Source organism: Stegostoma tigrinum, chromosome 23 (genome assembly GCF_030684315.1).
Source record: "Stegostoma tigrinum isolate sSteTig4 chromosome 23, sSteTig4.hap1, whole genome shotgun sequence".
Taxonomy (NCBI): Eukaryota; Metazoa; Chordata; class Chondrichthyes; order Orectolobiformes; family Stegostomatidae; genus Stegostoma; species Stegostoma tigrinum.
In genome coordinates this window covers 9128628-9196288 of record NC_081376.1, presented here as the reverse complement: position 1 = coordinate 9196288, position 67661 = coordinate 9128628, and the positions used below count along the sequence as shown (strand labels likewise).

General features: G+C 42.6%; 1 protein-coding gene across 3 annotated transcripts; it reads right to left on the bottom strand.

Annotated features, from left to right (window-relative positions):
* Nucleotides 1-8158: 8158 nt before the first annotated feature.
* Nucleotides 8159-63057, bottom strand: meiob (meiosis specific with OB-fold). Of its 3 annotated transcripts, none has more exons than XM_059653901.1 (14): nucleotides 62731-63057; nucleotides 59063-59140; nucleotides 57723-57780; nucleotides 52510-52641; nucleotides 50104-50176; nucleotides 39226-39421; nucleotides 37002-37102; nucleotides 35365-35417; nucleotides 35166-35261; nucleotides 29744-29836; nucleotides 21073-21226; nucleotides 20014-20203; nucleotides 14118-14204; nucleotides 8159-9684 (listed from the first exon to the last, which is right to left on the bottom strand). In XM_059653901.1, exons 1-14 carry the CDS (start codon nucleotides 62914-62916, stop codon nucleotides 9574-9576), a joined length of 1608 nt encoding a protein of 535 aa, XP_059509884.1. In that variant the 5' UTR covers nucleotides 62917-63057; the 3' UTR covers nucleotides 8159-9573. The 3 variants fall into 3 exon arrangements, with proteins under 3 accessions (XP_059509884.1, XP_059509886.1, XP_059509885.1); XM_059653902.1 differs by lacking the exon at nucleotides 8159-9684 and adding an exon at nucleotides 12980-13187; XM_059653903.1 differs by lacking the exon at nucleotides 29744-29836.
* Between the last annotated feature and the right edge of the window lie 4604 nt (nucleotides 63058-67661).

Sequence of the window (67661 nt, the reverse complement as noted above, 5' to 3'; positions counted from 1 at the left end):
AAGAAATATAAAATTCAGACATTTACCTGTGGGGATAAAGTATTGGTTCCGTTACCAGTGGTAGGAGATCCCTTCAAAGCAAGGTTTAGTTGTCCCTATCAGATTGAGAAGTTGAGTCAGGTGAATTATCTGGTAATGATGTCAGATAGGAATATAAATTATATTGGTTATGTCATGTGAATATGTAGAAACTCTATTGTGACAGGGACAAGGAACTGGAGAAACAGATATTAGTTACTACCCCTCACAGTGAGGAATCAGAATCAGAATCATTTGGTTTCGACATGTGGCAATGTAAGTTAAATAATGAGAAAATCCTTACAGAATAGGATAAGATAGTGAACTGTCTCAGGAACAGAGGACTAAATTGAAAGGTTTTTGCAGAAATAGGAGGATGTGTGTGGGAATAGAATGAGGAGGACCAATACTATTGAAGTAGGGAATGCTATTCCAATAAAACAACATCCCTCCAAACGTAATCCTTCTAAAGCCACATAGGTACAGAAGGAAGTGTAAGTGATGCTCCAAGAAGACATTATCGAGCTGAGTCAAAGTGAGTGGAGTTCGCTGATCATCTTGGTTCCAAAGCCTGATGGTAGTCAACAGTTCTGTGTGGATAATCAGAAGGTCAACACCTTAACTAAATTGGACTCATACCCAATTCCAAGGCTGGAGGACTGTCTGGTAGAAGTTGGACAGCCATTCATATCACAAAATTGGATTTACATCGTGGTTACTGGTAAGTACCTTTGTCAGAGAGAGTAAAAGATGTTTCAACATTTGTAACCCCAAGTGGGCTGTATCAATTTAGAGTATACTCTTTGGTATGAAGAATGCACCAGCCACATTTCAGAGACTTATGAACAGTTATGGCAAGATTGACTAATTGTGCTGATATTGATGACGTCGTGATCTTTAGCCATTCATGCAAAGATCACATAATGCATTTGGTAGAGCTCTTTGAAAGACTATAGGAGGCAAAACTGGTTAAAAACTTAGCAAAAACTAAATTTGTGATGACAGAATTGACGTTCTTGGGAAACAACATCGGACATGGAAGCATGACCCCAAGGAACATGAAGACAAAGGCCATCAGGAATTTCCCAGAAAATCCTTGAAGAAAGGCGTGCTCAATTTTTGGGACTGAGCAGATTCTATTTGGTCATTTGTGCTGAACTTTTGTAGCATGGTGGCACTGCTGATGGACTGCTAAAGAAAAATACAATATTTGAGTGGTCAGAACAATGCCAGGAACCATTTGAGAATTTAAGAAATGTTTTAATCACTGCGATAATGGGAACCGCAGATGCTGGAGAATCCAAGATAATGAAATGTGAGGCTGGATGAACACAGCAGGCCCAGCAGCATCTCAGGAGCACAAAAGCTGACATTTCGGGCCTAGACCTTTCATCAGAGAGGGGGATGGGGTGAGGGTTCTGGAATAAATAGGGATAGAGGGGGAGGCGGACTGAAGATGGAGAGAAAAGAAGATAGGTGGAGAGGAGAGTATAGGTGGGGAGGTAGGGAGAGGATAGGTCAGTCCAGGGAAGACGGAGAGGTCAAGGAGGTGAGATGAGGTTAGTAGGTAGGAGATGGAGGTGCGGCTTGGGGTGGGAGGAAGGGATGGGTGAGAGGAAGAACAGGTTAGGGAGGCAGAGACAGGTTGGACTGGTTTTGGGATGCAGTGGGTGGAGGGGAAGAGCTGGGCTGGTTGTGTGTTGCAGTGGAGGCAGGGGACGAACTGGGCTGGTTTAGGGATGCGTTGGGGGAAGGGGAGATTTTGAAGCTGGTGAAGTCCACATTGATACCATTGGGCTGCAGGGTTGCCACCCAAAGGTTGCAGGAACAGCAACTCAAATTCCGCTTGGGAACCCTGCAGCCCAATGGTATCAATGTGGATTTTACCAGCTTCAAAATCTCCCCTTCCCCCACCGCATCCCAAAACCAGCCCAGTTCGTCCCCTCCCCCCACTGCACCACACAACCAGCCCAGCTCTTCCCCTCCACCCACTGCATCCCAAAACCAGTCCAACCTGTCTCTGCCTCCCTAACCTGTTCTTGCTCTCACCCATCCCTTCCTCCCACCCCAAGCCGCACCTCCATCTCCTACCTACTAACCTCATCCCACCTCCTTGACCTGTCCATCTTCCCTGGACTGACCTATCCCCTCCCTACCTCCCCACCTATACTGTCCTCTCCACCTATCTTCTTTTCTCTCCATCTTCGGTCCGCCTCTCCCTATTTATTCCAGAACCCTCACCCCATCCCCGTCTCTGATAAAGGGTCTAGGCCCGAAATGGCAGCTTTTGTGCTCCTGAGATGCTGCTGGGCCTGCTGTGTTCATCCAGCCTCACATTTCATTATCTTTTAATCACTGCGCTAGTTTTAGCCACACCAAATTTCTTGAAACCTTTTAAAGATGCTATCTACACCAGCGAATCAAGAGTTGGAGCTGCACTCATGCAGGAGAATGATGGTGGAATTGAAAGACCAATTGGATACTTTTCAAAGAAACTCAATATTCATCAGAGAAAATGAATTTGAGTTTGGTACTGACCTTATAACATTTTAATGTTTGTGTTACAAATAACGTTTCAGAGAAGATTGTGTATACAGACCACAACCCTTTCATCTTACTGGAAAGATTTGAGGACAAAAATAAAAGACTAATTCATTGCAGTCTTATGTTATAGGCTTTTAATTTTCAAATAGTGCACAGTGGGTTGTAAAAATGTTACTACAGAGGCATAGTCACGGGCTTAAAAGAAATTGGGTACATAAGGTAGAATCTGTACGGTCCAATGTTTTATATATGCCATATTATTGGTATAACTTTAGAATACTGACCACTGTATTTCAGAACAATGGTATTAAGACTTAGAATAAAAAAGAAGCCATCATTTCTTTAGAGGGGAAGGTGTTACAAAGTTGTGTAGAATAGTCATAAATTGGAAAGCAGAAAGTTAGTTAGAATTTGTTGGTAAAAATGATGGTGGGGTAAAGCGGTGCATTGTCCCTTTAGAAGGTGGTACATTTTCTTGTGCTAAGAAATTTTGAAAGACATGTCTGAGCAGCCGCTGAAGGGTGCCAGTACAGATAGTCAGGAAACAGCCAACTGCCATCTGAGGCGACAGCCAAACTTCAGCTACAGAGAAAACAAGTCCACCACCTGAGATACAAACCTGGCTTTCACATACAATTATTGGTCTCTAAAAAGACCCAACAAAGATACCACTGCATTTTAGCTCTAAGTCCTCACCAAAGTAATTAAAGTGGGAAAAAAAAATCCAAGACGGCAGAATCAGCGGAAGAAAGGCATTTGTGACGTGAAATCAACAGAAGGAACATTGGAGATAAAGTGGAGAAGACACAGACTGTGTGAACATGGACAGATTATGTTTTAATTTATTGTTCTTTTTTATTAACTGAGTTTGTACAAGTGGGACTTGCATTTATTCGAACAGCATTCCAGTGGAATTTAGATGAGTTCGGAAGTAGTTAGTAGTCTGGGGTGGGATTTGTTCAGTTTGTTAGTAATTCTGTTGATTTGTTCATTGTTCAGGTTAAATAAATAAATTGTTTTTTTGTTATTTGTAAGGTGGAGATTAGGGATTTTCTTTCTTTTAACCATGCTTTTAATAGATTGAGGGGAAAGGCAAGCTTCTGACTGTTTCAGGGGTAATTATTAGAAGTGAATGTCAACTCCCATAATAGCAGGTGGGGCTTGTGTTTAATTATCAGAGGGGTTTGACCATTCCCCTCTCCCGAAGAGCACCATCTGCAAGTTCCTTTCCAAGCCGCTCTCGATGCCTACTGGGAACCATATAGATGATGCTTCACTATTGCTAGGTCAAATTCCTGCAACTTGCTTCCTACTGGTGTACCAAATCAGCAAACTATTAGGATTGAGGACAGACACGTTCCCCAGGCCTGATGGCTTACATCCTAGAGTATTAAAGGAAGTGGGGCAGAGATAGTGAATCCATTGGTTACAATATTCCAACATTCCCTGGACATGGGAAAGGTTCCAGTGATTTGGAAAAATTCTAATGTAATGCTCCTATTTAAAAAGGGAGGAAGGCAAGCAATATGTGGGAAATTACAGACCAGTTAGCATAATATCCGTTGTTGGGCAACTGTCTTAATCAATTATCAAGGAAGCAACATCAGGACATTTGGAAATTGAAAACACTATCTATCAGAGTCAGCGTGATGTTCTGAAGGGCAAACCACGTTTGACTAATTTGCTAGAGTTCTTTGAAGATTAACAAGCAAAGTGGATAATGGGGATCTGATAGATATAATATATCTGGACTTTCAGAAGGTGTTTGATAAGGTGCTGCACAAAAGTTTAATTCACAGGTTGGATCATATGGAATTAGGGGTAATTTATTAGCTTGGATAGGTGACTGGCTGATGCATGGAAGACAGTAGGTATAAATGGGTTTTTTTCTGGGCAGCAAGAAGTAACAAGTGGGTTGCTACAGGGTTCAGTCCTTGGACTCCAGTGATTTACAATCTACATTAACAACTTGGAAACAGGGATAAAAGGCGCTATGGGCAAGTTTGCAGATGACACAAAAACAGGCAGGACAGTAAGTATCAATGAGGAAATAAGAATCTTACAACTATTCATAGATACGTTAGGAAGTCTGGCAGATGGAGTTTAATGTGAATAAGTGTGAAGGCATGCATTTTGGTTGGAAAAACAGGAAGGTGACCTATTATCTAAATGGGGAGACCCTTCAGGGTGCTCCGGTGCAGAGGGATCTGGGTGTCCTCATTTATGTGTCACAGAAAATTAATATGCAGGTACACCAGATAATAAAGAAAGTGAGTGGAATTACTGATGAAGGGTCTAGGCCCGAAACGTCAGCTTTTATGCTCCTAAGATTCTGCTTGGCCTGCTGTGTTCATCCAGCTCTACACTTTGTTATCTCAGATTCTCCAGCATCTGCAGTTCCTATTATCTCTGAAGGGAATGGAATGTTGGCTTTCATAGCTAACAGAATGGAATATAAAGGTAAGGAAGGGTTTTTGCAAATATACAAGCCATTGATGAGACTGCACCTGGAGTATTGTGCACAGTTTTGGTCCCTTATTTGAAAAAGGATGTGGTGACACTGGAGGCTGTTCAGCGGAGATTCACAAGATTGATCCCAGAGACGAGGGGTTTGTCATATGAAGAGTGTGTTTAGGCCTATACTCTCTGGAATTCACAAGAATGAGGGGAAATCAAATTAAGGTATTCAAGATGACAAAAGATAGAGATTAAATATATATGGAGTGGATGCTTCCTCTTGTGGGGCATTCTAGGACGAAAGGTCATAGTCTTAGAATGAGGGATAGCAAATTTAAAACAGAATTGAAGAGAAAATACTTCTCCCAAAGGGTTGTAAGTCTGTGGAATTCACTATCCCAATGTGCAGTGGATGCTGCAACAGTGAGTAATCTAAGGAGGAGTTAGAGATTTTTAATTAATGGGTTGAGGGTTATAGGGAGAAGGCAGGAAAATGGGACTGAGGTATATATCAGCCCTGATCATACAGTGGAGCAGACTTGATGGGCTGAATGGCCTAATTCAACCCTTATATCTCATGAACTTCCGAGAATCCAAATGGACTGCAGCAGTTTAAGACGGCAGTGAAAGTAATTCGGGAGGGGAGTAAATGATAGCCTAGACAGTGGTACCCAGATTTTGTGAATAAGAAAATTGGCTCCTTCAACATCTGGATTCTGTCAATCTAGGCTGGGAAGAGATTTAATATAAGGCCCACTGAGCCAAGTTGGGCCCAAATACAGTAAACATCAGCCACTTACATGCAATGTCAAAAATGCTTACTTTAGTTGGCAGAAACGCAGTGTTACTGTCACTACCCAACAATGCACTAAAGTTGGGAATAAGTCTATATTCTGGACATACTGTTTTAACACTCAACAGAATTTCCTTAAGTAGATCTTTTTGTTGTCCCCCAATGGAAAGATCTGTAAGAATGACCAGATATTCACTTGTCTGAATTACAATTTAAAATTTCCAGATGCATGACTGAAAGTTATTCTGTGAATCATCTGAATATCAGATGAAGTGCAGAAACCCAGCATCAACTAGTTTCTGAAGCTAATTTGGCTATATTGGCGAATGGAGCTGAACCAATAATATAACATGATAAAATTGCACTTTGCAGGAAAGACGTGAAACTTGAAAGAGTTCAGAAAAGATTTATAAGGATGTTGTCAGGGTTACAGCGTTTGAGCTATAGGGAGAGGCTGAATAGGCTGGGGCTATTTTCCCTGGAGTGTTGGATGCTGAGGGTGACCTTATAGAGGTTTATAAGATCATGAGGGGCAGTGATGGGGTGAATAGCCAAGATCTTTCCCCTGGGTGGGGGAGTCCAAAACTAGGGGGAATAGGTTAAGGTGAGAGGGAAAAGATTTAAAAGGGCCTAAGGGGCAATTTTTTCACGCACAAGTTGCTGTGTGTTTGGAATAAGCTTCCAAAGGAAGTGGTAGAGGTTGGTACAACTACAACATTTAAAAGGCAGCCAGATGGGTAAATGAATAGGAAGGGTTTAGAAGGATACGTGCTAAATGCTGGCAAACAGGACTAGATTTATTTAGGATATGTCGTCGGCATGGACCAGTTGAACTGAAGGGTCTGTTTCCATGCTGTACAGCCCTATGACTCGATGACTAAAAGTAAGGCCAGACTGGCATTTTTCAACATTATGTCAACCAAATTCTGTACAAAACTTCTTGAAAAATAAACAGGGCAATATGATGAAAAACAAAAGGCCTGAATAAGTAAAGGTGTTTAAAATAGTTCTGTATAATAAACATTTCTAACCATCTGCATGCATTGAAATTAATAGGCTAAAATATGTGAAATTGTGTGAAAGACAATATTATTATTTTAAATATTAAAGGGGATGAATATTGGGAACATTACCCACATAGTAACATCAAGTGCAAAGAAATATCAACCTATGGTTTGTTCACAAATGAAACCGGTGTATTGTTCATATTTTTACCATAGTTGTTCTTTCCTCAAAGTTGGCAACAGAAAATATGTCAGTTTTCCAAAATTACATAAATCATGGCAAGTTACAAATGTACAGGAATTACCTCTCTGCAGAAAAAGCATGTGGTTACTTGAGATTAACATACAACAGAAATTTACAACTAATACAGCATTTTCAGTTCAAGGAAATTGTCATGTATCTTGAGATGGACCAATAGTTTTAAAACTTATACCAACATTTTAATTTATTGGCCAGAGGTGACATATTTGAAGCTGATGCTGACAACTTACACTTCAAAAACTGTGTTCATTGGTTAGGTTTGTTACAAAACAAAGCTAATGTGCTGCAAGAGTGTTTTATGCATCACCGGACCTAAAACATTAACTCTGATTTTACTTCACAGATGCTGCCAGACCTGCTGAACTTTTGTAGCAGTTTCTGTCTTTGTTACTGTCAAACTGTGTTTATTTTTGATGCCTTGATAATTGGCAGAAAAACCAGGGTGAGCTTGGGTCAGATCATTTGATGCACAGTGGTTTCATGTTCTGGAATGCCTGACAAGGAAAGGAAACTAATATATTAGTGACTGAAAAGAAAATTTGATATTTAATTGAAAATAAAAATATGTAGAATTATACCGGAACAGAAGTGGTTGGGAACTAATTGGATATAGCTCTTTCAATGTTGGGGAAAGGGCTCCTATGATGTATGGTTCTAGTCTATTAACCATGCAGGGTTGTCACCACTTTAAATATAGATTTCAGATGGTGGGAGACTAGGGCATACTGTAATTGTGCCTACACAAACAGATCTAATTGTCCCCATTTTACAATCTTCACCTTCTGTGCTTATTTTTATATTTTCCACTGTAACCTCATGCCATTTATAATGGATACAATCTATGTAAATGTTTACAATATAACTACACTCTGACAAGTGGTAGCTTTGCTATTAGGGTTTAGGATGTAATTAAAATATGGTTAAGTTTATGAAGGCTATTTTCATCATAAATTTAAACAGACGTATAGCTGAAAAAGTTGCAAAAGTATTTGCAGACATTGGATTTTTAATTTTTACTGAAAGAAGTGGAAAAATTGCGTTCCAGAATGATTTCAGAAATAAAAGAAAACGATTACAGATGCTAGAGATCTGAAATAAAAATGTAAAATGCTGAAACAGCATCATTGGACTCAAAATGTTAACTCTGTTTCTCTCTCCACAGATGCTGAATTTCTTTAAAACTTTCTAGTTTTATTATAAGGATATGTGACTCTCAATGGAGATTACATAGTAAGCACAAATTCAGAGGGGTTGGACTCAAGCTACATTCTACTCAGAGACAAAGGTATATATTATTCCCTGGAGAGTTCTATTTCAGTATCAGTGATGTAGGTGGAAACCTGTGAAACTCCACAAAAATCTAATTTTTATTGGCTGTTGTACACGTGTTGTATTTAATGCCTTAGATATCAAATGCCCAAGTTAACTTTGAAGTTACATTTAGATTGTAATATTACAACACATTCAAGACCATTTCAAGGTGATAAAAAAGTGTTAACCTGGTAATAAAACACAGCAGTGTTGAGAACAACCAACTGTCAAGTAGTAAAGTCTACCAATATTATCAAAACATGTTTTTCAGTGACAAAAGACTAGATCAAAGAAAGCTATGCTGCTAAACTGTCCAAAAAGGGGCTATCTCGTTAAAATAAAGAGCTAGAAGATTTTACAATAGAGATGTTTTACTTACCTAATATCAGAAATCATTGACTGTTTTATCAGTTAAAATATAAACTGACAAATTCCAAAGTTCTTTAAGGTGACAAGTAGTTATTGTGACATCACTAAATAAGTTAACTGACATTAAACACAGAAATGTGGAAGCTGGAAATCTGAAACTAAAACAGAAATTGCTGGTGAAACTCAGCAGGTCTGGCAGTTTCTGTGAAGAGAAAACAGAGTTAAGCTGAAAATTTAACTGCCTAGTGTTTGGATGTTCAAATCTTTATGCCAGCAATAATGGGGATGACACACAAGAGTGACACACTCTTATGTTTCTCGCTTATGCATTTTTCATCTTAATTTTTTCTTTTTTGTTATAAAGAATACGTTTGTTAATTATAGAGAGCACAGAAAAGGAGGATACATTGATAAGGTTCAACTAGAAGATTTGCAAATGTTCTAAAGTCCATGAAAATAATTCACAGGCTGTAGTATTTTAAAAAAGATAACAGATTGATCAAAGTCTGGCTACTGTAAGGAAACTATTGAGGTCTGATGCAATATGTGAACTTAGAAAGAATGGCAGCAAGTTCCAACATCTGTAAGTAAAATATTTTTCACCTTGGTCACACTGTTTTCTTGTTATACATTTACAGTAAACTGATTGGACAGAAACATTTTTTGTTTGATATTCTGATGTTTCATGAGTCTTTGCAACAACAAAATAAAGGAAAAAATTATCTAAAGACTAATTAGTCCAAATAAACTGGCAATAGAACTTCTGCATAATTATTTGAGCTCCAAGGGAATCATCAATATAATTAGCAGCTGTGTCAGAAAATTGCTAACGTGGACAACATCTGATTGGCCTCTTCAGGATCAGCTACTTTGCAGGAAAGTAGGCTCGTTCTCACACCATTTCTTGCGCTGCCTGATGCAAGTAACTATACACAATGACAAGAAAAAAAAGCATTTTTATAATGAGATAAAAACATGCAGCAGTGAATATTTGTATTGATTAATAAAATAACAAGTTAGGATGCTTAAAGTAAACTGTTCTTAGCTAAGTAATGAGAACTTAGTGACTTCACAACTTTTCATTCTGAGACATAGTAAATTAGGAAAAACAAAATTAGAAGTTAAAGAATAGATTTATTTTGCATACCAGGCAATATACATACAAAATCACATCAAAACAGACTCTAGGAATCTGAGGTAAAAACAGAAAATACTGGAAATACTCTGTAGATTTTCAGCGTAAGAGTTTCTCTCCGGATCTTACAATATTTTGGTTCTAGCATAACATATTCATAACTGAGCGATTCATTTAACCCATTTGATGGCTTGGAATAAACGAGTTGTATGAAAATGTATTATAACTATAGTCATCTTCACAGCTGCAGCAAAGCTGTGTGTTGGTGGAAGTGGTTGCACAATAAGGCCACAAATTGTTCAAATTGCATTCTGAATTCTTTTCACTGCTATTTTTTCAGCACCTGAAATTCCTATATACAAACAAAATATTGAAACAAAATTTTAAAAGTCAGAATTTTTTTTAATAACGTGAGCAGTTTTTAATCTCCTTATCGAATTAAGATATTCTGGTATTGGAAGCAGTGCAAGGAACATTCATTAGGTTAATCCACGTATGGAAGGATTTTTTTAAGAGGATAGGTTGAGTAGGTTGAGCCTGGACTCAATAGAGTTCAGAGGAATGAGAGGTGACCTGATTGAAATGTATGAGATTCTCAGAGGACTTAACAGGATAGAAACTGAGAAGTTGTTTTCCCTTCCAGGAGGGTCTAGAATAGTGAGCATAATCTCAGTAAGGCATTGTCCATTAATGGCAGAGATGAGGAGGAATTTCCTCTGAGGACAGTGAATCTGTGGAAATCTTCATCTGTAGAATGTACAGGCTCTTTCATTTTGTGCACTAAAGCAGAGATGTCTTTTTTAAATCAATAAGAGAATCAGAATTATGGAGGAAAGGTAGGAAAATGGAGCTAAGGATTATCAGTCAGCCATGATCACACTGAACATCAGCAGACTCATGGGACAAATTGCTTATTTCTATGTTAGTCTAAGCGGTACTGATTTCCTCCCATCTTGAACTTCACCAAATCTCTTATGCACAATGCTGCCTTTCTTGGATGATGGGGAGTGTTGCCAAGGTATCAGTAATCATAAAGCACCTAATATCACCTACTGTATTTACGTGACACGGCTTTTGCTACATTTATCAAATAAAGTCCCGATATCTAAGGTCCACATGAAGGCATTTCATAGACTTCCTCATTGGACTACATGCCCCACTATATGGAGGACTATGCTAAAACATCCCTTTTGACTGCTCACACTACTAAAGATTTTTTCTGTTTCTGATGTTCCCCACACAGGTTCACTGGATCCCACCATAGCAGGGAATATTGTCACTATTACCACAGTGCAATGGAGGTACAGAGAAACAGAGAAGAACTAAAAGTTCCAGCAAGTCTAAGACCAGCAGCAGACTCTAGCAACTGGGTGCCTGAGAATAGACGCACATTGCATCGAGAACACCGTATCATTTTCAGCTGACTTCATGAACAGAAAAAGATTCCATTCCATCAATATACAGGTCATCTGTGGTCATCGGTAACACATCTTAGAAGTCTGTGTCAGGTAATCTAGGAGCTTTCCTGATGCCTATATACCTGAGAAAGCCGATGTTCCTGCGTGTCGAATGAACCTCCTGAGGAAGTGGTGGGATGTGGGTACAATTACAATGTTTAAAACACATTTTGATAGGTACAAAAATAGAAAAGGTTTGGAGGGATATGAACCAGCAGCAGGCTGGTGGGGCTAGTTTAGCTTGGGACTATGTCCAACATGGACTAGTTGGACCAAAGGATCTGTTTTGGTTCTGTATGGGTCTATGACTCAAGGTGTATTTAAATTGGCTACTTTCAAAACCTAAATTTATTCGCGTTTGGGAGAAAGGTACCCAAAAGAGAAGGGATCCTTTATAAATTAACCTTGTTGCAACCATCCTTCCTCAACCAGGCGCATAACAGTTCTGTCACATCTGGAACTTCCCCAGGGCCTGTTCATAACAACAAGATTCCCACACACCAAGAAGCCTCTGGAGGTCCTTGCAATGGATTTTACAGTCCTTGATCCTTGTATTAATGGGACTGAGCCTGTTCTTATCCTCATGAATGTTTTCACGAAGTTCATGCAGGCCATTCCCACATGACCAAAAGGGTTCATGTATTTCTACAATGATAACATGCAATTGATTTGATTGTTTTGGTGTTGTCCGTCAGATTCAGTGACCATGGGTGCAACTTCAAGAGCAAAGGAACTGAACAAAGTCTGTGTTATTGATTAAAGCTGCACCATTCCCTATTGTTTACAGGGTAACAGTGTGAACAATTCACCCATACTCTGCATGGGGAAGCGATGGCGTGGTGGTATTATCACTGGACGGTTGATCCAGAGTCCCAGATAACATCCTGGAGAACTGGGTTCAAATCCCACTACGGCAGATGGGGGAATTTGAATTCAATAAACATCTGAGATTAAGAATCTAATGATAACCTTGAATCCATTGTCGATTATTGGAAAAACCCATCTGGTTCACTAATGTCCTTTAAGGATGGCCATTTCCTTCCCTACCTGGTCTGGTGCACATGTGACTCCATTTCCATAGCAATGTGGTTGACTCTTACCTCCCCTATAGGCAATTAGGAATACGCAATAAATGCTGCCTAGCCAGCACTGCCCTCATCCCATTAATGAATAAAGGGGAAAAAAATCTCCTGAGAGTAAATAGAGTAGCCCAAATATGTTTTAAGCTTGTAGGAGCATCCCACATTCAAGCACAGGCTTTTCTCCTTGCTACCTCTTCTTTGGATGAGACCCAGTCCTTCCTATGAACATTCTCCTTGAGCTCACCACACTTTTCATTGGAGATGGGCAGGTCAATGAGTGGATACCTGAGCTTCACATTAGGCTAAGTTAGGCATTCAAGATGGACTGAGGGGGAGAAGGAAAACATTGAATAACTGCAAGGCTGACAGCACTGCCCTTCCAAATGGCACAATAGTATCGGTCCATTGTCAGAACATTGGGGATCTGAATAAGATGCAGAATGAATGGAAACCTGAACTACACAGTTACCAAGCAGCTGAAAACTGCCTATATTAATGAACTGATAGTTGGATGGCATCCTCATAAAATGGTTCACAGTGGGGAGTTGCTTGAGACCATAAGTCTGATGGATGATGTGGAGGCAAATAGCTCACCCAGCAGTATTGCAGAACCTGAAGTATTAGTGTGATGGCTTGAGTGGAGTGGAGCCAGATCATGATGAGAAATCTTGCAGTGACCTGTGAGTTGTGAATTGAAGGGGTGCATCTTGTGTGAGAAGACTTTCTCCTGTCCTGGAAAATGGTACAGCGAAGACCTAGCAAGAAGCAGAAACTGAGGCAGATTCGATTGTAAGACTCCTGGAGACCTAACCCAGCTAAATCCCAATGTAAGATAATAAAGTGTGAAGCTGGATGAACACAGCAGGCCAAGCAGCATCTAAGGAGCCCCAATGTGAGTGACTTACCACCAGATCAGATGGAAGGTATCCGTACAGGTAAAAGCCCGAGAAGGTCCTTACAAGGAATGCTGAATATTACCTCAGCCCTTATCGTTTACCCAATCGACTGGCAGAAGAAGCGATTGCTGCCACTAACACGGAAACAACGAGTGAACCTGCTAATCATGCAACTGTTTGGGAAATGTTATGTTGTGTTGCCAGGACTGCAAATCTTAAGAACTGTGTACCAAAGCAGCAGGTGGCAGAAGTGAGGGAAGGCACTGAGCAGGGCAGGCTTTATTGTCAAATGGACTCTTTCTGGAGGAAAAGGTGAGTTTGGGGGAGGAGGTCTGTTAGGAAGAAGGATCAAACAAAGAATATTGTAATTTCACTGTGTTGCAATATTCAGCATTGGCAAATCTGATTTGTTCTGGTTTGCTGTCCCTCTGTTGGAACACTGTAGAAGAGTTTTTAACCCGGACCAAGATGAGGATATATCTTGCATGGAGGAAGTGGACTAAAGATTTCCTTTCCCATATTCTTTCTTTGTGGATTCAAATTGTATTATTTAATGAAGTTTGACTTACCTAACCCATTACCATAAATGGATGTGCCATTAATGTAGTGATTCAATGACCAGTATACACAGGCCACCATGAACACAGTAGTTCCTTCAAAGGAGGCTATTTTGCGCTACAGCAATCATAAAATATTGTTTCTTTTTATGTTAAATAGCATGATTTTTTTGTATGTAATATGCTGAAAAATATAAAAGGAGGCATAATTAAGTAAGAATAAAATCCAAACCTTTAGATAAATCTTGCATCTCTCCAAAAGGAATTTCCATTTTAATGATGTCCTCTGCTCTTCTGTTAAACTGCAAAACTCATGGGTCTAGGAATTACAGCATGATATGCACAGTTACAGTTTTGTAATTTTAAATCAAATAATTAACAGTAAATATCCTCATAGTTATATGCCATAATTTAATACAACAAGATCCTTTTCTCAATTACTCCCATGCTAGTAATTGGGTTTATTAGTGCTGTTTTCAAAGGTGCTACAAGTCTTTGAAGTGCCAGAGAGAATAGGATAATGGGTGGTGGGCTGTGAAGAGGACTAGATATTAAAGTACTGTCATTTTTAATACCTTCAGCCAAGCTGCTGGCCATGGCCCCAACAATGGCTGGCCTAATGACTATACTCCCTCATTGGAGTTAGATCATTGCAGTCAAGCTTCTAATTAGATTCTGCTGCCTGTTGTTGAGCGCCATATTGGCCTACATGGGGTGTGAGGTTTATTAATGAATGTTTAGGTGCTGTGGCGAGCTAAATTATGCAATGTTTCAAGCTGCTAGTACAGTTAGTAGAAAATAGTAATTGAAGATACATTCATTGATCTCGACAACTCATGAGGTCACTAAACTTCCAGCAGAGATAATGGGAACTGCAGATGCTGGAGATTCCAAGATAATAAAATGTGAGGCTGGATGAACACAGCAGGCCAAGCAGCATCTCAGGAGCACAAAAGCTGACGTTTCGGGCCTAGAACCTTCATCAGAGAGGGGGATGGGGGGAGGGAACTGGAATAAATAGGGAGAGAGGGGGAGGCGGACCGAAGATGGAGAGTAAAGAAGATAGGTGGAGAGGGTGTAGGTGGGGAGGTAGGGAGGGGATAGGTCAGTCCAGGGAAGACGGACAGGTCAAGGAGGTGGGATGAGGTTAGTAGGTAGCTGGGGGTGCGGCTTGGGGTGGGAGGAAGGGATGGGTGAGAGGAAGAACCGGTTTGGGAGGCAGAGACAGGTTGGACTGGTTTTGGGATGCAGTGGGGGGGGGGGGGGGAAGAGCTGGGCTGGTTGTGTGGTGCAGTGGGGGGAGGGGATGAACTGGGCTGGTTTAGGGATGCAGTGGGGGAAGGGGAGATTTTGAAACTGGTGAAGTCCACATTGATACCATATGGCTGCAGGGTTCCCAGGCGGAATATGAGTTGCTGTTCCTGCAACCTTCGGGTGGCATCATTGTGGCAGTGCAGGAGGCCCATGATGGACATGTCATCAAGAGAATGGGAGGGGGAGTGGAAATGGTTTGCGACTGGGAGGTGCAGTTGTTTGTTGCGAACTGAGCGGAGGTGTTCTGCAAAGCGGTCCCCAAGCCTCCGCTTGGTTTCCCCAATGTAGAGGAAGCCGCACCGGGTACAGTGGATGCAGTATACCACATTGGCAGATGTGCAGGTGAACCTCTGCTTAATGTGGAATGTCATCTTGGGGCCTGGGATGGGGGTGAGGGAGGAGGTGTGGGGACAAGTGTAGCATTTCCTGCGGTTGCAGGGGAAGGTGCCGGGTGTGGTGGGGTTGGAGGGCAGTGTGGAGCGAACAAGGGAGTCACGGAGAGAGTGGTCTCTCCGGAAAGCAGACAGGGGAGGGGATGGAAAAATGTCTTGGGTGGTGGGGTCGGATTGTAAATGGCGGAAGTGTCGGAGGATAATGCGTTGTATCCGGAGGTTGGTAGGGTGGTGTGTGAGAACGAGGGGGATCCTCTTGGGGCGGTTGTGGCGGGGGCGGGGTGTGAGGGATGTGTCGCGGGAAATGCGGGAGACGCGGTCAAGGGCGTTCTCAATCACCGTGGGGGGAAAGTTGCGGTCCTTAAAGAACTTGGACATCTGGGATGTGCGGGAGTGGAATGTCTTATCGTGGGAGCAGATGCGGCGGAGGCGGAGGAATTGGGAATAGGGGATGGAATTTTTGCAGGAGGGTGGGTGGGAGGAGGTGTATTCTAGGTAGCTGTGGGAGTCGGTGGGCTTGAAATGGACATCAGTTACAAGCTGGTTGCCTGAGATGGAGACAGAGGTCCAGGAAGGTGAGGGATGTGCTGGAGATGGCCCAGGTGAACTGAAGGTTGGGGTGGAAGGTGTTGGTGAAGTGGATGAACTGTTCGAGCTCCTCTGGGGAGCAAGAGGCGGCGCCGATACAGTCATCAATGTACTGGAGGAAGAGGTGGGGTTTGGGGCCTGTGTAGGTGCGGAAGATGGACTGTTCCACGTAACCTACAAAGAGGCAGGCATAGCTGGGGCCCATGTGGGTGCCCATGGCCACCCCCTTAGTCTGTAGGAAGTGGGAGGAGTCAAAAGAGAAGTTGTTGAGTGTGAGGACGAGTTCCGCTAGGCGGATGAGAGTGTCGGTGGAGGGGGCCTGGTCGGGCCTGCGGGACAGGAAGAAGCGGAGGGCCTTGAGGCCATCTCCATGCGGAATGCAGGTGTACAGGGACTGGACGTCCATGGTGAATATGAGGTGTTGGGGGCCAGGGAATTGGAAGTCCTGGAGGAGGTGGAGGGTGTGGGTGGTGTCACGGACATAGGTGGGGAGTTCCTGGACCAAAGGGGAGAAAATGGAGTCCAGATAGGTGGAGATGAGTTCGGTGGGGCAGGAGCAGGCTGAGACGATGGGTCGACCAGGGCAGGCAGGTTTGTGGATTTTGGGAAGGAGATAGAAACGGGCCTTGCGGGGTTGGGGAACAATGAGGTTAGAGGCTGTGGGTGGGAGCAGCACTATTTTCAGGTCCTCAAAGCTTTTATCTCCAGCCTTTTGCCTTTGCCTTCTGAGCCTGTGTCATTCAAAGTCACTCATCTTCAGAATTTCTTGCAATAGTTTTAAGTTTGCAAGAGTGGGATAAAACATGAGGTGAAGGCTTCAGTACTAATTGTTGGTGTGGGATGGCAGTACAGTGAATAGAACAATTGGTTGTGGTGCGATTATTAGGGTACACCATTTGTTGACTAAATTCCCAAACTTGTTTACTCATAGATCATTACATTTCTTCCTGCATTGCATCATTATTCTTGAAGCTGCACTATTCGCACTGACACTGTTGTTGCTTGTTCCTAAGTAGCCTCAAATTCAAAAGAAACCTGGGTATGATGGATCCTCAAGGGTGAGTAATTAAAACATTGAATCAAGTAAATTCTAGGTGAGGATCTGTAATTTGATACTTGACTTAGACAGATCAACAGTACTACACCTTTTACTGCCACCACACAGATTTAATTGCAGTACATCTGCTTTATGTTGCTTCTGTTGATGAAATGCAAATTAAATGCATGAAGTTTTATTTTTAGTTTCAGTGTTGGTGTGAAATGAAAACAAAAAATGCCGTAAATACGTAGCAGGCCATTGTTGGAAAAACAATTGATTCAAATTGATGACCGTTCATCAAAGCATTGGGAGAGCAATGGCCAAATACTTTTTCTTTTTGGAAACGAGTCTGGTTTACTAAGTAATAAGAACATGGTTTAGGTACAGATTAGATTCTCATCCCTTTTTAAGAGTAATTGAAATTTAAATCAGAACAATGAAAAACATATTAGGTGTAAAATTTTTTTTTAAAGCATAACTATTTTCATTCATATACAGAAATATCACTTTCTGTTGAAAGTCAAATATCATATCTACTTTTGTGTAAAAACAATATTCTATGTGTGGGGAATGGCTACAGGTAAAATTATTCCACAATGCAGCCTGGTTAATATTAAATCTTTCCCATATGAGCAAGGATATGAGTTACTTTGTCGTTCACAAAACGTTCACATGTGCATAATTTCAGAATTACAGCTCTTAAAAAAACTACTAGTTATGTTTTTAGTTGCACTGAGTGCTTAAGTATTCTATAAAATGCTTACTATGTGCATAAAACAATTTATTGTCATTGTGTTAGAAAAAAATGATAAATTATTACTCAGAAGCGAGCAGACAAAGAATACTGACCACTAGTGGGCAGTAGTGGAGTTGGAAATGTCCTAATAAATATTCTGGAATTTGAAAAATAGTCCAAGCTACTGGTAATGTACATTTTAATGTATACATTAAAAGTTGGCTGGATATAATTTCGAACCTCATCTGATATACATGCAGTTAATGTAAATTTTATGACTAACATAATTTTATATTATCAATCATTTAAATGTTACTCATGGAACTTTCTAAAGAAACCACATTACAAATAGCAACAATTATAACTAGCCATCTGTATATTCTTTGTTTAATTTCTCATATGAACAGTATAATTGTAAATACACCTGCAGTAGAGTGATTGAACCAGCACAACATTTACTTAAGGGCTACAGTTTTCTTTCCTTCTATTAGATAACTTTAATAACATGAATATTAATTAATTAAATTCATTAATGTGAATTAATTTAAAAAGAGAGGGATATAGTTGAATTTGAAGCAGTTCAGAGGAGGTTCACCAAATTGATTCCGGAGATTTAACATGAGGTATGTAAGTTTAAAAACGATCTGAGGGGCCGCCTTTTTTTAAAACACAGAGCATGGGGTGTGTACAGAATCAGCTGCCAGAGGAATTGGAGGAGGCTGGTACTATTACATTTAAAAGGCATCTGGATGGGTAGACGAATAGGAAAGGTTTAGAGGAATATGGGCTAAATAATGACAAATGGGACTAAGTCAGATTGGGATATCTGGTCAGCGAGGCAGAGTTGGGCCAAAGGGTCTATTTCAATGTTGTATGACTCTATGAATGAAATTCCCTGATTAAGCAATGTGACTGGCAGTGCAGTTGGGATCATCATCTTCAGTCTCTTAGTTACATGCAATACTGTAGCACAATGTCATTAGAATATATTCAACACATTTTGTGTGGGGTAACAACAGCGGCTCTGACTCCAAAATAACTTCGTCTTTATGGGAAAATCCTCATTTCAAAGTGGTCTTTACCCAGGAAAACTAGTAATAGCACGTTAAATCAAAATTATCCTAAAGGTTTGTATTATGACATTGCTAACTAGATTTTATTATGAATATTATAAATACAAACTTAAAAATCTAGACTTCAGTAAGGACATTGAATATTCTTGGTTTAGCTATAATTTATGATAGTAATATGTGCCAATACAAAACAAATGTTTTCTGATTAAATTTTTCTTTGATTTTTTTTAAGGGTAGTGCAGTCCTTTAATGATCCACAGAAAGAAATTGCATTTTATTTGCTTTTTGTATGGACGGTAACATTTTTAAGTATAATCACATTTTCACAGGTACAGCAAAATTGAAAAGTTGAATTAGCTAACTATGTTAAAATGAAATATTCACTCTGATTCTTAATAATATAGAGCTTTTTTTAAATATGAAATGTGTAAATGCAATATTTTTGAAAGGAAACAGGCAAAACACAAATTTATTAAAGAAACAATCTACAAAATAAAGTTTAAAGTTTTATCTGCATCTATAAGATGTTTTAAAAATTGACTTATTTCTTGCAGTTTTAATGCTACTGTTTCGAGTTTAGCCAATTTTTCTACATAACCATTCTTTGAAGTTCTTCATTAATTTACAGTGCAGTAAAGCAGTGATTCTCAAACTCTTTTGGTTAAAGGTTCCCTTTTCAAATAGAATAGCAATCAGAAATATTACGTCAACATCCCAAACCAATCTAAACTATAGTTCGATATAATTCTCAATATGAAGGTGCAGCATGTAGACAATGTTTTGGGAATGTATTTAATAGACAGATATTTACTTATAAATATTCACAAAACTGGTGGGCCCCATGTCTCAAATATTATGTCATTTCTCACTGTACGTTAGATGATCTCTACAGACCCCAATTTGTGAACCACTGGATATTGAAAAGATGCATCTACCAGTTGCTACATTGCAACTTTAATCACAACTCCAATGTCCCAGGTACTTACTGTGTAGCCAAGAGTTTTTTCAGCTATGCTTCCTGATAAGTTACACGATTGAAGAGTACCAGTATGATCAGATACATCCACCCAGAAATCAAAATTGGTGATTATACTTGAGGGACTCAGTGTGCCAGATGAACAGGAAGGATTTGTGCATACATTCGAACCAACATCAATCAAAAATCTGCACCTGCCACTTTGACATAAACAGAATTATGCATTTAGGACTCCCATGAAATATGGAACACAAAATAACTCTGCAATTCATGCTTACTGTTTTAATTATGCACCCTACTCCAGCCTGAACACTGTCATAATGAAACCTAATTATAACATTAGGAACAGCGTATAATCTTTCAACTTGCCACATTACAATGTTCTGGATTCAAAATCAAGTTCTACAATTTCAGATGATAATAATTTTTCCCATTTTTTATTTTGCACAATTTAACTAGGACTCTGGCTTCATAATTTCAGATCCTCCAGAGAGCACTGACACACCAGCTAAGTTACTTGGCGCTAAGCTCCTAAGCTGGAAAACAGGAAATAAATACATTTAAAAAGCAGGGCATGTTTTGGATAAAGTGCCCTAGTTTGCATGAATACGGTCAACTTCTCTCATTGTGCTAGGGAATCATACAGCAATCAGGGTAGGTGAAAATCAACAGGAGTTAAAACCTCCTGGCTGAGTGTTGTCAGTACGTGTGCTGCAGGACTTTTTCAGTTGTGTAATTTACTGTTCCCCAATATTGGAAGCTTTTGGCCAAAATATTATTTGCTTTCTAGCATCATTTCAGTTTTTCCTTGCTTTGTCATTTCTATTGAGAAGATATCTCCAAATTCAATATTATTGATAAATTGCAAAATAAATCTGTGCATCCAGTAAACATTTATTACCAAATTGTGACTACTGAACATAGAAAAGTTATGCAAATATTATGTGTACACCACACATCTATTTTCTGTCAAGACTAAAGATAAAACATGACTGTCATACGTTATGTACAGCACCACATAAAATTGTGCATCTTTAGTATACAAAATTAAAATTATTGTAATTCTTACCATTTAGATTTTATTATCTTTGAATTGTCAGAATCGATGTTAAACATGCTAATATAAGCATATATGATTCCATAGATAGGTTCTGCCTTGCCAACACTGTCCATTAGTTTATTTTTTAATTGCTGTACAGTGAAGACATCCACAATAGATTGTACTGCAAACATAAAATGAAAATAAGTAAATTAAGGTGGGATAATTCCTGAGCAGTATAAAATGTTCCTCTTCTACAATAGTAAAAGGAGTGCAGAATACACAAGTGTAACAAGTCATATAGCTCAATCGATGAAAGAAAATGTCAGCTGCCATTAAATTTACTCTTTAGATATCTAAGTAATGTGCAAACAAGAGCCCTTCAAAAAAAAAGTGTGCAAAAAGAGCCTTCATTATACAGTTACTGCACAAATAAACAGTTATATCAACTTGGGTGTTTCACATTTTATCATTGCCTAGGGTCCATAATTTTTTTTTTATTAGCATGTACTTTGTAATATGCTAGACCATGAGGAAAGCAGAAATTTGAATGTGGGCATATTGTACCTTCAGAAGTGGTTAACATGGAATTCGACAGGCTTACAGAGGTGGCAATGATGTAATGGTAATGTCACTGGACTAGAAATCTAGAGGCTCAGGTTAATTCTCCAGGAACACGGACTCCTAGGATAGCGGCTTGCAGAATTTAAATTCAATTAATAAATCTGGAATTAGAAGTTAGTCTACTGACAACTATTGTTAGTTGAAATCATGTCATGTCGATGAGTGGCTTGGATGGGAACTAACACTACCACTTGCTAGTTCCCTTCCAAGCCACACACTGTCCTGACTTGGAAATATATTGTCACTCCTTCAGTGTTGCTGGGTCGAAATCCTGCCTACATTATAAGTTGGATGTATTTTACTTCGAAAATCAGCCATACTTCTTTTTGAAACATGAGAACTTAAATCTTGTATGCCATTTTTAAAATGCGTGTGCACTGCATCGAAGTATTGGAACTCCTAATGGCATTGTGGGTCAACCCACATCTGGTGGACTGCAGCAGTTCAAGGTGGCAGCTCGTCACCACCTTCTCAAGGGTAATTAGGGATGGGGAAGAAATGCTGGCCAGTCAGTGGTGCTCATGGCTCGTGAGAATAAAAGAAGTTGTCATTAAAGCCCATCTGATTCACTAATGCCCTTTAGGGAAAGAAATCTGTCATTCTTACCTGGTCCAGTCTACATGTGACCCAAGACCTACAGACATATAGTTCACTCTAAACGCCCTTGGAGTTGTACTTAAATGTCACTCATTTGTAACAAACCACTTTGAAACCGAAAAAGAGGAATTAAACCTGACAGACTATCTTACATCGACCTAGGCACTGGAAACGATAATAACAAACCTAGCCTGTCAATACTGCGAAGTCCACTTTACCAGCATCTGGGGCTCATGCCAAAATGTAGAGAGCTATGCCATAGTCTAGTCAAGCAACAGCCTGACTTGGTCACTGAATCATACCTTATAGACAATGCCAAGGAAATATTGTCATTATCATTGGGTCTGTCCTGTCCCACCGGAAGTTAAAACCAGAGGTGGAGGTACAGTGATATACAGTCAGGACGGAGCAGTCCTGGGAATCTTCACTATTAAGCCAGATATGATGGTGTCTTTTGGCATTAAGTCAAGCATGGGCAAGGAAACACATGGACTTACCTCTTCAGCTGATGAATCAATACTCCTCCATGTTGAACATCAATTGGAGGAATAACTGAGGGTATCAGTACAGAAAGTCCTCAAGGTGGGGGACAATTTCCATCACCAGAAGTGGCTTGGTTGTAGTAGTGCTAGCCAAGCTGTCTGAGTCCTAAAGATGGAGTTGTTAAACTGGATCTGTGCCTGGTTATGAGGAAACCAACAAGAGGGACAACCTTAATTGACCTCTTCCTCATTTATCTATCGCAGAGTCACCTGTCCATACTAGTATCCAAACGGACAACTTTACAGGCCTTGTGGAGATTTCAACTTGCTTAAGTTACAACAATGAGCTATTTGCATGACAAATAGCAGAAGCACCATGTGATAGACAGAGCTAAGTGATCCCTCAGCCACCAAATCAGATCTAAGCTCTACATTCCTGCCACTTTCAGCCATGAATGGTGGTATACAATTGAACAGCCAACAGGAGGTGGAGGAAAATACACCCAAGATCCTTAGACAGCACTTTCATACCCACAATCACCCTAGAAGGGCAAGGGCAGCAGATACATGGGGACACCACCACCACCTCAAAGTTTCCCTCGAAGACAGTCACCGTCCTGACTTGGAAATAATACCACCATTCCTTCACTGTCGCTGGGTCAAAATCCTGGCTTTCCCTTCCTTAAGGCATTGTAGGTCAACCCACAATGCTTCAAGGTGGCAGCTCACCACCACCTTCTCAAGGGCGACCAGGGACAGGCAATAAATACTGACTAGTCAGAGATACCCACATCCCACAAATGAATAAAAAAGTACTTGTAGCTTCAATGATTCAGAAGTCCAGCACAGCAATTCAAAAAACAGATCAGAAGCTTTGCAATCATCTTCAACCACAAGTGCCAAGTGGAAGATCCATCTCAACCTCCTCCTTAGGCTCCTACTTCATAAAATGCTAGGGCTCAGCTGATTTAGATCACTCCACATGAAGTCAAAACACAGGTAAAGGCATTGGATACTTTTAAAAATGTGAGCCCTAACAAAATCCCAGCAACCTTGTTGATAATTTGTGATCCAAAATTAATCTTGCCCCCTTGCTAAGTGGTTCCAGTAGAGCTACAACACTGGTATCTTCATGGCAATGTGGAAATTGCCCAGGAATGTGCTGTCCACAAAATAGCAGGACAACTGCAAATTGGTCAATTATATTCTCATCAGTTTACTCTTAATCATGAGTGAAGTGATGGAATGAATCAATGACAATGATACCAAGCCCAGCAATAACCTGCCATCTGATGCTCAGTTTAGCTTCTGCCAGAGATATTCAACTTCTGATGTCATTACACCCTTTGTCCAAACATGGAGAAAACAGTTGAATTCCAGAGGAAAGGTAATATCAAGTCAGTCATTGACTCAGTACAGCATCAAAATGGTCTAGCAAAATTGGAGTCAATGAGAAACATGGGGGAAAACTCTCTAATGGTTAAAGTCATACCTACAACAAAGGTGTGCATTGGTTGGGTAAGAAAGTGTCAATGTCTTTCATTTGTGTATCAATCTAATTTAGGTTGGAATTTATAGTTGTCTGTAAAGTGAAATGTGCAGTTTAAAATTCTTTATTTGTAAGCATTGAGCAAGTTTATTTTTAAGGGGTTTATTGGAACAGTAGCCTAATTAAGAACTGGCTGAATCTGGACCTCATTAACTAAGTGAAATAAACCCTTTGCTTTGGGAACTACAAATTCAATAAGAGGGACCCTCTTGAGGCGCAATAGTAGTGTCCGCACCCTAGGTACAAGTCCCACCTACTCCAGAGATGTGTGATAACACCTCTAATAGGTTGACTAGAAAAACAGGTTGAAAATAAATAATAAATAAGTCTAGTTCAGCATTAGGCTGAGTGCATGAGGTTGCTAGATATTTGAGTGTCTAAATCTTCAAAATGCACAAACTTAATTTGCTTTGTAATTTGTAGTTGGCTTTAAAGTGAAATCTGCAGCTTAAAATTCTGTATTTTCAAACTTTGAATAGGCTTATTTTCAAGGGATGCATTGAAAGAGCTGGCTCTGGCAATATATATATAAGCAACCAACTTAGTGTTACTGAGCACTTGACGGTGTGACTTAATATTCAGTCTTGGAGTTGACTGTCTCAAGAAGTTCAGCAGAGGAACGAGTGATTTGGTTGCTTTTGTCTAAGCAAAGCGTCTGATTGAAGAGTATTTCTGATCTTTAAATTTAAAGTCAAGTATTAAGACTGTATACAGGTCGCTGGTACTTTTTTTCTTTTGTTCTTCTGTTAAAAAATAGGCTGTTCAGTGTAAGATTGATACGGATATGTTAAAAAAGGGAAAAATTTGAATGAAGTGTTAACAGTTGGGATTCTTTAAGTGTAAGTAACTAAGACACTGCAGTGATTTTGCTAATAACTTAATTCAAATACGATAGAGATGGCAAATTGGGTAACGTGCTGCAGATGAAGCATATCAAAGCAGCTGGACACCAACATTATCCACAGGGAACACATCTGTAGCAAGTGTTTGCAGCTTGAACAACTTTGGATCCAAGTTAAGCTGAATTCTGTGCAGCAGATATTGTGCCAAATCAGGGAGAGGAAAAGTTACCTTGATACTTTGCTCCAAGAGATGGTCACATGCCTTAGAGTAGGTACTTCAAACTTGGTCTTTGTCAAGGACAAGTGGGTATGGTAGGAGCTGAGGTGGGAATGGGGACCCATAGGACAGACCTCAAAGGGCCTCTGTCCTTGCAACTGTCCAACAATTACAAGGCTCATGCCAGCTGTGTAGCTGAGAATGATAAAACTAACAATCTACCACAATACCCCAATAGTAAATTTAAGGGGACAGATACTGTTCTCTGCAGCTATGAGTGAGAGTCCTGAAGGCAGTGTTAACTACATGGAACCAAGGTTAAGAACATCACCTTGGGCCTCAAGAGGAAATGGAGTGGAGAGGGGTCCTGTTGTCATCATCCATGTTGGTACTAATGATATTGATAAAGCTAGAAAGGAACTCGCCTAAGCTCCTTTGCATCTTCTAAACACATGATGTTTAATACTTAAAGAGCAAGGGCAGCAGATGCATGTAAGCACCACCACCTGCAAGTCCCCCTCAGACTCATACAAAATGTCTCGATTTGAACTTATATTCCTCCACCATTGCTGGTCAAAATCATGAAACACCTTTATAAAATAGCATCGTGGATGTATCTAACCACACTCACTCTCCGCTCCAAGGACTGCAGCAATCCAAGAAGGCAGTTCACTACTACTTTGTCAAGAGTAATTAGTGATGGGAAACTAATGCTTTCTTAGCTAGTAGTGCCTGTGAATGACTAAAAATGCCTTGTAAATGTTGATAATGTCACTTGTATTAATGGATCTCTTTTTATAACTAGGAAAATTAAAATGTTTTACTTTCATTGGCATCAAGATAATTACTTCATGGAAACTGCTTATTCTGTCTGATTTCATTGTGTGCTAGTTGATACATAAAAAATAAGTTGTTTAGAACTGCTGAGTAATTTTGCCCAACAGGCAAAGCATGTTAAGTTGTAAAGAATATATTGTGGGTAATAAATAAATTTTAAAAATTTTTATTCTGGAATATTTCATTTGTGCAGCAGTTCTTCTATTATGCACAAATTACCTACTATTTACAATTAAGAGTCTCCAAGCATAGAAAATTGCTTCAACTCAAATCCTGACTGATTAAACATTCAAATGTTAAGAAAAGCTATAATTTATACCAGATGTCTTTCCTTCAAGGGAGAGAAAACCAGGTTCTGCTAGCTTAACCATTTCAGAAATCCCCAGGGCTAGAAATTAGCTACTTCTGTCTTAGGGTATTAGTGTTAACATTCATGAAATCTCTAATATCAGTTCGTTCCTGCCAGTTTGTAGTAGCTTATTTTACATTCTGTTCGTAGTCAGTGAACCTCGTTAATATTATTTCATAATCATAGTATTTTGGCATCTCATTGATAAAATCACAAACATCTTGCCATTTATGCATTCATTAGGTGTTGATGCATATTCCTTAGGCCTTGGAAACTTTTCTTTGTTAGACTCTTTTGCATAATCAATTCACTGTCATTGTTTAATATTTGTGGAAAAAAATTGATACTCAGTAACCTTGATGCTGTTCAAAGACTTGCTGCCATATTAATAAAAGTCACAATTACTGAATAATGCTGCAGAATTAAAGTCAGCAGTTAATACTGCTTTTTATACTTACGTACATAATAAAAAAAGTGATAGTAAAAATGACAGTACAACTTCAAACATAGCTTGCTTCTGTACTAAAATCAAACAGTGGTCCTTTAAGTATTGATGTATCAATGAGTCAATAACTCACATTCCTTAACTGGCCATCTGAAATGGCTCTGTTCAAGCATGTCTATGTTTGGCTTAGGCTACTATGGTTATCTTGTCCCAGTTAAACTGATGGCCTTCATTGTCTAAATGTACCGATACTAAGGAGAGTTCATTGTGCCATTTTGCTGCTAGCTGATGTTCCTGTATTCTGATGGATAATTTCTTTCCTGTCTGTCCGATGTCATGTTTGTGGCGTTGTTGCGTGATATTTTGTAAACCGCGTTGGTTCTGCATGTTGTGGGAATGCGGTCTTTAATCCTTGTAAGTGTTTGTCATAGAGTGGCTGTGGTCTTGTTAGCTACCACGATGTCTTAGTAGTCTTAGGAGTCTTGTTGTCAGTTCTGATATGTTCCTGACGTAGGGCAGTGTGTTAGATCACACTGTGTCCTCCTGTTGTAGTCTGTTTTGTAAGCATCTGTGGATGAAATTGCAGGGATATCCGTTTAAAGTGAGGATCTTGTATAACAGTTCTTCCTCTTTCCTGTGTAGTTGTGGAGTGTTGCAGGGTATCCTAAAGCAGTTTGTTTGTGGATGCTGGGGTGGTTGCTTTGGAAGTTGAGGATTTGATACTTATGGATTGCTTTTCTGTATACTGATGTTTGGAACTCCATATTTGTCAATTGCTCTGCTTTAACATTCGGAAATGGAAGTTGATTGTTGTTTTCTCCTTCCGTTTTCAATTTGATCACTGTGAATACACCGTTGATGAGGTGGTAGGTCTCTTCTAATTTGTGGCAATTAATAATGACAAATATGTCGTCTACGTACGGGATTCACACTTTAGGTTGGACTAAAGGTGGGGGACAGTCGTGTGTTCTAGTCTTTGCATGACTGCTTGTGCGTTGAGTCCTGAGATGGGTGACCCTGTTGGTGTACCGTTGATCTGTTTGTATATCTGTCCATTAAAGACAAAGTGTGTGGTGAGGCATAGGTCTAGTAATTTAAATATGTTGTCATTGCTGATGGAGCTGCTGATCTGCGTTGCTGTCTCAACTAGTAATGTGGCCAGTGTTTCTTTAGCTAGTGGGACGTTGATTGATGTGAATAAAACTGTGACGTCAAAGGATATCATAATCTCGTCGTTGCTGATTTTTATGTTCGAGGACTTTGACGAAATCTTGGGTTGAGTGGATAGAATGGAGTGATCCGTCTACTAGGTGATTCAATATCTGTTGTAGATCTTTGGCCAATTTGTGCGACGGTGTGCCTGGTAGGGAAACAATGGGTCTGGAGAGGGATGTCAGGTTTATGTACTTTAGGCAGTCCATAGAAGTGGAGGGTGTTTGTGTCTTCCTGTTTCATTCTCATGAAGACTGTCTTGGTTAGCTGCCCTACATTCATTTGTCACTTCAGTGTTTGGGTGATCCTATTTCCTAGCTGCAGTGTTGGGTCTATCGCCACCTGTTGGTAAGCAGTTGTATCTGTGAGCAATGCCCGTGCTTTCTTAACGTAGTCTGGTTTGTTCATGACGGTCATGCACTCTTTGTCTGCTGGTAGGATTATGATATCCTTGTCTTTCCTGAGTTAATCCACTGCTTTTTTCTCTGCTGTGTTCAGGCTGTCCTCTTTGTTCCTTCTGTGCAGTGTGGGGAATGTGGATGGTGGGATGGCTTTTTGTGTTACATCTGTGAGTTTGTTGTCTTTTAATAAATTCTCCAGAGCAGCCATGAAGTCAGTTCTGTTTGCATCTTTGAGGTTACAGTTCAGTCCGTGTGATAGGACAGCTTTCTTGGTTCATGTGAGTTGTCTGCTGGGTAGGTTTCTTATCCATGTGTCCGGCTTGTTGTTGTCCTTGTCTTTGTCTTTTTGGTTGATCAATTTGGCGAGTTGCTCCTGAAGTTCGTGTCTATTCTTAGTTTTGGTTTTGTGCTGATTGATGGTGATGGCCTATTCTGGGGTTGTAGTCCATTGCTGGTCCGTAGAGTTTAGATACTGTGATTTTTGGCACGCAATTTCTCGTTTGTACTTGTGGAGTCGGTAATGGGCATCATTAATCACTGCTTGGTGAGCAAGTCAACAACATCATGGATTGCTTCAACATCTGAGGAGTCGCAAGTGATGCTAAACATTGAACACAGCAATCATCAGCGAACATCTCTACTTCAGACCTTGGACCGAAAGTCATTGATGAAGCAGCTGCAGATAGCTGGACGAAGAACACTACGCTGTGGACCTACGGCAGAGATAAGCTGAGATGATTGACATTCAGCAACTGCAACCATCTTCCTTTCTACCAGGTTTGACTCTAACTTGTGTGGTGACAGTAAAAATCAAAAGGCAGTCAGAGATTCAAACTTCTTGGAAAATGTTTCAATACTGCTGGATGACACAACTATTGCTGGATGACTGATGCAAGTTTCAAACAGATGTTGGGAAAAGGAAAATCTTTGCCACTGACATCAGTAGGTCTTTGTGTTCAACTTGCTTCACGGTTAGCAGAAATTCTATCATGTTACTGCTGATCGCAAGGTACAGCTATGTTTATCAAAGTTAAGTAAGGGGTGTTGTGTTGTCTAATATAATTTTTAAACCATTTTTATGGAATTTTAAAAGCACTGGTGAACATTACATTTGAAAATACAGTTTAATATAAAATAGTGACTTACAGTTAATTGATTCATTGCTTTGTTCTGGATCTACTTCATCATTTTCTGCATACTCTTTGGCAAAGTTAAACAGCAGGTTGGCTTCTTTTGTGTCTTCATAATTCCAGGTAAACACACAAAATTTAGCAATGACCCATTTTAGCACACTATTTTAGATATTTAAAGTTAACAATGTTCTGGTCAATCCAGAAAAAAAGCAACTAAATTATAAATTAGTCATTGGATTATAATCCAGTCACAAAACAGAAAAACATGACCTGCTTATTCAACGATGATGCAATAGTGAATAAATTACATATAATTCGCTGATCATAACCATATAGAAAAAGATATCAGTATGACATCATCGCAGACAAAATGCGAAAAAAGGAAAAGATTAAAAGATGGTTGAGTTAAAATGATTGAATCAAGAAATCTTTTTTATTATTGTATTACTTTCTATTTGTAGGATTATAGAACCATATTTGAAATACTGCCATTATAGGTAGTTTATAAATGGCGTTAACAAATAAAATTGTTCGGATATGAAGTTTAGGTATCCTGGAATAACTAATGCTCCACCACTGAACTTCCTCCGGGATAAAGGTCATCAAAAAAAAACTGGTTTTAAACTCCTCCAGGATTTATATAAACAATTTTGGCTGGAATAAGAATTAAGAATAATGGGACTGCAACAGTGTTAGAGTTACCACTTTTTTCAGATAACAGAATATAATCCATAGTTAAAATCAGTGATATATTACATAACACTCTTTGAAGTGAAGTGGAGGGAGATCTCCTGACATTTTAGCCAACATTTCTTCCTAAAGTATTAGTAAAAAAAAGTAGATTATAACCTGAATGCGAGTGTGTAGTATATTCACTATAACTGGAATTTCAAGACAGTTGAACTTGAGAAAGGAAGTGAACTGCCCTTGACATCAAGGCAATATTTTGCAGAGTTTGGCATAAAGGAATCCTAGCAAATTGCAGTTAATGAGAATCGGGGGAAAGCTTTCTCTTTTTGAAGGCATACTTAGCACAAAGGAAGATGGTTGCAGTTACTGGATATTAATCATCTCACTAGCAATACATCACCACATTGTCCTTGGTCCAACCACCTTTAACTGTTTCAGTGACCTCCCACCATCATAAGGTGAAGATATTTGCAGATAATTGTGCAACGTTCAGCACCATTCACAGCTATCAGATCCTGAAGTAGTCCATGTCTAAGTGCAGCTAGACCTGGGCTGATAAGTGGCTATCAAAGAAAAACTTGAAGGATGACCATGATATACTTGTTTACTGAGATATTCCACTGCTGTAACAAACCAAACCTCGAACAGGTATTCACTAAAACTGTTTGATTGGCATCCATCTAACACCCTGAAAATTCACTCCCATGACACTAAGACCCAATGGCAGCAGTGTGTACTTTTTAAACAATGCACTACGATAACTACGATTGCTTAGACAGCACTTACCAAGCCCACAAACTCTACCATCTAGAAGGATAAGGACAGCTGAATATGGGAAACGTTAACACCTGTAAGTTCCTCTCTAAGTCACACACTGCCCTGTCTTGGAACTATAGCTCTGTTTCTCCAGTGTTGCAGACACTGGGTCAAAATCCTGCAGTATCATATTGATATGCACTATCAACAGCACTGTGGGTGTACCTATGTCAAATGGACCAAGAAGACAGGTTACCACAACCTTCTCGAGGGAAATAAGGACAGGCAATTAACACTAGCCCAGCCAGTGAAGACCATACCCAACGAATGAATGAACAAAAAAATCTTGTTTATGGCATCTGTTTGTAATCTATTAGTATCTGGAATTAATGACTCCTTCTTTACCATACAAAGGTCCACGACATCAAAATATGTTACACTAGCAATGCAGAATATACTTTTTATGAGATAACACGGTGTGAGGCTGGATGAACACAGGAGGCCAAGCTGCATCAGAGGAGAAGGAAAGCTTGACGTTTCACTTTGGGACCGTTCTTCAAAAATGGGGGAGGGGAAGGGGATTCTAAAATAAATAGGGAGACAGGGGGAGATGGATAAAGGAGAAGATAGGGTGAGAGGAGACAGACAGGTCAAAGAGGTGGGGTTAGAGCCAGTGAAGGTGAATGTAGGCGGGGATTTGGCGGGCGGTGGGGATAGGTCAGTCCAGGGAAGACGGACAGGTTTGGGGGGGGGGGGGGTGTAGATGAGGTTAGTGGGTAGGGAATAGGGGTGGGAGGAATAGTTAGGGAGGCAGGGACTAGCTGGGCTGGTTTTGGTATGTGGTTGGGGGAGGGGAGATTTTGAAGCTTGTGAAGTCCACATGGGAACCCTGCAGCCCAAGGGTATCACAAAGTGAAATATGAGATGCTGTTCCTGCATCTTTCGGGTGGCGTCATTGTGGCAATGCAGGAGGCCCAGGATGGACATGTCATCAGAGGAGTTGGGGCGGGGGGGGGGGGGGGGGGGGGGAATTGAAATGGTTCACGACTAGGAGGTGTAGTTGTTTGTTGCGAACAGAGCGTAGGTGTTCTGCAAAGCGGTCCCCAAGCTTCCGTTTGGTTTCCCTGATGTAGAAGAGGCCACAACGGGAACAACGGATACAGTATATCACATTGACAGATGTGCAGGTGAACGTCTATTCGATGTGCAAAGTCGGCCTAGGGCCTGGGATCGGGGTGAGGGGGGAGGTATAGGGGCAGGTGTAGCACTTGCTTCGGTTGCAGGGAAAAGTGCCGGGGGTGGTCGGGCTGGAGGGGAATGTGGAGTGGACAAGGGAGTCACAGAGAGAGTGGTCCCTCCTGAAAGCACTTAAGGATCGGGGCTGGGGGGGATGTCTTTGGTGGTGGGGTCGGATTGCAGATGGCGGAAATGTTGGAGGATGATGTGTTGGATTTGGAGGTTGGTGGGGTGGTACATGAGGACAAGGGGGATTCTGTTTTGGTTATTATTGCGGGGACGGGGTGTGAGAGATGAGTTGTGGGAAATGCGGGAGACACGGTTGAAGGCATTTTTGATCACTGTGGAAGGTAAGTTGTGGTTTTTGAAAAAAAAGAGGACATCTGGGACGTTCGGGAATGGAATGCCTCATCTCGGGAGCTGATACAGTGGAGGCGAAGGAACTGGGAATAGGGGATGGCATTTTTACAGGAAGGTGGGTGAAAGGTGGAATATTCTAGGTAGCTGTGGGAGTCGGTAGGCTTAAAATGGATATTGGTTTCCAAGTGGATGCCAGAGATGGAGACAGAGATGTCCAGGAAGGAGAGAGAAAAGTGTCAGAGATGGTCCAGGTAAACTTAAGGTTGGGATGGAAGTGAAGTGGATGAACTGTTCGAGCTCCTCGTGGGAACAAGAGGCAGCGCCAAAACAATCATCAATGTAACGGAGGAAGAGATGGGAGATAGGGCCAGTTAAGCTTTGGAAGAGGGATTGTTCCACATACCCTACAAAGAGGCAGGCATAGCTTGGGCCCATGCGAGTACACATGGCCACCCCCTTTGTCTGTAGGGAGTGGGAGGAATTAAAGGAGAAGTTGTTGAGGGTGAGGACGATAAGCAGATGAGGGTGTCAGTGGATGGGGACTGGTAGGGTCTGCGGGACGGAAAGAAGGGGAGGGCTTTTAGACCATTGGCATGGGGAATGCAGGTGTATAGAGACTGGATGTCCAGAGTGAAAATGAGCTGTTGGGGACCGGGGAATTGGAAGTTCTGGAGCAGGTGGAGAGCGTGGATGGTGTCACGGACATGGGTAGGGAGTTCCTGGACCAAGGGGGAGAAAATGGAATCCAATAGGTGGAGATGAGTTTGGTGGGGCAGGAGCAGGCGGAGATAATGGATCGACCAGGGCAGGCAGATTTGCAGATTTTGGAAAGGAGATAGAAACAGGCGGTGCGGGGTTGGGGAACGATGAGGTTAGAGGCTAAGGGTGGGAAGTCACCTGAGGTGATGAGGTTGTGGATGGTTTGGGAGATAATGGTTTGGTGCTCGGGGGTGGGATCATGATCCGGGGACGGTAGGAGGTAGTGTTGGAGAGTTGACACCTGCCCTCAGCAATGTACAGGTCAGTGCGTCATACTACAACTGCACCTCCCTTGTCCGCAGATTTAATGATGAGGTCAGAATTGGAGCAGAGGGAGCGGAGGGCTGCACGTTCTTTTTATGAGGTTAGGTTAAGAGCAGTGAGATTCCATTTAGATCTTGGCCATGCATTGTCTGATCTAACAGTGCTTAATGCTCGCAAGAGGCTTCAGTGTTCTTTTTAAAAGAACTGCATTTCACAAGAAGTTAAATTCATTCCATACAATTTAAGTTGAGCTATCAAGGAAAAACCTGAAAGATTACCACAATATACTAGTCTACTAAGACATTCCATTGCTGTAACAAACCAAACTTCTCACAGGTATTCAGTAAAATAGTACTATTTGGGTAGGTGACCAAAAATTTTGTCGAAGGAGGTTCAAGGAGCACCTCAATGGTCAAAAGAGCGAGAGAGATGAGAGATTTAAGCAAAGAATTCCAGAGCTTAAAGCTTTGGTAGCTGAAGGCACGGCTGCCAATTGCTGGCTGATGCTCAACATATCAGGGAGAGTTGTAGGGCTGGAGGAGATTATAAAAATTGGAAGGAATGGGATTTTAAAAACAAGGATTTACTTCACCTTGACTCCAATGCTGGACAGCGAACACAGGCTGATTGAATCAATACAAATTAGGACATATTAGTCACTGTCATCTTAAGAGGTCTCGCCAAAGATATTGGCTGATCTGCAGTATGTTACTCATTTTATATATTTTTAAAAACTTTTTAAACTTATGTTACTAAGTTTGTTATGTCTAACCCGAGATAAACATATTACGTCAAATTGAAGTGGTTCTATAATATAAATGATCCACAATTTACTCTGGTTATAGCAAAACCCATTAGGACAGAGATTTTGAAATAAAAAAATATTGGCTTCAAGATTGGGCCCTTATGTTCTTGAGTGTTTTCCAGTAAATATAATGTTTTTATTTATAGAATTTTGTTTATTAAGGTTGGTCATGAAATAAACACATTGTTTCTGTAACTATAAAATAATTTTGGAAACGTGAAAGTTTGCCTTAACCAGATGGTCTAGAAAGATATCTTTTAAAAAAGGAAAAACTTAATAGTCCTTGAACATTTTAAGGCAGAGCTGGATATATTCTTGTTAAGCATGTGATTCAAAGGTTATCATGGGTTAGCAGGAACATATGAGGCTCACAATCAGATCAGACATGATCTTATTGAATGGAGGAGTTTGAGGTGGGCCAAATGGCTTACTCCTGCTCCTGATTTGTACGTTCACATGTACAAAGATTTCCATGCTATGTTCTTAATATTATTACTTGAAGAGTATTCTTAATGTTTAAAAATCGATCTGACGTCACATTTAATGAAATGCCAAAATGACTTACCGGGATTTGTTGTAATTATGGTTTTAGAAATCACAGTGGCAGCCATGGTGTTGCGAAAACTATCATAATTTACTCGTACATCAGCTATGAACAGTACTGTAACAGTTACAAAAATAATCAATAAAAGTAGTAAGTTTTGTTGAAAAATTTATTTCAGAATAAAAGAAATAAACTTAACATTAACTGACAAATACAGTACCTGTTTCCCTGGGTATCCATGTCTGTGCAAGCTGTATAGACTCATTATCCCAGCTATGGAAATCATACAAATTTAGTCAGCTAATAAAAGGGTTACTTTCATTCAAAAATAAAAAAAAATCAATTAATTTCTCATTGTTGACACAGAATTTAATCGCTATTACAGAGGAGCTGGTCTAACGATAGCCACTGTCATAAAAACATATCTAGTTCACTAGCGAGATAGTAGGAACTGCCAATGCTGGAGAATCTGAGATAACACGGCATGAAGCTGAATGAACACAGCAGGTCAAGCAGCATCAGAGGAGCAGGAAAGTTTGACGTTTCAGGTCGAGGCCCTTCTTCAGAAAAATTTTTGGCCTGCTGTGTTCATCCAGCTTCACACCGTGTTATCTCCAGTTCACTAAAATCCTTCTTTTCTAAGGAAGGAAATCTACTGTCCTTACCTGGTCTAATTTATTAGAGATTTTCAAAGCACTCTCAATTAGAATGGATAGAGGGGAATTAGTATGTATCTGTTGTATTTGGGCTTCCACAAAGCACCAACATGGTATCTCAAAAAAGGTTAAGTCATAAAATAAGACCATGGTGTTGGAAGCAATTTATTGGCACCCTATCTTCTGCAATATAAACCAACATTTTCGTAGTTACTGTAAGTTCTATGGAAGGGTCTGACGATCCTAAAGGCTAACTCTGATTTCGCTCTACAAATGCTACCACACACAACTAATCTTATCTATTTTTCCAGCACTTGGCCCATAACCGTGAATGCCTTGGTATTGCAAATGTACAACTAATTTTAAGTGCTGTGAGGAATTCTGCCCCTACCACCCTTACGAGTTCCAATTTCTGACCATGTTCTATGTGAAAATGTTTTCCTGTTTTTAAATATTTGGAAATGTATTTTGAAAGTTTGGATGCTTTTCATCACAAAGACACAACTAACAATTTTACTGTTTTTAAATCCCAAATATAATGACTACAAAAATTAAATAAATCAATAAAAGTAACAAAGGCTATAGACGGGAGATAAAAGAGGAAATGCTGGAAATCATGTGTATTGACTAGCACCAAGGTCATACTAAAGCACAAGCCCTGATTATTTGGCACTGTAACATGATGTATAATTTTGCTAACAGTGGCATTAAGGAATGAATTCAGAGCCTAAATGTAACGCACAGAGAGCTACTAGAAGGTTGATCTCTGAAATCAGAGGAAATAGTTTTATATTAGCTCGACAAACTCAAGCTTCTCAGCCCTAAAAAATGTCAGAGAGAATTTAGATCAGGACAGAAGATAGCTAATGTGTTACATCAATTGAGCTCCAAGTGGTACTTTCCACTATCGTGGAACAGCAGCATTTAGGGGACAGGTTCAGGGTTATGAAATTTGGAACCGAGCTCAGAAAGAATTAATTTACATGGAGATTGATGAACATTTGGAAGTGGATTCACAAACAGTAATCCAGGATATCAAGATGGAGATCAAACATTACCACAATTATAGTAATAGGCTGGAATTCTAAAAGAATGATCAAAAATACGTTGGACAGCCCATCCAAACCTATCAAAGGGTTTACAATAAGCAACTTCGAAAATTATTTCACGGCATTTATTGAGAGTTCAAAAATATACTAACCAGCTCATAAGGAATGAAGGCACAGTTTCATCAAACAGTTTTACTTCGCATCGCTGTCCTTTTCTTCTGTCTGCAGTAGTGAAATACTTCTGCTCCCCTACCTTAAGATAAAGTATTTTTTTCTCATTTTTACACGATTTCAACAGTGAAATAATTACATTTTTAACATAAACATCAAAGGATTAAAGTCTCAGTGGTGTTCTTTTGAAGCTTTAATGTTATTGAAATTAAAGACCTAAATCTTAAATTGATTTCTACTTTAACTGTTTCCCTAGGCTTCACTTAAAACAAAAATATCCAAAGATAACTACAAAATACCTATGCAGCAATTTTTGAAGTACCAAGTCAACTCAAGCCTAGCTATGTAGAAGTATCAGAGTTTTGAATGATCTCAAATTCACAAAAGGTAGAACAGGTTGGCTGTACAGAACACTATAGAAATAGTCAAATCTAGAGGTAGGAGAAGTATTTTGGGTGTTTCAGCAGCAGACAAGCTGAGACATGGGCAGATTGGACATTTGAAATATAATCTGAAATGGGCAATATTGGTGATGGTGCAGATATATAGGAGCGTCAATTTATTCAAACATTACATCAAGATTACAGCAGACAAGTTTGATGCAAGGCAGCTAAACAAAGAGTGGGATGGAGGGAACAATAACAAGGGAATGGAGCTTCTGATAAGGATGGAAGACAGTAGCAGCTTCCTACTCAATATTTAGTTGAGGGGAAATTCTCCTAATCCACTATTGTTTATTGGGCAGGCAGTGTGACCTCGAGGGACAGTGGTCAAGAGAAGTGGACAAAGGGGAAAGCTGTGTTTTATCAATGTGCATATGGAAACTGTTGCTGAGGTTTTTGTTTAATGTCAGCAAGGTAGAACCAAGGAAATGAGAAATAGGAGGGGGCCAAGGATGAACCTTGGGAGACACCATATGTAATGGTATGAGAGTAAAAGGAGGAAACACGTCACATAATTTTCTGGCTAGGATTAGATAGATAACAACAGAATCAGGCAAAAATAGTCCTGCACTGTTGGGTGACAGCGGCTTCTGGTTGAATGTATGCTAGTTGAAAGTAAACATAAAATTTTACAGCTTTTCTAATCAAACACATTACTTTAAACTATTAATTTGACTTTTATGGTTTAAGCACAATGGTACATAATCACATAATCACTACCAGTTTCAGTAAACACATCAAATATATGTGCTTTGATGGTAAATCCCTATGAAAAGTTAAGGAAGAGATTGGAGAATATTTAGAAGTGATAATTTCTGGCTAAAATTTAATCAACCACTGGTTTGAGCCATAGTTTGTTAAGGTTATTGAACAGGACACTGGTGGTGAAGGAGGGCCTTGCAGGGGAGGGGGAAAGTGAGCAAGATCAGTTGGCTGGGGTTTCAGGCAAAGTCCAAAACTTAATCCTGTGGCACACAATTGAGAAATGGGAAAGTGGTGGTTAGAAATGGGGTGGAAAAGAACACTCATTCCTCCAGGTGGCACATTAAGGGAAGCATCTTGAGATGAGCCTTGAGTGATTCATTTAATGGCCATTGCTTAGGGCAAGTTTAGGCCTGGTAATCCTATAAACTCAAAGTAACTTCAATTCCTATCATGTTCAGGGCAAACTAATTTCTGGTTTGAGTTCTAAAGCAGGCTGCTAATCAAAGACATTTGCTGTTCACCAACACCCAAAACCGATATGGCCAGTGGATGTGTTTCTGATGCTGTTCCATCAGTGAAAAGATGGCTCCATAAATTAGGTCTATTTGTCTGGCATGTTAAAATTGAACAAATGTCCCTAGGTAACATCAATAACTTGGAGACTTTCTGCAGGCTCCTCACTTAACTGTGCATATACAGTTATATTGCATTTAGATTCATTAACGCCTCCATTTCCCAGGGAATACCATCAGAAATTACCAATTAAAACACAAACAGGAAAATGTAATACATGGAACAATGAAAATAATCGTTTTTCATATTACTAATCAAAAAAAACTCATTAAAGAATGCTAATCACATTCTGCTTTAACAATATGCAAAAGAATTTCAATGTTAACGTTTAGCATTAATTGTTGTTTTTGTTTAACTGATCTAATTTAGACACTTAAAAATATTTTTTCTTCTACCAAACTCATATATAGGATATGTGTGGTAGTCAACATGCATTGTTTCAGAGAAGAAAATATTCATTCTACTTTAGTTACTGAAAGCTCACCGATCTGACTGATGCCAGTATATTGATAATGTTTCCATTCAGGCTTTGACCATTATGAACAATATCTCCAAGTGAATAATAATCCTGAGGATCTTTCACAGGCAAATGCAACAGGGAGAGAAGCCTGGATTCAAGCTCCAGATCGTGGCACAATCTCACTGTTGAAAAGTTCTCACTGACTAGAAGTTTGTAGCTACTAAATATGAAACAACAAACAATATTAATATCAAAGGTTTCAACTGCAAGTTGAATCAGAAATGAAAGGAATAATTATGTGCTGCATTGTCTAAACTATTCTGTCAAACACTTCTTGGAAAATAGACCCAATTTGTTCTGAAAAACATACATCATCAGTCTGTTCAGACTGTTAGCAATCTTTTCAATCCCGTTGTTGACACAAAACTAAGTTTTAGAATAAAAGAAACTTGGATTGAGTTGTCACTAAACTAATGTCACACCAATATGCAATTCTGTAAATTCAAAGCATATAAAATAGTTGAACTGTTTAATCTCATGACATTGCTCATAGATTAAAAACAAGAGCCTAATCTCTGCTCATGGATGGCATATCTCTTCTGCATTGTTGTCACATTTTTAATATCCCAATTTTTTCTTGTATTTTACTCCCATTTTCTGTAGGTCCAGAAGTGTCTCAGACATGAGGAAAAGGTGAGAATGACAGCCCTCAAAACAAGGCAATGTTTGATCCAGGGTAATATGAAAGAGCATGAGCAAAATTGAAGTCAATGGTGATGAGGGGGAATTCATTCCCACTAGTCAAAGTCATAACTAGCAAAACGAAAGAAAGCAGTAGTTGTTGCAGACCAATAAACTGTCCCTGAATATCACTGCAGGAGTTTCTCAAGGCACTGCCCTAGGTGCAACTATCTTCAATTTCTTCATCAATCAAACTCTTCTCTCAAAGTGAGAATGCCACTGCATTAGTAATCTAGAGGCCAAGGCTCATTATCTGGGGACAAAAATTGAAATCCAACTATGTCAGCTAGTGGTAACAAAGTGTGGAGCTGGATGAACACAGCAGGCCAAGCAGCATCTTAGGAATAGTGTTCCTAACATGCTGCTTGGCCTGCTGTGTTCATCCAGCTCCACACTTTGTTATCTCGGATTCTCTAGCATCTGCAGTTCCCATTATCTCATGTCAGCTAGTGGAACTAAATTAAAATACAATAACTTTAGGAAGGGTGTAAGGGTGTAGATCAACTTTAAAAATCAGAATGGTTATAGGGATTAAGGAATTCAGCTATGAGCATACCTTTGGTCAGAGAACCACTGGCCAGGGTGATGAAGTACAGGTACGTGCACCTCTCCAGCAGATTTTGAGGGTGCTGAACTTGGGGCTGTCTACAGCAGTTGCCAACTTGATCATGGACGGAGTCAGAATTTGTACAACACACTGCATTGCTGCAGCTTTGGCCAATGAAAGTCATCGCATTCACCATCTTTGCTCTGCCCATTCCTGTTTCTGCATATAGATTCTTACAAAATCCCCGAATGCAGACACTGCAGGCCTGGCCAGGTGCCTGGTCAAGAGGTCGTCTGGATACTAATGGCCTGGTGCAGTTTTTCCCTTGGCCATCTGCAGAGCTGACACAGTGAAGAGCTGACCAGATTTTGGTTTCAAAACTTTGTAAGGCTAACGTTCCCACCAAGGTGTCAGTATCTGAGCTGGTGGGGCTGCAGGAGGCAGCTTGTCAATGCTTTAGGGAAGAGTTGAGTGAGGTGACATTAGCCGAGTATCATAATTGTTAGGGCTGGTGCACATGATCAAATAGTGGCAAGATGTCCTGAGCAAGTGAGGATGCAATGCAGAGGCCATGCAACATAAAGTGAGAATGACAGTCCTTGACATCAAGGCTGCATTCAATGTATGTGGCATCATGGAGCCCAAGCAAAATTGGAATGAATGGGCATCAGGGGGAAAATGTCCGTTGGTTGGAATCATACCTGACATATAGGAAGATGGTCATGGTTGTTGGAGGTCCATCATCTAACCTCCAGCACACCTCTGCAGGAGTTCCTCAGTTTTGTGTACTAGGCCCGACTACCTTCAGCTGCTTCATCAATGACCTTCCCTCCATAATAAGGTCAGAACTGGGGATATTCGTCGACGATTGCACAATGTTCACCACCATTTGTGAATCCTCAGATAGTGCAGCAGTCCATGATCAACTGCAACAAGGTCTGGACAATATCTAGGGTTGGGCTGACAGATGGCAAGTAACATTCGTGCCACACAAGTGCAAGGCAATGACTCACCAATTAGAGACAATCTAACTTCCATCCCTTGGCATTCAATGGTGTTACCATCACTGAATTCCCTGCTATCAACATCCTGGGGGTTGTCATTAACCAAAAACTCAATTGGACTCACCACATAAACACGGTGTCTACAAGAGCAGGTCAAAGCTGGGGTACTCAAGTGAGTAACTCACCTCCTGACTCCCTCCAAGCCTGTCCACCATCTACAAGACACAATTCAGGAGTTTGATAGAACACTCCCCACATGCGTGGATGAAAGAAGCTCTAACAATATTCAAGAAGATTGACACCATCCAGGACAAAGCAGCCTGCTAGATTGGAAATAGGTCTTCAAGCATCCACTCCCTCCACGATTGATGCTCAATAGCAGCATTGTATACCATCTACAAGATACACTGCAGTTTTTCACCAAAGATCTACAGACAGCATCTTGCCAACCTACAACCACTTCCATCCAGAAAGACAAGGGCAGGAGACACATGGGAACACCACCATGTGCAAGCACCCGTCCAAGCCACTCACCATCCTGACTTGGAAATATATCGCTGTTCCTTCACTGTCACTGGGTCAAAATCCTGGAATTCCCCTCCTAAAGGCACTGTGGGTCAACCCACAGCAGGTGGACTGCTGTGGTTCAAGAAGGCAGCTCACCACCACCTTATCATGGGCTACTAGGGACAGGTAATATTGGCAATGCTCACATCGCTCAAATGAGGGAAGAAAAAGAAGTTCAGTGGTGTGGGAGGTTGGAGGCAGCAGGAATGAGGGAGGAAGATGTTTTAGGCAAGTGTACCAACAGCAGAGTGAGAGTCTTGGCAGGTGGTGGGTATTGTAGCAGAGGTAGAGCAGGTGTAAGGCAACAGAGAAGTATGACACTTACTCTACTGAATGGAAAGGGTCACTGATCTTCTTGTGGCGCTGCTGGCCATTCCTCTTCATCATCCCAGTGGTATAGTCCAGGTGGTGTTTTCAGAGCACATTGCAAGCGGTGGTGCAGCCTCTTTTCTCAGTCCTCTTGAAAAGGACCCCTCTCCTTTGCACCACATCCTCAATCTGGACTTCATGGTCCCTGTTGGAAGAATCATGACATTATGATCCTCTTCTTTGGCATGCTCAGACTTCATCCTTGACCGTGCCAGGCTGTTCTACAATGCCAATGCTCGTCTGGGTGCACAGTGGCCTTTTAAAAATGGCATAAGCACCAGGAATGCTGACAAAACCTGCCCCTAGTGTCATATTAGCGTAGAATCCGGAGTGCAGGAGTTTCTTCCTTTATTCACATTGTTATCCATGTCTCTGCTTCATCATTAAACTGTTGGGACTCAAAGCATGCTCAGCTTGATGGCGTAATTGTCACCATTCTGAACAATGATAGCAAATTCCTCCCAACCATTAAATGTCAAGGCTACCAACTTTGGTGGGTCTTTATTGCATTTTCTTTGTCTTCACCTGGAATGTTTGGCCACTTGAAGAAAACATGACCTGGTTAGGGATAATACTCTTGACCATTCAGATACAGTGCTCAAAGATATGTGGGTAGAAAATTGGCCTGTTCAGTCACATGTGAACACATTAGAAACTCACAACCCTGAGTAGATGTCATTCTTGCGACTGCTGATGATCAACGAAAAGTAACATCCAAGCTTGGGCTACTAAAGTGTTAGCGAGTTTTGAGAAGATTTGTAGCTCAGGTTGAGTTTCTGGATGTGAGTTTGCTCGCTGAGCTGGAAGGTTAGTTGTCAGACGTTTCGTCATTACTCTAGGTAACATCATCAGTGAGCCTCCGATGAAGCGTTCAGACGTTTCATCACCATTCTAGGTAACATCATCAGTGAGCCTCTGATGAAGCCTGAGAAGATTTGTAGCTCAGGTTGAGTTTCTGGATGCGAGTTTGCTCGCTGAGCTGGAAGGTCAGTTTTCAGACGTTTCGTCATTACTCTAGGTAACATCATCAGTGAGCCTCCGATGAAGCATTCAGATGTTTCGTCACCATTCTAGGTAACATCATCAGTGAGCCTCCGATGAAGCTTCATCGGAGGCTCACTGATGATGTTACCTAGAATGGTGACGAAACGTCTGAAAACTAACCTTCCAGCTCAGCGAACGAACTCACATCCAGTTACTTAAGTGTTACCATAAATTGGCATGGCCTCCTTCACTGTTGAATTACTTTTGGTTGTACATTGTCAGCAAACCAAATATTATGATGGAAGGAAGGTCAACGATAAAACAGGTGCAGATGGCTCAGTTAAGGACACCAACATGAGGAAGTGTTGCAGTGATGGTGGACCTCTGATGAGCAATGACCATCTTCTTGTTTATGATATATGAACCTATCTACTTCAGATCTCAATTTGCCATGTGTTCCTTGATACTATACCTAGGCAAATGCTGGCTTGGTGCTGAAGACGGTTACTTTCAACCTTCATAAAAAAAAAGCAGGGACGTGAGTAGGTCATTTCGCTCAAGTTTGCTCTATCATTCAATGAGATCATAGATGATATGCCACCTTTCTGCCTCTCTCTCAATATCTTTGGTTAACAGTAATTCATTAATTGTAAATTTAAAGTTAACAATTGTAAATTTGGGATACTACAAGTTATATCCTTCCCATCAGTGCACCATCACCCCTACTCTCTTGTCTCCTGCTACTCAGGCAAGATAACAGCCCATGGTGCTGGGGTGGTACATTAGCATAGATAGAGCATTAGCTATGTAATAGAACGTGGAAATAGGATAAAGGGAGCATCTTCAGGATGGGAACCTATGGGGAGGATGCAAAGATGCTTCAGTGATTTAGTTGAGTGGCAGATGAAGTAAGATGTGCCTAAATATGAGAATATCTACTTTGATAGCAAAAAAAGGTAAGTTATTATCTGAATGGCAATAGATTAGGAAAGGGGGAGTGCAATGAAACTCAGGTGTCCTTATACACCAGTTGCTGAAAGTAAGCATGTAGGTGTGCAGGTGGTGAAGAAGGCAATGGCATGCCGGTATTCAGTGCAACAAGATTTGAGTACAGGAATGGGGATGTCTTGCTGCAATTGTACAGGGTCTTGTTAAGATCATACCTGGAGTACTGTGTGGAGTTTTAGTTTAATTATTTGAAGAAGGATGTTCTAGCTGTGGAAGTTCACCAGACTAATTCCTGGAATGGCAGGTTGGATGTCTGAAGGCAGACTGTATCAGTGAGGACTATATTCATGGGATTTTAGAAGAATGAGGAAGGACCTCATAGAAACCTATGAAATTGTAACATGACTAGCCAGGTAAATGCAGGAAGTTAAGTTTCTGATGACTGGAACAGTCCAGACACAGGGCTCACAGTTTAAGGATACAGGGTAAACCCTTCAGGATTGAGATGAAGAGAAATTTCTTCACCCAGACAGTCTTGAGCCTGTGATACTCACTGCCATTAAAAATGGTTGAGGGTCAAACATGGGATATCTTCAAGGAGTACAATATACTTCTTAGGGCTAAAAGGGTCAAAGGGTATGGAGGAAGTGTAGGAACCAAGCACTGAACTCGACGATCACCAGTGATCATACTGAATGGAGGAGGGATGTTCAAATGGCTGAAAGACCTACCACATTCCTATTTTCTATGCTTTTAGTGGCGTAAGGCTGTGATTGTTTACAATGTGTAACGACAACTTTGATGATAAAAGTGCAATTACTATCACCAAGTTACAGATGATACAAAAATAGGTAGGAAGGCAAGCAGGGTGGACAATACTGTGAGTCTGTAGTTGGATACAGACATGCTAAATGAATGGGCAAAAACTAGGCAGACTGAATATAATGTGGTAAAATGTGAGCCCACACACTAAATTTAATCCCGTATCAGAATGTTTGTTTGTTATTATACAATTCTTTAGAATTTCATCACTTAAAACTATGCATTGACTGCATGTGTAAAAATAGTTCAGTACACTTTTTTTTACATACCCTATAGAACAATTTGCTTAGATTAATATTTTGTGATCTTCTGTGACAGTTTTATATAATGTTGAGGGTATGAGCAACTTTTTACACATCATTTGTTTATAAAAGTTTATCAGAAATTAACTGGCTCGAAGCATGAATAAATGGTCAGTGATAAGTGTTTGATATAATAGAAACTTGCATCAAGCGAAAATTGAGATGTTAAGCACGAGCAATAATTGGCTTTTGATATTTCTTTTAGCAATAGAAAGTATAGTAAGTTAAAGTAAAAACTATCCTCTTATCTTGGCAAAAAAAGTCACAAAAATAACTAAAATAAACCGTAATGAAGAGAATGGGTCCATGGATTATTGTCTTATGATTTGTTCCTTAAGCTGACATTGGTTTGTGAGGTCAGTATGTGAGCATCACTTTTACTGACAATAAAGCAGAAATTGAGCCCACACTACATAGCCTGCCCAAGACTAACTATGAACTCTCCATACATTACCCAGATAACTAGCAGCTTGATTATGGAATACCTGGACCAGAGTTCAGACACATCGCATATTATGCTATTGTGACTTAGAAAGGGTTAATTAGGCTTACTTTAAAATAAATAAAATGGGTCCTACTTTTTAGTTGTGTGTAGTGAAGTTTTCTGCCTCAACTATCCTCCCAAGCAGAGCATTCCAGACATCTAACGACCTCTGGGTGGAATTTTTTTTCTTCAAATCCCCTCTAAACCTCCTGCCTTTTACTTTAAAATTATGCCTCCTTGTTACTGACCTTTCAAATAAGGGAAACAGCTGCTTTCTATTCACCCTGTCCATGCTCCTCTTAATCTTGTACACTTCTATCAGGTTCCCCCTCAACCTTGTCTGTTCCAAAGAAAACAACCAGAGCTTATCCAGCTTCTCTTCATGAAATGCTGAAATGCTCCATCTCAGACAACCTCCTTATGAATCTCGTTTGAATTCCACCCATGCAATCATGTACTTCTTATAATGTTGTGACCAAAACTGCACACAGTTATCCAGCCATGGCCTAACTAAAGCTCTGTACAGGTCCAACATTACGCCATGGTCTTATAAATTTACTGTATATTATTTAAATACCCTAGTAACCTGTCCTGTTACCTTCAGGAATCTGGACAAACACTCCAAGACAGAAACCTCGAGTCCTGAAAAAGGGTAATACCCGAAATGTCAGCTGTTCTTTTCCTCCAGATGATGCCTGGCCTGCTGTGTTCTTCCAGCCTCCTGTTTGTCCACCTACATTTCCAGCATCTGCAGTTTTTTGTCTCTAACTAAGTTTTACCACTGCAAAGTCTCTTCAAAGGACGCCCCCTTTGAAGAAGTTCTCTACCTCCTTCAGACATGAATTCAATCAGTCCCTTTCTCACTGCCACACTGCTGTGACCCCTTTAGCCCTTCGACCACACGATGAAACAAACCTGCTACTACAGCGACGTGATCTTTCTTGGCTCCTGTCAGTCCTGAAGAAAGATTACACCTCAAATGTTAACTGCTCGTTTCCCCCAGATGCTGCGTGGCCTGCTGTGTTCTTCTAGCCTCCTGTTTGTCCACCTTGGATTCCAGTATCTGCAGATTTTTTTTGTCTCTAAGAAAAGCCTCTCTTCCTCTGAGCTTCCCTTGCCTTGCCATTCGTTGAGTACTTCACTGTCTTGCTGTTTCTTCTAAAGTGTATCACCTCACATTTATCAGGGTTAAATTTCATCTGCCACTGATTTACCTATTCATCTGACAAGCCAGTTATATCCTCTTTTAAGCTGAGACATTCTTCCTCATTATCAACAACCCAGTCAATCTTTATCATCTGCATCCCTCCTCCATCCTCATCTACATCACTTATGAATATCACAAACTATAAGAGGACCCTGCACTGATCCAATGGTATGCCACTGTACACACGGCTCCAGTTACTCAAACAGTCTTCTATCACCATCTCCTATCACAAAACCAATTTTGGATTCCTCTTGTTGAGTGATCCTGGATCCCATGGGCTTTTACCTTCTTTATAAGTTTTCCATGTGGAATCTTGTCAAAAGCCTTGTTGAAATCCATTTAAACTACATTAACTGTCCTAACTTCATCCAAAATTTGGTCACCCCCTTGAAACATTCCACCAGATTTATTCAGCATGACCTCACTGTGACAAAACCACACCAATTGTCCCTGATCAAAACCGTACCTCTCCAAATGGAGATTACTTTTCTCCTTCACTGGTTTATTTGATAATTTCCCTAACACTGATGTTAGACTCACTGGTCTCGAACTCCTTAGTCAATCTCTACCGCCCTTCTTGTAAAGTGGAGCTACATTAGCCACTGTCCAGTCCTCCGGCAGCTCTCCTGTGGCCAGACACAATTTAAAAGTTTGAGTCAAGGCCTCTCTACTTTTCCTGGAGAAACACAGCAGGCCACGCAGCATCAGAGGAGCAGGAAAGTTAGTGTTGTAGGTTGGGACCCTTCTTCAGAAAAATTAGAAACATTAACTTTCCTACTCCACTGGTGCTTTTGGCCTGCTCTGTTCCTCCAGCTTCACACTGTTATCTCTGACTCCGGCACTGGCAGTTCTTACTATCTCTCTGTATTTTCCTCCCTTGTCTCCCACAACTGCCTGGATGGAACTCATTTCGATCTGGGTATTGGTCCACGTTTAAATCTGCCAATTTCTCCAAATCCTCCTTGCTTCTTATTTCAAGCTGCTCAAGAACTTCACAGTCCATTTTCCCAAACTATGTACTTATATCCTCCTTCTCCAGAGTATAGACAATGCAAAGTAATGATTTAACACCCAACCAATGTCTCACTCTACCATTTGCCAAAATCAAGAACAGAGCTCGAGAAACAATGCAGATCTGGCAGCATCTGCTGATAGAAAACAGTTAACATTTCAAGTCCAGTTACCCTTCATTAGAACTAAAGAAAGCTGAGGAAGGGTGAAACCTATACTTTCATTTTCCAAAGCTTACCCATTTGTTTCACGTATCAATATCTCTTTGTAAATTTACGTTTCTGCCCATACCGCTTACAATGCCACCCAAATTTATTCATCAAAGGTGGATATGTAGTTTCCTATCTTATCATCTACATTGTTTATAAATATGATGAATAATTCAGGATAAAACATTAATCCTTCTGGTACACCAGCAGGTGCCTCTAGCCATGCAAATATCTACCTATTGACCCTGCTCTGTCTCTACAGCTGCTCAAATAATTTCCTAGCTAGATCAATATTTGCCTTCAATTTTAGCTTACAGTGAAATACAAGAGATGTTGTTATCAAATGCTCCCTGGAAAAGCATCTATTTACAGTTCTTTGTCTACTATATTAGTCGCTCTTTCAAAACATAATAATCAGATTTTCTTAGTCTTCACTCTTCAGTGGTGTTCAGTTAATCAAACAAGATACAAAGACTAGCGGAGTTCCAGATAGTGAGGAGGATTGTCAGAGGTTACAGCAAGATTTGGATCAGTTGGAGGCATGGGCAGAAAAATGGCAGTTGGAGTTTAACCTGGACAAATGAGAGGTGATGCATTTTGGAAGGTCAAGTACAGATGGAAACTATACAGTGAATGATAGAACCCTTAGCAGTATTCATATGCAGAGGGATCTGGGTGTGCAGGTCCACAGATCACTAAAGGTGGCAGAACAGGTATGTAAATTGGTTAAAAAGGCCTATGGCATTCTTGCCTTCATTGGAAGGACCACTGAATATAAAGATAGACAAGTTATGCTGCAGCTTTATAGAACCTTAGTTAGGCCACACTTAGAATATTGTGTACACTTCTGGTCACCACACTACCAGAACAATGTGGATGCTTTGGAGAAGGTACAGAAAAAATTTACCAGGATGTTGCCTGGTTAGGAGTATTTTAGCTATGAAGAAAGGTTGGATAGGTTGGAATGCAGGAGGTTGAGGGCTGGGGAAACAGCCTGATAGAAATTTATAAGATTGTGAATGGCATAGATAGAATTGAAAGTATGAGGCTTTTTTCCAGGGTGCAGTGGTCAATTACTAGGGGACAAAGGTTCAAGGTGTGCGGATGAAGTTTAAAAGACATGTGGGAGGCACATTTTTCACACAAACCATGGTGAGTGCCTGGAACATGCTGCCAGAGGTGGTGGTGGAAGCAGACACAATAGCAGAATTCAAGAAGCACCAGGATGAATACACGAACAAGAAGGGAAGGATACGGATCCTGTGAGTGAAGACACTTTTAATATGGAACAGCAAAATGTGTCAGTGCTGGCTCGGAGGGCTGAAAGGGCTGCTCCTGTGTTGTATTGCTCTTTTGTTTGTAAATGTCCACAATTTATAATGTTCTGTTCCATAAAGAGCCGCTGCAGATCTAACTTATTAAAAATGGAACTTGCAGATCAGACAGCACTGTGGAACTGACATAGTGAATTCAAAAAGACATCCCAATGTGGTGACGGTGTTCTTTCAGTTTGGTGGGTCCCTTCAGCAGCTTCCATCATTCTCACCTCTCCCTCGCCATGTATTTTGAAGGCAAGGTATCACAAATATTTTAGTTATATTTGACCAGAAAGTATATCTAAAGTGATAACAGTTGAACAATTCAAATCACATTAGAGGGCTTCATGCACTCATTAGAATTGACTAGGGAAGATATAACTGAATGTACCTTGAAGTAGATGGACTGAATCTTTCCTCCTTTTCCACATCCTTGGCTTGGACTAGAGGATTTTCAATTACAACTAGCAAAAAATATTTTCAAATTATAAAGTACATAAATACATTATATTTGAGGCTCTGTACTGTATTAAGAAAGAGGGTCAACCAAGTGAGGGGGGGGGGAAAACAATCTTAGTATATTAAATTTGGGTCCCTGAAAGGCAACCAGTGGAAAACTCAGGTTTGGCTTATTGACAGAACAAGGAACTACTTTGTGATCATATGACTGAAAAGTCCAAAAGCTATCACAGTATCCTTCTTTTAAAATAGGTCCAATTTCCTGTTCATACCTTCAAGATATAAAAAATTGACATGGCTATGTATTCATTTGATAACTTTAAATCAAGTCTCAGGAAGAGATGTCATATCAAATCTTTTTACATGACATTATGGCCCGAGTCTTCCAAGCAGCAGTGGCAAAAAAACTCTGTGCAAGGGGTTTTCCTGACATTGTAACGAACACATTGTTTTCATCTGTGGAACACCAGAGTGGTTCTGGGAGAGGGCAGCAGTCAGGTGGTCAGGGGCATAGTTGAATTAGGTTGAGTGGAGAGGGAGTGGAGTAGTCAGGTTACCGAAGGTAATCAGATCAGGGCAGGGATTAAGCAGGTTGGTGGGGGAGAGCTTTGCAGTTGGGTCAGTCTAGCAGTCAGGTCTGAGGACCAACAGCTAGGTAGTCAGGGGATGGTTGGGTCTAGTTTGAGGGCTAGGAGGACATTGATTGAGGAGTAAGGGGATCCTGATGGGTGTGGAGTCAGTTGTGGAGTTACCCAAGTATTAAATCAACCTCTGACTCTAACTTTTCCTGATTAACTATCTGATAAATACCACAGACCCGTCCTGATTCTCTGACTCGAGATCAACAGGGAAATTACTCATTGAATATTCAAGATTTCATGGCAATTCGTACATGGAGCCAATGGTTAGGACTTGCACGATTTTCTAGTTCACATCTTCCAGTATTTGCCCAAACTGAATCTGAATTCTGACAGTCTAATAGATTCTTTTGGAGGGTTCCAAGTGGAGTGCAATTGCCCACTGGGAATTCATTTCTTCAGGCAATTCCCACGCAGTCAGCTGCAGTGGGAACTTCGCATGGTGCTACTGAGCAGCTCCAGGGACTATCTGAAAATCAGAAACTCTAGTCCAATTTATATCTCAGACCATGTAATCAATTACCTCAATAAGAAAAGAGTTAAAAAAACACTAAAATTAGAATATGGTGTGGGGGCATCAAAATCTGCAGTTAAAAGTCTAGCAAAAAAAACTATAAAAGAATAGAATGATATGAGTTAACAATTCCAGGAACATGATAAAAATCAACTGTAAACCAGTTTGCATTTTGACAGGCCAGAATGTATTGTATTAATTAGATTATTTTGCACAATTCTATTTCCTGAAGTCAGCAGTCAAGAGCTGGGATTTTGCTAATCCCTAATTAAGGCAGACCAGCTGGCTTCAGAGAAACACACAGCCAAATCAATATGAAAGTGAGTTTCAAGTTACTCCTGGTTTGAATCTTAAAAACTGTACAGTCATATAGCTAATTTTACTGACATAATCTGTATAAATAATAGTTAAAAGGCAAAAAATGCAATAAAACTTAAGACAGTGTATAATCTTGTAAAACATGAATTAAAAAAAACGAATTAAAAGAAAACCACAAAGATAACATTTGCTAAAATGAGTACTAGAATTTATCACTAAAGATACCAATCTAAAGCATATTCAGCATTCTTGAAAAACTCCCAAATTATCAGCAAATTGCAGATTCATGGGCTCCTATTCCTTATTTGTGTTCTCTGACTCCTAGAAGGGTATATACTTGTCAACAATCACTGTTCAGACTGTTCAGAACTATTGATATATGCAGGTACCAATACCTCAGTAAAACATGGGTTCATTTCTTTGATAGTCTGAAAAGCATGCAAAACATGCAAACTGCATGCTGTCCTGAAAAATGGACATTTGGAAAAACATCTTAGGACTGTTGATGTATATGGAATCATTTTGAAGAACAAATCATTTTCTTCATGAAGTCTATGGGTAATGGCGGCAAGGTTGATACAGTAGAAATTACATTTCAACTAACTATCAAGGGTCTAAGTGGCTAACAATCTAAACTTAAAGACTGTTAGCATTTATAACTAATAAAACAATTGGAGTAATGTGCGACTGATGTTTTAAGCAAAGTGTGTGTCTTGGATGAACTAAATTGTTGAAAATCAATATGCACATGGATCACGTAACATTATTTTGCAAACAATATGCAACATACATGTGAAAAGTACACACACTATGAAATATTTCTGCTTTGAGGTTTATTTTGTTAGCTAGTCAGTTAATTAAAACATACCGCAGTCCCCAATTTGGAAACTGTTAGACAGCCCTCTTACATATTCTTCTCTTCCCCATGAAACTACATTGATGAAGTAAACCGGACAATCTCGAATTGTGAAAGTAAAAGTGTATCTTTCTGTTCCAATGTCTAAAGAAAGTAAACAAAATGTTACCAAATTGTATGCATTTGTACTTCCAATATGTGTAGATATCTAGATTGTTACTAACGTAGCATATCAATGTACATCTGAATGTACTGCAATAATTCAACAAAGCAGTTCACCTCTTACCTTTTCAAAGACAACGAGATGGGCAATAAGAACAGATGCTGGCCAGCCAGTGACACCCGTGTCGTGTGAGTGAATAAAAGTAAAATACAATATATACACTGACATCACAATTTTTAAACTCGTAAAGATTTACTTCTGCTTTCTCCCTTCCTTCAGGAGGATTCTGGAATTTTCAAGCACCTTTATATGTAGAGAAAAGCTTTCCTATTAACTTTTAATTATTCTAATTACATAGAAATTGCAAAACACAAAATTTCAGTTCAACCAGTTTTTATTGGTGTTTACTCTTCAGATTTCCCTTTTCTCCACCTTTGCTTCAACCATCTACTTTAAGTATTCTGAAATACTTAAATTATCTCTACTCCACTCGCTATCTTGGAATATATTCACAGTCTTGGTATGGTGGGTAAGAAAAGTTTCTTCTTTCTGTCCCAAATTTCTACAGTTTACATGAGGGATGGGGTTTTACAAAGGACCATGAATTCAGACTTCAGTGCAGTGTGGCTTAGAAAACTGTGGTCCCAAAGCCCAGGTTGGAACCCCTATTGCTCTAAGACAATTCAAGTTTTCATTGGACTAATAGTAGAGAGGGGGCAGGGAAGGGGTTAACCTCCTATTAAAGGTCCCAAGGAGCTGTATGGAATGGAATTCAATTTTCGACATCTTTTCCAGCACACCTGAACATATTTGAACATGCACCTTAACAGTCATGTAGAGCCATTTTAGGCCCGTCTCATTCAAACTCAGCCTGGCGAGGTGCTGCCTGCTCAAATTAGCAAAACAACCTCCACTACAGCTGTGCTAGTCAGGTAATTTCTGCTTCATACTTATTGGCTCTAATTGGATTCCATGTTTGTCTCCTTGGCAATATGGCCATTTCAACTGAAGATCCTATTGCAATTGTGAAGTAGCTCAGGTGCAGAGTCAAAACCAAGAATTTGTCCAAACACAGGATTCTTGGCCTAGCAATGAACAATCTGTTCCAGAGTTGTTTCCAGTTTCCCTGTCCTATCCTATTCTAAACACTTCCAACAAATGTGCCTAATTGCAGCATGTTAGCCTCTTGGCCTTAAAGGGACATCAACTTAACATGGTCTTTGACAGTCCTTGAGATCATAGATGACTTGTTTGTATTCTTGCTCAGCTGGATTCCGAAATAGCTTATAAGTTGAATAAACGACCCACAGTCTTTGTAACATGCAAGGTGGTGCTTGAAAGTTGGTTAATTGGGTTTACATGCCTTCCCCGATGCTTGACTGCATTTCCACACATTCATGGCAAAGTCTTTTGATGTGTTTCATGTCATTCAGAATGAGCTTTTTCTATTTTTTGTTGGTCATAAGCCAAACATCTGTCATGAGTCCTTTGGTATGTTTGATCTCTTCTGGAATGCTTTGAGGATATCCCAAAATCATGTCCCTATTTTCCTGGAAGTCTCCAGCTGCAACAGTGTTCTGAAAAGAACAGTTGCTTCAGGGTTTGGTTTAGACCACCCTTCTTGCCACTAGATTTGGAAGAATTCACTGGTGGCACTTCTCCAGTGCTTTGAGATGCTTATGTAGCTTTTCTAAGTCGCCAAAATATAAACAACGATCACCAAAGATCTTCAAATATTCTTTTCTTCAGTTAGCCAAAGGCTGAGCTGACACATTTATGGCCGTTATAGATTATGACATCTGTGTCTTCCTTAGTCAAGACAGTGGTCCTATTATACACAAAAGGCTTCAGTTTTCCATGATCTCACTACTGATCTTTACCTCTGGGGCAGGTACAAGGGAGCAGATGGAAAAGGACCTTAATTTTCATGGTTTTTGCTGAAATGCACATTTTCTCATATTTTTCAGGCAAGTTGGCGGTGATTTGGAGCTCAATTCCTGAGTGAGTAGATGCCTATGTGTATTCTGTGCACTGAAGCACCATAGTTGAGATTTAAGCAGTTGTGTGTTTTTACATGATATAATGCACCTGGTCACTACCAAATAGATCTTGAGGCTCACCATGAGCAATTACATATACTTATTTTGTACAGTCAAATCTAATGTTTACAAATTTATGAAGAAAAATTATACTAACAGGCAAGAGCTCCTTTAGTGGCTATGTGCTAACGATTTTAAAGAAAATTCAGGGTGCTGTTTACAATAAACAGGTCTAATATTGTGATAGCTCCTCAATTAAAATGAGAGAAAATTGTTTTAAAATAAGTTCTGTTTATAGTATTTTCTAAAATAAACTAAAATGACCTTATTAGGAATAAAGTGAAATAAGTAATACTTTGTATTTCTTAAACTGACATCAACAGATTTTATTTTGGAACTTAGGATGATCCTGTCCTGAAGAAGGGTAACACCTGAAATGTCAATTGCTCCTTTCCTCCAGATGCTTGCTGTGCTCTTCCAGCCCCCGGTTTGTCTATCTTGGTTTGCAGCATCTGCAGTTTTATTTCTGTCTATCTACTTTCTGTACTTGTTTTTAAAGTATTGACTATTACAAAGCAATGGCATAATAATAAATTTGTTGCAAAGTCACTATTCAGTCATTTTACTCCCCAACTACATTTATGTTTCCTATTGTAGAAACACGCTTAGGGCTCATTGCTATTTCAGTGCTGTTCTCAAAGATCTTCACAAATTACATTAACAGAAATAATGCAATATTATCTTTTAATATGCAGAGTAGACGATAACTTCCAAAACTATTATTTGAAATGCTTCCTTAATTTATCTTCAAATTCTTCAGACTGCCCAAGAGCGTAGATTTTGACTGATTGGCTTTTAGACCTCTGGCAATGCTTCTCTGAAATAACCACCAGGGGATGCACAAGATTGCTGAGAATGGCAGTGTCTTAATGTACTGCAACATCTATTTTCCCACTTCAAAGATCTGTTCATTTGCATTCTGAATTCACCCGGGTGGTTCCCTGAAATGGCCATTGTGTATAACCATATCACTGACAAAGACAGAAAAACTGCTGGCAAAGACTGAAAACTCAATTGACGAAATTCCACAGGTTTAAAATAAAGAGAAATAAGTATAATATTTCCTCCTCAGAGAATAAAATTTAAAGTACTTTTTAACATAGATAGGACATGGAAGAATTTCGAACTGGGGGTTTCTCTTTTTCTTTATTCCCTTTCGGTTAACGTCGCACAGAACTTGGTAACACAGATGGTGTACTGCACAGGACTATGAAGGGTTAGCAACACATGCTCTGTTCATCAGATTTGTAGGGGTGCTGGTGTAACACTTAAGTGCAACAAATAATTTTCTTCAATGAATCTAACATAGTATTAACGGTCACTAAAGGAGCTCTTCAGCAGTGAATTAGAAAATATGTCATATTATTCTAAAAAATAAACTTGTGTTTTTCAGTGTCAACAAAGTAGCCTAGCTGCATTTTAAACCAAAACATTCAATTTCAGGAACTTTAGTAGCAATCTTTGCAAGTAATCACACAAATTACAAAATAATAAGCAGAACTTTTACCTAAATATACTGCAAGATGGGAGAATTATTAAGTATGAGAAAATATCTAATGGGTTATATCTGGAGAAAATTTTGAATATATTTGTAGATGTTAATACAATAGATTAAAATATTTTCAAACCATGAATGTCTCTGACAAAACAAGCTCAGTCAAATTACTGAAGCAATGCTAATAAAAGATCATGAATTTGGTGCTGGCTTTGGTTTTTCAATGTAAAAACAATTATGGACACTGAGAAGTCAGGTGTAGTAATGATAACCATAATGAGCAAAGCTCTCCTTTTCTCTGCTATAAAATGATGCCCAAGCTGTGAAGACTACTCCTTATGCTACCAATGTGATCTGTTCCATTGTCCTCACAAATCATATTTTCTGTTTCTTTGCCAGTGCTGGTATTTTGCTGATATTAGATTGTGAAGCCTCACAATAAAGAAATAGACTGGGGCTGCCACGATTCATTTAATATTGGCCTAATCAGAGATAAGAAGAAGAAAACTTGAACATTTCACAATGTGTTACATGAACGCACAACCTTCCGAACTGGAAAATAGAACCGAGCAGACAAAATATAGCATGACTCTCACGAAAAACCATTTTAAGAGCCATATTTGAGGGGTGACTTGGATTTGGACAGAGAATTGTGAAAGCCACAGAAAATTGCTAATTGTGATCAAGCAGTGCAAGAAGGAAAAAATATTTGAAGTAAACGAGGTGAAACTGCATATGTTGAAGACCGAAATGTGGAGAAAATAAGCAATTTATAACAATGGAAATGTAGCTAGATTAGCACTATGCATACAGCAGGAAAGCTAGCCCCAAAACAGGCAAAAGATCAACTGAAAATATGAGGTCAGCACAACATGCACCCTGCCCCTTGAACAATATTTTAAACCTGGAACCTGGATGCGGATAAGTTGCCCAAAATACATAAATGTTTTCATATTTATCTGCAATTGATTTACTTTTCATAATATGAGAATACTTACAAGAGGATTAAAAATAGACTGATTTATAAATAAATAATTTCAAACATAGACACAATGAGGTTACCAATGTTAGATATAACAGTATGTCATGCATCAACAGACATGTCAATTAAGTGCTACAGAAAGTACAAAGCTGTCTAAATTAGACAGCCTGTCAATTTAACAAACCCAAAGGTCACAGCTAATATTCATTTTTGTCATTACATTTTACGAGAACATCATATGCTCCTTACAGAGAAAACTATACATTTATTACATTAGTTACAGCAGTAGCTTGCACTGCCACTCACCAAAACCGGTAACAGGCTTCTGAATCAATATCATAGATTGAATTCATACATATACAATATTGAATAAACTTTAATTTTTATGTCAATAATATTACAAATTCTGCAAATGCCAGAAGATTGTAAATCAACCAAAAACTGATTCTATACAACCTTCTTTCTTATAAAAAACAAATACTCAACTTTTTCGGTCTGGAAATCCTTTCGCATCAATTTTACCAATCACTATTCCAGCCACACACTGAAATGAACAAAACAACATACTGTGTATTATACTACAAGGAGTCAACATCGAATATGAATTTTTGTTAAACCATTAATTAGTGTAGTTTTGTACCAATCAGTCTATTAGTAGGTTTACTGATAACCACATATTGGTTGGAGGACACAATGGCATAGCCACTTGTGTGCCAGAAAAATATTTCTGGACGCACAACCGGCAATACAGCTCGATGCAAATCCTGTTGATACCTGGAATGCAGTAAAGCTAAACAGTGCTAATCCCATCTTCAGAAAGCCATTTTGTGTTATTTTGGTTAACACACGATATGGCATATGGCTAAACCACTGTGAACCCTGGCACTTTGGATCTCCTGAATAATAAAAAGCCATGCTAAATGTTAAGATACAAGCAAGCATTGTTACCCAATTCCCAAACATTTAAAAATAAAAGCTGAGGAGGCAGAGGTCAGGTCACCAATTCAGCGTACAGGTGCAAGCAGCTTTCTTCTTGCAAATAAAGTGAATCACAACCAACAGTGTAGCTTTGGTTTGATTAGCTATGCATCACCCCATAGCTACTAGTATCAGACTGACACTGTTTAGGTGAAACACTAAACGAATCTTTTTTTTCCATGACCTTAAAAATCATCAGGTAATATTCATTTTAGTGCAAGTGGAAAACAGACGGTTGTTGATCAGCAACAAGTGGCATCCAACCCCATCAGTAAGGACAAAGTACTCCCTGTCAAATGCTCCCAATAGAAATTTCTATTTCTACACATAATGGAAACTATTTAGGTAAACATATTTAAAAACCTAGATTTCAAGGTCATTTTCCACAAAAATGGAAACACAGGAACATAAAATAGAAACTTAAAAATTAGGAAAAAATAGACGATTATAAAGTGCTGCACTGTGAACATATGCACTACAGGTAGTCTAATTAGTGCAGCCTTCAACTCTGGTTCATCTGAAGACTCGACTTCTTGTAGAGTGCCATAGAAGATTAACTCATGTTTTAATATAATGCAAAAAAGACAACACATTGTTTTCCACAAGGTGAAATTTTTAACAAGCAAAAGTACATCGACACATCACAGCTGAAACATGGGACTGCTTTGTGTTGAATGATCAAAAAAAAGGCTATCTGCAGCTCTGGAAACAGGAAGATAGAAGGGAACACTTTGGACCAAGCTTCAATACACACTGATAAATAAGTCGTATCAAGCAACTATTTAAAATCCTCTGTGAATGGAATACATTTAAAGTACTACAAGGCTTGTGCTGCAATTAGTACCTACAGGTCGTGCTGAGTTCGGATGAAGATCAGAAATTGGAACCAAGTTCTGGCCAGAAGAACCAAAAGCCATCATCTTATTCTGTAATTCACAATAATAAGTTCAGACTCGAAACATTTTCAACGAATTTAAATAATTGAGGGAAGGGGGGAGCAGGTGAGTCAGTGAGAGTAGGGGAGGTGAGCAGGTGTGTGGAGGGGAGCCGGGGGGGGGGGGGTGTGGAGGGGAGCCGGGGGGGGGGCCCAGAGGGGGGGGTGGAGGGGAGCCGGGGGGGGTGGAGGGGAGCCGGGGGGGGGTGGAGGGGAGCCGGGGGGGGGGGAGCGGGGGGATGGTGGGGGGGGGGAGAGAGGGGGGGGGGTGGAGGGGAGGTGGGGGGGGGGGGGAGAGAGGGGGGGGGTGGAGGGAGCCGGGGGGGGGGGGAGGGGGGGGGGGGTGGGGGGGGGGGAGGGGGGGGGGTGGAGGGGAGCCGGGGGGGGGGGGGTGGAGGGGAGCCGGGGGGGGGAGGGGGGAGTGGAGGGGAGTGGAGGGGGGGAGCGGGGGGGGGGGGGGGGGGGAGTGGAGGGGAGCGGGGGGGGGGGGAGTGGAGGGGAGCGGGGGGGGGAGTGGAGGGGAGCGGGGGGGGGGGGGGAGTGGAGGGGAGCGGGGGGGGGGGGGGAGTGGAGGGGAGCGGGGGGGGGGGGGGAGTGGAGGGGAGCGGGGGGGGGGGGGAGTGGAGGGGAGGGGGGGGGAGTGGAGGGGAGCGGGGGGGGGGAGTGGAGGGGAGGGGGGGTGGAGGGGAGCGGGGGGGGTGGAGGGGAGCGGGGGGGGGAGCGGGGGGAGTGGAGGGGAGCCGGGGGGAGTGGAAGGGAGCCGGGGGAGTGGAAGGGAGCCGGGGGGGGGGGGGTGGAAGGGAGCCGGGGGGGGGGGGGGTGGAAGGGAGCCGGGGGGTGGAGTGGAGCCGGGGGAGGGGGGGTGGAGTGGAGCCGGGGGGGGGAGGGGGGGGGGGGAGGGGGGGGGGGTGGAGGGGAGCGGGGGGGGGGGAGCGGGGGGAGTGGAGGGGAGCCGGGGGAGTGGAAGGGAGCCGGGGGGGGGGGGGGTGGAGTGGAGCCGGGGGAGGGGGGGTGGAGTGGAGCGGGGGGGGGGGGGGTGGAGTGGAGCCGGGGGGGGGGGGGTGGAGGGGAGCCGGGGGGGGGGGGGTGGAGGGGAGCCGGGGGAGGGGGGGGTGGAGGGAGCAGGGGGAGGGGGGGGTGGAGGGGAGCCGGGGGAGGGGGGGGGTGGAGGGGAGCAGGGGGAGGGGGGGTGGAGGGGAGGGGAGCCGGGAGGGGAGAGGAGCGGGAGGGGGGAGAGGGGGAGCCGGGAGGGGGGGGGAGAGGGGGAGCCGGGGGGGGGGGGGGGGAGAGGGGGAGCCGGGGGGGGGGAGAGAGGGAGAGAGGGGGAGCCGGGGGGGGGGGGGGAAGAGGGGGAGCCGGGGGGGGGGAGAGGGGAGGGAGGGGGAGCCGGGAGGGAGGGGGAGCCGGGGGGGGGGGGGGGGGGAGGGGAGGGAGGGAGGGGGGGAGAGAGGGGAGGGGGGGAGAGAGGGGAGGGGAGAGAGAGGGGAGGGGGGAAAAGAGGGGAGGGGGGAAAAGAGGGGAGGGGGGAAAAGAGGGGAGGGGGGAAAAGAGGGGAGGGGGGAAAGAGGGGGGAGAGAGGGGAGGCCGGGGGGAGAGAGGGGAGGCCGGGGGGGGGGGGGGGAAGGGGAGGCCGGGGGGGGGGGGGGGAGGAGGGGAGGGGAGGCCGGCGGGGGGGGGGGGGGGGGAGGAGAGGGGAGGCCGGCGGGGGGGGGAGGAGAGGGGAGGCCGGCGGGGGGGGGAGGGGGGGGGAGGGGGGGCCGGCCGGGGGGGGGGGGGGAGAGAGCCGGGGGAAGTGGGGAGGCCGGGGGGGGGGAAGTGGGGAGGCCGGGGGGAGGGAGAGGGGAGGCGGGGGAGAGGGGAGGGGAGGCGGGGGGAGAGGGGAGGCGGGGGGGGGAGGGGAGGGGAGGCCGGCGGGGGGGAGAGGGGAGGCCGGCGGGGGGGGGGGGGGGGGAGAGGGGAGGCCGGCGGGGGGGGGGGGGGGGGGGAGGGGGGGAGGCCGGCGGGGGGGGGGGGGGAAGAGCCGGGGGGGGGGGGAGGGGAAGAGAGCCCGGGGGGGGGGCGGGGAGAGAGCCCGGGGGGGGCGGGGAGCGGGGGGGAGCTGTTTGGGGGGGAGCGGGGGGGGCAGTTTGGGGGGGGGAGCGGGGGGGGCAGTTTGGGGGGGAGCGGGGGGGCTGTTTGGGTGGGGGGGCTGTGTGGGGGGGGCTGTGTGGGGGGAACTGTGTGGAGGGGGGGAACTGTGTGGAGGGGGGGAGCTGTGTGGAGGGGGGGGAGCGGAGGGGGGCGCGGGGGGGGATGCTGTGTGGAGGGGGGAGCGGGGGGGAGGAGGGGGGGGACGGGGGGGAGGAGGGGGGGGACGGGGGGAGGAGGGGGGGGACGGGGGGAGGAGGGGGGGGGACGGGGGGAGGAGGGGGGGGACGGGGGGGGACGGGGGGGGGACGGGGGGGAGGGGGGGACGGGGGGAGGGGGGGGACGGGGGGAGGGAGGGGGAGGGGGGAGGGGGGGAGGGGGAGCGGTGGGGGGGGGGAGGGGGAGAGGGGGGGGGAGGGGGGGGGGAGGGGGGGGGAGGGGGAGGGGAGGGGGGGAGCGGTAGGGGAGGGGGGGAGCGGTGGGGGAGGGGGGAGCGGTGGGGGAGCGGTGGGGGAGGGGGGGGAGCGGGGGGGGATGCTGTGTGGAAGGGGGGGGATGCTGTATGGAGGGGGGGAGCGGGGGGGGGGATGCTGTATGGAGGGGGGATGCTGTGTGGAGGGGGGGGAGCGGGGGGGGGATGCTGTGTGGAGGGGGGGAGGATGCTGTGTGGAGGGGGGGAGGGGGGGAGGGGGGGGATGCTGTGTGGAGGGGGGGAGGGGGGGAGGGGGGGGATGCTGTGTGGAGGGGGGGAGCGGGGGGGGGATGCTGTGTGGAGGGGGGGGAGCGGGGGGGGATGCTGTGTGGAGGGGGGGCGCGGGGGGGGGAGATGCTGTGTGGAGGGGGGGAGCGAGGGGGGGATGCTGTGTGGAGGGGGGGAGCGAGGGGGGGATGCTGTGTGGAGGGGAGGGGAGCGAGGGGGGGATGCTGTGTGGAGGGGAGGGGAGCGGGGGGGGGGGGGATGCTGTGTGGAGGGGAGGGAGCCGGGGGGGATGCTGTGTGGAGGGGGGGGGACTGTGTGGAGGGGGGGGGAGGGGGGGGACTGTGTGGAGGGGGGGGAGCGGGGGGGGGGATGCTGTGTGGAGGGGGGGGAATGCTGTGTGGAGGGGGAGAGCGGGGGGGGGATGCTGTGTGGCGGGGGGGGGACTGTGCGGGGGGGGATGCTGTGTGGAGGGGAGCGGGGGTGAGGCTGTGGGGTGGGGGAATGTGGGGTTGGGGGAGCGGGGGGTGGGGGAATGTGGGGTTGGGGGAGCGGGGGAATGTGGGGTTGGGGGAGCGGGGCGGGGGATGTGCGGAGCGGTGGGGAGGTGGGAGGTGGGCGGTGGGTGCGAGTGGCGGCTCCTGCCGTTAACGGATGAGGCGCGTGGCGGTTCACGCGCCCCACTCGACGCCAGCAGCTTCGCCGAGTTCAGGGATCACTGAAGGGGAAAGCGTCCGGTTAGCGTCACCCAACATCACCTGGAATCGGTGTGTTTGGGGAGTTTGATTTCTTTCTGCCGTCCCGACGTTAAACGTTCTCGACCACAGTTTGCTCTGTCCGTGACGCCGGCCCGGGGGTGACGTCACCGGAAGTCCCTGAGCCTCAGGCTGACCGACTCCGTAATTGCGTTGTTGGTGTGAGTTAACGAACAGGCGAAAGAACATCGGAATCACAGCCACCAACGTGTGTAGAGTGTTTGTGGTGGCCGGCCAAGACTGGGATGGAATGATCAAGCCTAGAGGCGACCAAAAGCACCGTGACGGTTTCAGCAGGGCACCTGCTGATGCGAGTGTGGCATCAAGCGATGCCATGTGCATTGGGGAAGTGGGAAGCTCATCTTCTGGATCAAATATAGCATCCGGTTTTTGAACAGTCTGTTTCACTTCAGTCAGTTGCAGTGCAGTGGAATGCTGTCATCAAGGGAAGGATCCTGTATCCTCAATGTGTACACAGAGACGTTCTCTGCTAGATGATGGGCAAGTCTCAGGCAATTTGGCAAGAGGACGTGTCAAGCAGTATAGGCTAAGAAAGATTGGGTATCTATCATCAGTGTAATTTTGGAAATTTGACTTTGGATGATGTCTCCAGGGGAACAGCATCTGGATGAGAGAAAGGAAATGCCGAAGGATTATTTTTATGGAAACCACCAAAAGTTAGTGATACAAGAGGAAGAGAAGCACTGTGAATGATTTGTGGACCACAGTGAGGGATAAGAAAGAAGTGAACACAGAAAATGTGCAAGTGCTCAGTTGTTATAGAGTCATAGAGATACACAGCATGGAAACAGACTCTTCAGTCTGATTCATCCAATTCATCAACCGGATATCCTAAATAAATCCAGTTATTTGCCAATTATTGACCAATATACATCCAAACCTTTTCAATTCATATACCCATTCAGATGCCTTTTAAGTTTTGTGATTGTACCAACCTCCACCACTTCTGACAGCTCATTCCATACATACACCATCCTCTATATGAAAAAGTTGCCCCTTGAATCCCTTTTAAATCTTTCCCCTCTCACCTTAAACCTATGCCCTCCAGGTTTGGACTTCCTCATTCGAGGAAAAGACCTTGTCTTTTATGCTATCTTGCCCCTCATTATTCTATAAACCTCTATAAGGTCACCCCTTATATTGGGGTATATATAGTGCAATCCCATAAGGCGAGCATTCCTTTCTTATTTCTCAGTTCCACCCAAGTGACTTCCCTGGACACATTGCCAGGAATATCCTCCCTAAGTAGAGCTGTAGTGGTATCCCTAATCAAATATCCCACTCCCATTCCCCTTTGTCTCTTGCTCCCTTTTCTATCCTTCCTGTAGAATCTGTACCCTGGAACATTACACTGGCCAGTCATGTCCATCCCTGAGCCATGTCTCTGTAATTGCTATGGTATCTCAGTCCCCTGTTCCCAACCATGCTTTGAGTTCATCTGCCTCACCTGCCTCTTGCATTGAGATTAATTTAGCAATCCTACTTTTTTTCTCTGCTTTGTTTCTGCCTGCCCTGACTTTGAATTGCTGCCTTTCCCAACTGTATGAGTGTCACACTGATTTCTTTCCTCACCATCTCCCTGGGTCCCAACCCCTTCCTCCAACCACCACTAGTTTTAAGATAACAAAGTGTGAAGCTGGATGAACACAGCAAGCCAAGCAGCGTCTCAGGAGCACCACAGCTGATGTGTCGGGCCTAGCCCCTTCATCAGAGAGGGGGATGGGGAGAGGGTTCTGAAATAAATAGGGAGAGAGGGGGAGGCGGACCGATGATGAATAGAGGAGAAGATAGGTGGAGAGGAATGTCCAAGAGAGTTGCAGTGGGAGAGAGATTATTCCCTGAGGTTGGTCTGGAGGGAGGAGGGTAACTTCTTGGATTCTCCAGCATTTGCAGTTCCCATTATCACTGACCACTAGTTTTAATCCTCCCAAGAAGCTCTAGCAAATCTCCCCACCATTATCTTAGTCCCCTTCCAATTCAGTTGCAATCCATCTTTCTTATACAGGTTACTTCTACCCCAGAAGAGATTCCAATGATCCAAAAATGTGAAACCTTCTTCCCTGCACCAGTTCCTCAGCCACACATTCAACTTTTCTATCCTCCTGTTCCCACCCTCAAAGCTCACGGCACCAGGAGTAATCCACATATATTGAGGAGCTCCTTTCCAGATTCCTGCCTAACTTCCTATAATCTCTTCTCAGAATCTCATCCTTTTCTCTTCATATGTCATCACTTCCAGTGTGCACAATGACCTCCAGCTGGTCCCTCTCCCCTTTGAGAATATTCTGCTTCTTCTTCAAGATATCCTTGATCCTGGCACCAGGGAGGCAACACACCATTCTGATGTCTCACTGCTGGCTGCAGAAATGTCTGTCTGTGCCTCTGACCCAAGAGCCCCCTAACACAAATGATCACTTGGAACCTGACCTGCCCCTCATTACATTACAGCCTCTTAGAGTATCGGTGGAAAAGAGAAATTGTGATGTAATTGAACAGTTCCAATGAACGATCATTGACTTAAAAATAATATTGCGTGAAGGACACCCACAAGAATCTTTCTCCAGATCCCACCCAAGCTCTTGAAAATTAAATTAGTAGCAAGTTACTCTCTACATGGAGATAGTTTTCTATTCAAGCCTTCTTATGATAAAGTTCATACAACTTCTTCCTATTCATTCACAGGATGTGGCCAGATTTATCACCCATCTCTAATATCCCCGGAGAAGATGATGGTGAGCTGCTTTTGAATCATAACAGTTAATGTGTTGTTGACACTGTTGTCAGGGAATAAGATTCAGCATTTGGAAGCAGCTGCTGTGAAGTAATGGCACTATATTCAAATCAGGAGAATATGTGGCTTGGAGGGGAACCAGAAGGATTTTCCTATATAATAAAATGTGAGGCTGGATGAACACAGCAGGCCAAGCAGCATCTCAGGAGCACAAAAGCTGACGTTTCGGGCCTAGACCCTTCATCAGAGAGGGGGATGGGGGGAGGGAACTGGAATAAATAGGGAGAGAGGGGGAGGCGGACCGAAGATGGAGAGTAAAGAAGATAGGTGGAGAGGGTGTAGGTGGGGAGGTAGGGAGGGGATAGGTCAGTCCAGGGAAGACGGACAGGTCAAGGAGGTGGGATGAGGTTAGTAGGTAGCTGGGGGTGCGGCTTGGGGTGGGAGGAAGGGATGGGTGAGAGGAAGAACCGGTTAGGGAGGCAGAGACAGGTTGGACTGGTTTTGGGATGCAGTGGGTGGGGGGGAAGAGCTGGGCTGGTTGTGTGGTGCAGTGGGGGGAGGGGATGCACTGGGCTGGTTTAGGGATGCAGTGGGGGAAGGGGAGATTTTGAAACTGGTGAAGTCCACATTGATACCATATGGCTGCAGGGTTCCCAGGCGGAATATGAGTTGCTGTTCCTGCAACCTTCGGGTGGCATCATTGTGGCAGTGCAGGAGGCCCATGATGGACATGTCATCAAGAGAATGGGAGGGGGAGTGGAAATGGTTTGCGACTGGGAGGTGCAGTTGTTTGTTGCGAACTGAGCGGAGGTGTTCTGCAAAGCGGTCCCCAAGCCTCCGCTTGGTTTCCCCAATGTAGAGGAAGCCGCACCGGGTACAGTGGATGCAGTATACCACATTGGCAGATGTGCAGGTGAACCTCTGCTTAATGTGGAATGTCATCTTGGGGCCTGGGATGGGGGTGAGGGAGGAGGTGTGGGGACAAGTGTAGCATTTCCTGCGGTTGCAGGGGAAGGTGCCGGGTGTGGTGGGGTTGGAGGGCAGTGTGGAGCGAACAAGGGAGTCACGGAGAGAGTGGTCTCTCCGGAAAGCAGACAGGGGAGGGGATGGAAAAATGTCTTGGGTGGTGGGGTCAGATTGTAAATGGCGGAAGTGTCGGAGGATAATGCGTTGTATCCGGAGGTTGGTAGGGTGGTGTGTGAGAACGAGGGGGATCCTCTTGGGGCGGTTGTGGCGGGGGCGGGGTGTGAGGGATGTGTCGCGGGAAATGCGGGAGACGCGGTCAAGAGCGTGCTCAATCACCGTGGGGGGAAAGTTGCGGTCCTTAAAGAACTTGGACATCTGGGATGTGCGGGAGTGGAATGTCTTATCGTGGGAGCAGATGCAGCGGAGGCGGAGGAATTGGGAATAGGGGATGGAATTTTTGCAGGAGGGTGGGTGGGAGGAGGTGTATTCTAGGTAGCTGTGGGAGTCGGTGGGCTTGAAATGGACATCAGTTACAAGCTGGTTGCCTGAGATGGAGACTGAGAGGTCCAGGAAGGTGAGGGATGTGCTGGAGATGGCCCAGGTGAACTGAAGGTTGGGGTGGAAGGTGTTGGTGAAGTGGATGAACTGTTCGAGCTCCTCTGGGGAGCAAGAGGCAGCGCCGATACAGTCATCAATGTACCGGAGGAAGAGGTGGGGTTTGGGGCCTGTGTAGGTGCGGAAGAGGGACTGTTCCACGTAACCTACAAAGAGGCAGGCATAGCTGGGGCCCATGCGGGTGCCCATGGCCACCCCCTTAGTCTGTAGGAAGTGGGAGGAGTCAAAAGAGAAGTTGTTGAGTGTGAGGACGAGTTCAGCTAGGCTGATGAGAGTGTCGGTGGAGGGGGCCTGATTGGGCCTGCGGGACAGGAAGAAGCGGAGGGCCTTGAGGCCATCTCCATGCGGAATGCAGGTGTACAGGGACTGGACGTCCATGGTGAATATGAGGTGTTGGGGGCCAGGGAATTGGAAGTCCTGGAGGAGGTGGAGGGCGTGGGTGGTGTCACGGACATAGGTGGGGAGTTCCTGGACCAAAGGGGAGAAAATGGAGTCCAGATAGGTGGAGATGAGTTCGGTGGGGCAGGAGCAGGCTGAGACGATGGGTCGACCAGGGCAGGCAGGTTTGTGGATTTTGGGAAGGAGATAGAAACGGGCCGTG

Bases quoted from the DNA above. Each gene is read 5' to 3' on its own strand.
- meiob (XM_059653901.1), bottom strand. From the start codon at position 62,916: ATGTTCTTTCGCCTGTTCGTTAACTCACACCAACAACGCAATTACGGA. The intron at 37,103-39,225 runs GTGAGCTTTCAG...CTTTATCTTAAG, and splicing joins TACTGGCATCAGTCAGATCG to GTAGGGGAGCAGAAGTATTT. The intron at 9,685-14,117 runs GTTTGGATTTTA...CATTGTGTATAG, and splicing joins GATGCAAGATTTATCTAAAG to TTACTTGCATCAGGCAGCGC.